Raw genomic sequence first — 72089 nt, forward strand, 5'->3', positions numbered from 1 at the left:
TACAATGGCTACACCCATATTCAATCAGCCAAGGATTCAAAAAGGCAGCACATAAGAGGGTATAATCCTTTTAATATTCAAACTTGAAAAACCAACAGAAATAGGTGTGTCCTAAACACTAAGGAGAGGTCCCAAGCAACACGGACATCTCCGCAAAACAGTGCCAGGGAATTGTGGACAATCACAAGCGCTACTCAGGGGTCCTGCAAGTAAGTACCAGACCAAACGCTGGCGGCATTATGCTGCAGGAATTCTGCTTAGAAACATAACTATACTTGAGACCACAGAACATCAGCAGTTAGGGACTGAGTCACCATACCACCTCAGTACCGTGAGCCTGAGTCCGACTAGCTACAGTGTCTCACTTTCCCTCCTACTCATACACAAAAAGACAAGTGAATTGACACCGCAGAACCCAACACTCCTGACCTGTACAGGGATTGTGGTGCCAGGACATTCCCTTTTACTCACTCATACACATCCACAAAATGATATGACAGAGGCACGAAGGAAGTTTAAAATGTTTATTTAAACTATTGTGCTCTAGAATGCAGTATACGTGCCACAATTAGAAAACAACTGCCCAGCAAAAATACCATCAGCATTGTCAATATACCGCATATTATGAAAAGCCCTGTCATATTATAAGACAGAATAGCCTAACCCCTGTCCCCTTCTACAGAAGCAAACTGATTATACCACAAAGATCTCTAGATTTTCGTAGAGCTCCCCGTATCTTAGCATACACAGATGAACTTTCCATATCTCAGATACAGGCGTGATCTTCACTCTGGAAATATCTGTGTATCTCTGTCGGTTACCTTACTGTGCATACCTATATGACAATGTTCACATGTTCATAAACAACAGCTGTATTTCTGTGTTGTGTCTAGGTGCAAGTGAAGGACCAGAACAAAATAACAAGGGACGTTGTTTGACCTTGTCTGCTGTCCAGACTAAATCCCAAGAAGGAACAGAACGCGAAAACAATGGCAGGTTCAGTGTGAAAATATAATGAGGCACAGAAGCAAACGTGTTTATATAGTAACGTGTGCAAAACGAATGCGTCCTGTGTCGTGCACAGTTAGGCTAACATAGGCAAAACTACAATAGGCCCTGTGTAAAACACATGACGGTTTCTTATAAGAAACCGTACACATATTTCCTCCATTATTCATAGCTGCTTGGAAATATCTTGCATAATTCGGCTTTACTGACGTATGCTATTACATTCTCAAGGAATCACTGCATAACCATAAACGTTCCTCAATGTGAGCATTGTTAGCATGCCTAATAATTTGATCTTTCATTAGCTCTTTGTGCTGGTGGTCAAATTTGCAAGAAATTGCAAGTTATTTGAGAGGGCACGTAATTTTCTACAGTCTCTCTTTCCCAACCAATATTCTCTGAAAGAACTACGTAGACGATGTAAAATATGTTTCCAAGTCATTTAGTGATTTTTTATAAATATCAAATTCTTCCACAAACCTAATTTTTTCGACCTGGTTGCATATACGTAAACCAGCTCACCCCAAAGCATGTAAAGGACTTTTTTCCTCAGCAGAGAAAAATATTCATGTTTTTCATCCTTGAAGGCATGGTGGGGTTAAGAAAATGTTTGTGAAGCTACTTAGACAAAATAAACAAAAAGCACAAGTGTCCTTTAAAGTCTGACCTTTTGAATGATATGTTCCGTCTCACAGTAATTTTTTTGCAGTTCTGTTAAGTACTAGTAGATGTGAATGTACTGTACAGTTTAGCCGGGGATGCGCTCCAATGCTCCGAAGGGCAGTTGGTGCTGCTCACGTTTGGGTCATGAACGTGACCCTCGTGACGACTTTGACGCCAGTGAATCGTCATAGGTCTTGCGCTGTATTCAGGGAGCGGAGCCGTAGCGCGTGGGTGCGTAAGAACAATGGTGGGGAGGAAGCGTGCGGTTATCACGAGAGCATGAGTTCAACGGCACAACTACGTCCCGAAATTTGAATTGAAAATGCTTCACTCGTAGGATCGGAAACAGTAGCGGAGTCCCTTAAGCTTTGCAGACTCTATGGACAGCCATCCAGCGCAAGCAGGTTCAGACCAGAAGTTCCTTCAGCCAAGGACTATATCATATGCTGCGCAGGTCAGAAGTAGATGTGAGGCCAGCTCGTCGCTAATTTTTAGAGAACACTGCTCACTGAGAAGGTAGGGGTATACTTTATTTGGCAACAGCCCCTCAAGGCAGCTACACTGGAATCATCTTGATATCAATTGTGGACCCCAGAATACAGAAGACTGCGAATCAGAATGTCTGGGCCCTTTGCCAAATATACCCCTAAATGCAATACTAAAGACCCCTGTAAACGGTAAATTAAATTCAGTGGTTTAGGGATGATGGCAACTGTTCTGTGTTTATTTTTGTCTTTGCTTGGAATATTTGTGAACATTATGTGTTTTTGTTGCTAATAATGATTGAAAACATTGGACTGCCTGCGAATGTGAAATAGTTTGCGATCATCAGCAACAAACCTTTTATTGTGATCTACCTTAGCTGAACGCACACATCTGTATGTCTGTTTGTGTTACATTTGCAAGATAAAGGATGAATATTTCCCACAAAGCACATCAAGGACGACCTATCCTCCACTTCTTCTTCTCTTGTTTATTTCTAGCAGATACACAAGGCCTCCCACCACAGGAGGCTATCACAAATGCACTTTGGGTGTCTTTCCCAAAAAACACTCTGAATAGTAAAATGTTGCCTTAATTATGCACTGTGAGTGGGAGAGAGGTCTGCGCAACTTCCAGACTTGAAAATGTAAGCTAGATTTTCCACCCAGCAGCTTACCATTGTAGCGTCTTCCCCAGCCCAGGAACGTGCATGAATTACTCCACACAGGAGCTGCTATCAAGCATTAATTTATACTTGAGCAGGGACTCACACATAGTGCATTGCATCATACTTCCCATTAACCACACCATAACACCTCCCCACATATTATGTGTTCTCTCTTCAGAGTACGATCAGAACCACGAGGGTCCTGGTGCGCATGACATGAATATGCTACATCTCCCCCTTTGTTAAATAAAAAGTGACAACCATCATTTAAATCACATTTCTTCGATTAGTTGACAAGGTGTTCGCGCTTGTCTGCTGGCTCGGGTGATCCGAGGTGATCGATGTTTACCCTGATCGAGCAACGGCAACATAGGCTTAGGCACTTGAGGCAGAACTGCTGGCGGGGTCACCTCACACGTGGTTTCAGGACATGACAAGTGTCAAGGTAGGTGTTTAAAATGTGAAGTGTCCTGAGTGATGGATCTCCCAGGACGATGTACTATTACCGTATGTCCCTTGCCTGCCACGACCTGTACAGGATCAGCGCTAAAAGGAATGTCCCTATTCCTTCTTTATGTCTTCTGAACCAGTACCCAGTCTTCTTAGTCAAAGACTGTCCTGGCATCAATGTTCACACTTCCTTCTGCCGCCATTGAGAGCACGTGCTGTTCAGACGGCTTTCGTCGTGCAAGGCAGCACTTACGACTTCTGCAAGCACTAGCCTTGTGCTTGAACCTGGGTTACTGAATGCTTCAAACGCACTTGATGGTAATAAAAATAATTTATAGTTATAAAGCGCGAAGATATCACCCCCTTAAGGGTTTCGAGGCGCTGGGGGCCGTCGGGGAGTTTAAGTGAGCTTTTTCCCAGAATCACATGATGCTGAGCTGCCGGTGGCGCCAGGGATCGAACTGCGAACCCGTGCTCCGGAGTCCGCCGCTCTACTGCTGCGCCATACCTCTCCCATGAGTGAGTAAGTTCTATGTTTCTATTACCTTGTTGTTCTGATTGTTTTATTGGCTTTGTCTGATTCGTTGCTCTATATTTGGGGAGCGGTGCAGCGTTTTGAATATGCTCCTCTGTAGGGCCTTTAATTTCTTCTGCAGCCGTGTACAGGCTGGAGCAAGGCTTTGACTCCACATGTGCCAGTTGCAGACCACTCTCCATCCATTCTGGGCACACATGGCATGCACAAGCAGTTTGCTGTATCGCTGCAAACTGTCAGAAAGAACAGTCTTGTCCTCGTGGGTAACATAACCCCTACTCATCCCCAGTAGATGCGTTCTCCCCAGCCCAGGAGCATGCAGATAAATTACCACACATGTGAGCTGCGATCAAACACGACTTAATTCTTCAGCATACACTAACACACTGCGCATTACATCATGCTTTCCATTAACAGCACCCTAACCCCTCCCTGCATATTATGTGTTTCCTCTTTATAGTCCTCCCAGAACCACAAGGTTCCTATTGCACATGACATCCATATGCTACAAACGCCACTTTAACCACACACCTACAGGGATCCTACTGCTATTGGTGCTTCCAGAAAGTGGTGCAGAGAGCTGACTGTTTCCTCCTGACTGCAAATATGCTTGTAAACAAGCCTGAAGGCCTTGTTGAAACACTACTGGCCTGTCCTGATATTGCAGTTGATCTTACTTGTGTGGAGGCTCCCAGTCAACTCAAAAGGTCCAGAGAAATAAACACAGTGCTGTTAAGCCCTCTCTGCAGGCCTCATCCAAGATCAGAGGAGAGTTTCCCCAAGTAATGACTGCTGCAAGATCTTGTGAGAAGAATGTTTTCTCTGTATTGTTTTAAAATTTGCTGACCCTGCTGCACGGTTGCAGCTCCTCGTTTGCCTTTGTGCTAAGTTGATCAAGATGACCTGATGTTTCATTGTGAACCTTTTGTGGGATGGCACAACTTTGTTGTGTTTCAGACATTGGTGTCTCCCCTTCATCATCAAGTCTGATCCCACAACTGTGGAACTGCTGAGCTGTAGCATCTAGGGCTAATAGGACACAACCCTAATCTTCATGGATACTGTAACTCACTGAATTAAACTTCAAAATGCTCAGCATCTCACCTGTAAGGTATGGTTGCATTGCATTACATTTGCCAATCGATTTTTTTTTCAGTTAACTTGGCATCGCTCCCACACCCCATTTCTGTGCGATGTTGCATTTTTCTATGGTGCATCCCAACGAAACCCATGTTTTCTCAGTTTGTGTAAGGTCAATGGCATCCCACACATTTATTAGGCAAAGTTTTGGGGAGGCCGTCAATGTCTTACTCCCAGCCCTCTCCATTTGTTTAGTATTGGCGTCCAGTATGATCGAGAAACTGGGCAGGTCCAGATAATGTAAAAAAAAAGATCCCCTTCTGGCGATATCATCTGAGAAAAGAAGGATCTACCCGTCTGCCCATTTTGACTAAAACTCCCGCATCCAGATAAGCTTGATGCAGGATCCTCAGTTGGACCAGACGTAGTCTCATGAGGATGGCCACCTCTCTAGGAGAGGCTAAGGCATCGCGCCAATCATCCTCCTCGAGCAAACCCAGGTCCAACTCCCAGTATTGCCACAGACGTGCTAAAGGGTCCGGGCGGTTGTTAATCAATTTTTTTGTACGTGAAGGATATGGCCTTTGTATTCATGGGATCCAGTAGTAACCCATCTTCTAATGGAGAGGCCTCAGGAAGTGGGTCGCCCCCTGGCAGCACTGCTTTCAGTGCGTGGCTGATCTGTAAATATTGAAATGATTCGGTCTGCGTGAGCTCGTATTTCTCCTGGAGGTCGGTGAAAGTGGCTAGTCTCCCTGAGTTCCATATGTTCCCCACCGTTGAGATGCAAATCAGGTCCCACTTATCAAACCCGGGGCAGGCACACAGACGACCCACGAATTTGGGCTCCCAGAGTAGTGTAGCGCTTGTGATTTTACTGTGCCAACCCATTTGTTGATTGACCCTATGCCAAGTTTCAATTGTGCGCGCAGTAGGTCCAGTAAGGTTTAATTTTCGGGGGTTTGTGCATAGTGCTCTATTATATCCACCCTGCCCCATGAGCCACCAGACCGTGCAAAAGTTCGGATCCTCATGATCCCCAAGTGCCCATCGGTTAATCACGACTAGCTGAGATGCTTGATAGTATAATTTGATATAATGCAAAGCCCCCTCATACAATCCTGCCGATAGCTTTTTCATGGCAATCCGTGGTGCCCGGCCGTCCCATAGCAGAGCGCGTACGGCACTGTCGATGTTGGTGAAGTAGGAGTCAGGGATTTTATCTGGAGTGTTCTGCAACACATAAAGAAAGCGCGGCAGTGCCAGCCATTTAAAAAGGGCTGCATGTCCCAAAAGAGTGAGGGGGAGAGAACGCAAGTGTTTGATATCGTCGCGGAAGCGTCTCAGAGGTTCCTGCAGGTTTGGTTCAAAGAATTGGGCTGGGTCAGTCGTTAAACGTATACCTAAATAGCGAAAAAAAAGCAATTCAACAGGGATGTCATATCCTCTTGGATTACGCGGTGGTGGCCCCCACAGTATGGATAGCTGAGATTTAGACCAATTAATTGTACACCCTGAATGAGTGCCAAATATGTGGAAAATGTGGAGAATACGGTGAAGGGTAGATGATGGAGAGGCCATGTATAACAGAATGTTGTCCGCGTACAAAGAGATGCGGTCTTCATGATCCTCCATCAATTTAAGTCCACGGATCAGGGGGTCTCCCCTCACCCAGACCGCTAGTGGCTCCAGCACCAAGGCAAATATTAGGGTCGATAAGGCCCGACCTCGCCGGGTTCGCCTTCCCTATTGGAACTGTCTAGAAGTATGTCGTTTCACCACAACCTGGGCGATCGGGCAGGCATATAGTAGTTGAACTCACTTTAAGAATTTGGGTCCGAATCCCATCCTCTCCAGGACTGTGAATAGGAAATTCCATTTGATGGTATCAATTGCCATCTTGGCATCTAGGGACAGTAGGGCTGCATCCTCCCTGATTGTATGGTGTCTGCCCAGCACCCCGTTTAAACGTCGTAAATTCAGGGCGGTATTCTGTCCTGGCATAAAGCCTGATTGGTCTGGGTGTATCAGATCAGTGATATGGGGGAATGAGCCTGCTGGCCAGTAGTTTTGCTAATATTTTTGCTTCTACCGTAAGAAGGGAAATAGGTCTGTATGCCTTGCAATCATCAGGTGGCTGGCCCTGTTTGTGTGTAACCACAATTGAGGCCAGTCTGATACCTTTTGGCAGCATCCCTTCTCCAAAACTTTTGAGGTACATTTGGCGCAAAAAGGGGGACACTTTAGAGGCCAGTGTTTTGAAGAATTCAATTGGGAACCAATTAGGTCCCATAGCCTTGCCCGATCAGATGTTGCGAATCGCCAATTGTATTTCCTCCGTAGGTTCAACCTCGAGGAAATCTCACTCTTTAGGGGACAAACAGGGGACTTTGATGGTTGAGAGCAGGTCCCCAGCCGCTAGCGGCGAGATTGTCCCGAATGATGTATTAAACTGATTCGAAAAAAGGTTGCAAATGTGTCCGCTATCCGCTGGGGATCAGTAATTTCATCTCCGCACGGCCTGAGCAATTGATGCACTCATATTGAACTTACCACACTCTAGGCCAATGATGATTCCAAGGTGGTCCAACAGGTCACCCTAATGTCCAACGCAATCCTGCAATCGGTGCTTCCATTGGCGGACAGTCCTGTCCACACCAAAGACATACAGCATCTGTGCTCTCAAACGCTCCCACCTGATCTTGTGTGCTCGGATGGCATATGCAGAAAGTCTACAACTTCCACTCTCCACCATCAATGGCAGGTAAAATTTGACTAGCCAGAGGAAGCCCCCCAATTCCTCATCTGACATCCTGCCCTCCCTACCCTCACCCACCATCTCTCAGCACACACCTAAACCTACTCATACGGGAAAAAGAACCCAAATATATGCCCCAAACACTATTAATTATTTAAACTACCCCTTAGACAAACACTCGACAAGTTTGAGGACAAGACGCAAAAAACATGTAAAAACAAGTACACAACAATTCACGGAGACACTATCGACGGTACACAGGACACAGCAACACTCTCTCAATCCAAAATCTGCAGCACACAACACCAAACACCTGTATATCCTTGATCATCTGAGACATGTAATGGAGAGATGTGTCCATTAGTTGCTGGGCATGCTGTGTTTGCGGTGTTCATATTTTGTGATGTGTGATTTGTGCTACTTTGGATTACAGGTTAGCCATGTGTAGCTTTAGACAATTAACCAGCATCAGTACAAATTACAATCCCTCACACCTGCTCGTCCCTCCCCTCTAGCCTATTTTATTGTGGGTGCTGCGCGTTTGCATCACTGGCACTCCAATGGCGTGCAAAAGCCAATCCCGTCTGCGCCCGTCCGCAAGCCAAACGCAAACATCAGCAGGGAGCCAGTTTCTCCTCAAAGTAAATGCTAGGATAACATACAACTGCCAATAGGCCACACCAAACACAACTCACATCCAGTTTTCCTGCTGCCGCTGATGTAAGACCTTCACCACCGCAAAACCCCTGCACTCCCAGATCCGGACCAGCCTCAAAGCAACACTCTGCAGCCCACTCGCCTGCAGAGCCCCCGGAGGCTGGGACCTCTTCGGCCACACTATCAAAGTCATCACACACCACTCCATCTACTCCATGGACTATGTACTCATTTCTGAGCTAAGCTTTCACCTCACAAACCACAACAACTCCAACTCCAGTACCCTCTGGCCAAAGCTCCCAAACATCAGTCTGGCCCAACTCTTCACCACACTGACCCACAAGGCAGGACAAACTGTCAAACCCATCTTCACATGTGGGAACAGCGTCCACTTCATCCACACCACTCAACCCACATGGAGTGACCACCTCTGCGTACACTACCTTGTGGAAACACCCAAGCCACCCAAGTACACAGCCCACCCCACACTAAGGAAATTGAGCTGAGTCACAGAGGAGCTGCTCCACTCCGCCTTCAACGGCAACACCCACACTGCGGCAGCCGACACCGACTGTGCTGCCAGGGATTTTCACACATGGATCTACAAATGTGCATACAAACTTGCCCTGCTATGCAACTCAGACTTACAACGTGCAAGAAAAGCCACATTGGTCACAACCAACCTCCAAGATTCCAGATGCATCTGCAGGCGCATGGAGAAGAACTGAAGCAACATCAAGACACACAAAAGACTTCACCACCTACAAGGACACACAGCTCATACTCTACCTCACCAAGGCACACACACCCACCAGACTGGGCTTCCAGGAAGGATTGCAGGAAGTTGTGACATGGATGATCAACAGCTGCCTGGTACTCACCACGGAGGAGAGATAAGTCCTCATCCTCATAAACACCCCATCAGCATGTGACAACGCCTGGTGGGCCACCGCCTTTGGCAGCCCACCCCCCAACGTCCCCAGGTACCTAGACATCGTTCTCGACTCCTCCCCCTCCATTTACCAACAGGTCTACGCCGTGGCCTACAGCTGCTTCAACATCCTCTGCATCCTCCATGAGACCTTCAAATGGATCCCCCACGTGTCAAGAAGGACAGTCACCCACACAGCTATCACCATCAGACTGGAGTACAGAAATGCCATATATATGCACACATAGACAAGTCTGTTCTCTGACTGTACAGGGCACCGCCGCAAGACTCGCCCTTGTGTTCATACTTTCCTCATGGGTCCAGACCTTCAATCGCACCTACTTGCCTCCCACCTCTCCCAGCATTTGCAAATGTGTGGCAGAGGGTTTTCGCCTTTGGGGATAGTTTTTCTACAAGGCTAGCCCCAGTAACCGCATTTACTTGGGTTGTTGTTTATGGTAGGTGGACATGTTACTAGGCATGTTGTATGAAATTAGCTGCATGTGCATTGTCACATTTGTGAGTTCCATGATTGTGTACTTGAGATGTGTGGAGTGTTCAGTTAGTACTTAGCATCAAGCAGGGCATTTCCATATGTGCCATCCTGAAACCGCTGGTTGATGATGGACTGGCGGAAGATGTAGGAATCATGCACACTCTCTGGGAACTTGGCTACGACATTGGTGAGCAAGCCCCGGTGGTCCACAATTGCCTGCACATTTATGGAATGTGTGTGCTTCCTTTTGCGGTATATGTGTGCAGTGTCCTCAGGGGGCAGAAGTAGGACATGTGTGCAGTAAATTGCCCCTAACACCTGCGGGAAGCCAGCAATGGCATAACAGCCTTGCTTAGTCTCAAGCTGTTCCTGTGCAGTGTTGGGGAAGCGTAGGTGCTGGGGTGTTAGGCTGATGATGCCATCCAAGACAGTTGTGAGGAACCTTGATAGGGCTGACTGTGAGACTCCCCAAACTCTGGCAGTTGTTGGTTGAAAGGTACCAGAGGCCAACATGTGGAGAAGTGTGGCTCAATGGTTAGAGCGGCAGACCCTGATGCAGAGGTCTGGCCCGCACCAGGGTTCAATACCCGCCTTGGCGGGTCTTGGGCTCAATTTCCCCGGACCCGATAATTCTCGCCTCGTTGCCTCTTCTAATCATGGGTCCCACTCTGCAACTCTGGGCAATAGCTTGCTTAATCTCCACAACGGCCCCAAAAGCGCTAGGATGCCTGGCTTTCACCTTGGGGGTGCCCAGGAGTGTGCACTTCACAGGGAAAGGCCAGGAAGGGTTCCACAGCGGTATGTGCACAGCGCCTGAGAGACCCTTTCGGGGGTGTGCGGAGCGCTATATAAATGCACTACATTTACATTTAACATGTGCAGCACTGCCAGCAGCTTTGTCTGCGGAGGGATGTTGGTTCTCCGCTCTGTTGGTGCCTACAGCCTATGGGCTATCTGGGTCAGGATGCGGAGGATGGATGACCTTTTGAGCCTGTGGTGGGCGATCACATCCTCTGGCGTTAGGACTGTGAGGGTGTGGCGTGGGCAGTGGACCTGCTGTCTTCTTCGGCTCTGCCTCTGTTGTGATCCTGGGGGTGGTGGCAGTGGTGGTGGTTGTTGTGGCCTTCCTGGTGCTCCAAACTGCATGAGTAGTACCTCCATGGCATCAGTGGGGCTTCAAATGAGGCTCTGGGCTAGTCTCCCTTATGTACTCTTCTTTTTCACCATTTTTAAGACCACCTTTTTTCTGGTTTTAAATCCCAGCCGCTAAAGCGCTTTACCGGTTGTTTTCTGAACATATCGTGGGCCCTGGCGATCATTGTAAATATCGCGAAGTGGGGTTAGCGTGCCTTTTTGCACGGGAACACCTATCTTGAATATCATTTGCGATAGTTATCGCTAATATAAGGGGCAATGCGAAAAACTGACATTTTTGCAGGAAATCTGTCGCTAACGGCTGTTAGCGACAGCTTGTTAATAGGGCGATAAAATGATCGCCAATTTAATGGGGGAAAAGTGACGCTAATGCGGCGTTATCTCCTTGTAAATATGCCCCTTAGTATTTTCAATGGAACGAGTGAATTTTAAGAACAGATTTTTCTTTATCACTCTTACTGTTAGATGAATAATGATAGCAAACCAGTAACCATGTTTGTCTGCATATAGTGTGTTGGTGACTTTAGCTACAAGCTTAGGCGTCAGGCTTTGACAAGGTCCAAAGACAAACGGGCTCAGGTCAGCCCTTGAACCCATGCTACTGAAAGTTGTTTTGCTTACGTGATCAACAAACCTATTATTTCTTGATGGTTTAGGTTTTCATGTTGCTGATAGAGATGCTGTAGCTCACTCAATTGTTTATTTGTTATTCCCCAGTATTATTCCAGACTAATTTTCAAATTTGAGGTTTTTGGAGTTTTCCTAAAGGTTAGGCGTCTGGTGACGGTCTCTAGTGCCATATTAGGAGCACTAGGTTTGCTGAAATGTTTTAGACACACTAGAGTCTATATAGCAGGAACGCAGACACCAGGGTGGATGCATAGATCAAGAACAACAATCCTCAAGAGTACCCTCTAGGGCAGTAGATTTTAGAAAAGAGAATGTTCTCTGCGTCATGAGATGGAAGAAAGGTGAGTTTTGGTTTAATTGGCATTAGTTGTGGGGAGAGAACTGAGTAATTTTTTACATCCAGACTTTTGACTGTTTTGGAGGTGTACGACATGAGTGTATGGTTGGTGGTCAGGGGCAATGCAATGACTACAGTGCAGTATCTCAATATGTTATCAATTGTGAATGAGTAGGCTTTGAGTAGACATATGCTAATGCAGGTCGTGTCTGCATGGAGTTCTTGTTGATTTTGAGGCTCAAATGAGTATCATCTACACAGTTGTTACAAACTATTCAAGAAGGATAAGTTAGGTATTGAACGGAAGAGAAGGCTTTGGAGGTGCACTTGCAACGGGGTATGGGTCCTTAATCGAGGTTAGAGTTAGTTGGGTGACAACTGAAAAGTGCTAGACTATTGAGAGGAGCACTGTGCATATGGTACTCCATGGGGTTTGGACAAGAATGTGGCCAGGAATGGTTTAGTAGCTGAGGATACCTAACCGGACAGGGTTTCTGTAGGGTCCTGTGTCTGTTTGTGAGGATGATCGACGGTACATAGATTTGATGTGTGGTTTTGTGTTTTGACATAATGTTGGTTAAGTGCTTCTGGTTCGATGGTTGTTTGAAGATAGTTAAGAGAATGAGTATCCTGCTGGTGCATAATCAGTCATATATCTCATGCTGTGTAAACAGTGAATTCGAACAGGTGATTTGACAGTGTTTGAGCTGCAACAACTCCCTGAAAGACTGGCTTGTATCTGTATCTTTTCTCTTTAGTGAGCCAGATCAAGGTATTTGCTGCATCTCTGCAGAGATTTTAAAACTAAAACAGGAAGGAAATATTTTTTCCCCCAAGGAAAACAACCTTGGAGGGCTTCTCACATACCTTTAGTAGTATTCGTAAACCTTTTGTCCACCTTTCTTTTTCTGGCAGAAAACTCTTTTCCATAAATGTGTACTCTGCACTGCACCTTGACAAACTCTTCTGTACTAGTCCTATGGCAAAACAGGTGCCAGAAGGATAGACCTAACTTAAGGAGGCCAGGGAGGATGTCTGCATGTTTAGTACATCCACACAGACTGGTATTTCCATCTGAGAATGTAGAGGAAGTCAGTTAGTTAATCTGTGGCTGCTGTTCTTATGAGAGTCAGACAGAGCCCATATTCTATGCAAAGAGCCTCTCACTCTCTAAACTCCAAGCCCTTAAGAAGTTAATACAATCTCAGAACAGTAATGGTCTTGGATTAAAAGTCTCGGAAGAAAAGGAAAATATAACTGTGATGACCAATAGCTGAGCCTTTCTCAGGACCTGTTTGCCAAGGAGCCAGCCATAAATAACCCAACTTGTTTATCCTAGAATTTCCCTCTCTGTAAGCTGTGGATGGGGAAACTATTACATTGTTCAAATGAATAATGAATAATGACATTTGGCTTCTATCCAATTTCAACAGTGTGTGAATGTTTTAATGTTCTAACTCAATTTCTTAATTTGCTCCAAAATTCTAACCAAATGTAGGTGCTTGGGAAATAAATATATCGCAAAGTTTGTGTATGCATTTAAAAGAAACACACAGTTTAATAGAATCCACTCAACTAATTAGGGAATTTATGAAAATTGATCTCTTCAAGCTGATTGAAAAGAGTACAGAGATATGGGGTAAAACCAAGTTGGAAAACTCTCAGGAGAAGAGCAAGCGGTCCCCTATTCCGTCTCGATTCCATGTCGAAAAGCTGTCATGATGTTGTGTCTGATACTAAAAAGAATCGAAAAAATTATAAACAAAGACTGCAAATTAGGAGTACAAGAGAGGACTTGTACTTTAACTCCCAGTGCCAGATCCTTAAAGTGGCCACAGTGTGCATGTTCTCTATTTGCATGTCTGTTCCACTGCAGCTCTGTAATTTATGTAAATCGGCTTAAACAAGGCATGTTTGCTTTGATGAGTCACACAGAATAGACACATCAGGATAGAGTAGGAAATATTTTAGCCGATTTAAACAGAAATGGCACTGAATGTTATGGCGGAAAAACGCCGTTATGGATGTGCAAAAACATTTTTTTACCAGCCATATTTTTGTGAAAATCCTAAAATCTGCACCCTTTTTAGAGTTTGCATAGTATCCTAGTTTAAGCTGGTCTTCGCACACACAAATATTTTCTGTAAACTATCTGGTACTTTTCAGCCTAATTATACCAAATCAAGATGGAAAATGCATGCAGACAATAGGTTAAACGTTTGCATTTTTTTTCTACACATAATCACAAATGGATTCAGAATTGTTCTGCAAGCTGATCTTCTATTACCAAAACTGTAGCAAATGTCACAATTTTTACATCAATATGGGAAGATGAGAAGTTTTCAATAGAACATTTCAAAGATTCAGGTAGAACATTGCAAAGATTACAAAATAACATTAAAACTCATACCCTGTGTGCCCAAAGGAATCTAGAGCTTCATGCTCTACCTCCAGCAGGTATATCTCTAGATGGATATGAAGCACTGTTGTCACATGTCCTCCAGTGATAAGCATGTGCTCCACAACTGCTTCCTCATCTGAAAATTCAGGAACCAAACCTCCACTACTAAGACCAGTGTGACTCCAGATCATTAGATGAAAGTAGAAACAGCATAGTTAAAGAAATGTTTTCGAACTCTTTGCTACCAGAACATCAAACCATTGTTTGAATTCAGAAAGAAGATTTATTGAATACTAATTTCACAAAAGTAGAGATTTACATTTTCTGTTCAAGACAGAGATGAAACCCTCCAAAAATAACCTTATTACAGTGAATAGCCCCACTTCCCAGCCAAGAATGTACTACAAATAGGACATTTATGATGCTTACAATTGGTGCAGGTTATTAGATGTTGGTAACAGGTGATTCGCTTATTCTTCATCCGAACAACCTTTCGCTGCTCAATAGTACGTAAGAGAGATCTAAGGTATCTCCTTGTTCATCATGTGTATCGTCTCGTTTACTTGGATACGTGACGTGCTGGTGAAGTGTCCATCAGTGCAATCAAGGATCCAGAACATTCTTTGGTCATTTTTGCAGAGTTGAATATGGCCATTTTAAAGCAGGATTGTGAGCATGCGGATTGGATTATGAAAGGAGAAGGTGTCCCTCCTCCGTGGTTGTGCATCTTGTTGAAGGATTCCTTGTAGAGTAGCATTTCATAGGTAGAGACTCAGGTGCTGGCTACAGTTTGTGCTCACTTTGTTTCTCCTCTTGCGAAACCACTTTGCCATCAACTACGTTCTGGATGATGGTCTTTACAACCCGGCTTCTAACGCTATCTGGGGCTAAAACGAAGAAGAAACATGGAGGTGAAATATGGAACACAGGAAGGATGCCTCTGAAGAACAAATGATGAGGAGGGAAGCAAAGAGGGCCATGAGCATGTCAAATGGAGTGTGGAATTCTGCATCAAGCCATGAATCAGGATTGCCATTTTCCCCTCACATATCCATTTATTTGTGTATCTACATTGAACATAGATAGGCAAGTAGGCTTCTGAATCGGCCAGAGAAGCATTTCATTTGAAACCAGGAAGTGCTCCAAATGAAACTGGTCAAAGCAATCCTACATTCTCCTCAAGTAGGCTTTGTTCCCAGGGCACTTGTTCCCTGTGAATATGTTAATGTTTATGCACAATAATCATCGAAACATGATGTGCCTCCTGTTGAGATCCCTTTGGATGCTTGTACTTCCCGGGGCTATCCCAGTGGGTGCTTGTGTCTCATGTAAATATTCTATTCGTAAGTGTGGGATGATCTTGTTGGTTCATGTACCACATAGAAATATTATTGTTATTATTTTGTTAGCCCTTTATTTGAAAATACTGTTATTGGTACATGTCATGTCAAGATGTTAACATTGGTGAATGTCCATCGGAAGGCTTTTTTTAACATTCAGGCATGTGCTTTATTAGCACATTCTATATGGTGCATATGGGTCACATGAAGCATCTTCTTTTGCACGGTTCCCATTGGTGTATCCTAGGTTGGTGCATCGCCTCATGTGATCATTTTGTTCAGTACCTGGGCTACATGGAAATGTTCTCCTTTTTCCAGCCGTTCGCTTGAATGTGCTAATAACAGTGCATACTCTTAATGCAAACATGCTAACCCTGGTGCATAAGAGTTTTCTAATACAGTGCTTCAAGTGAACATTATAATTGGTATATGTTCCTGATGGTGTTAACTGGTGCATATGCCTTATGAGGAAATTCTCATTGGATGACATGGCCCTTGAGATCATTCTATGTGTGTGCATATGTGTATCGTGACAATGACATCTTTTAGTATGTGTATCATGTGAAGATCCGTGTAGGGGGTGAACCTCGTGGGAACGTTCCAGCTGGTGCAGGTGCCACCTGGGATCATTTTATTTTTATTGCCAATCTTTCATGTCAATATGCTGTTATTGGCGCAGGTGAACATGTGAATGTTGGTGCACGTGCCCCATGAGAATACACCTGGGAATGGACTCAATTTGAAGATTCTAAATGGTGCACGTGCATCAGACAAACATTATAGTTGGAGCATGTGCATTCGGATCGATATGGTGCATGCACATTTATGTGAATAATATGGTAATATTTGTAGACACTTGTGAATATTTTAATGGGAATGCATGTGTCCTCTATGCAAACATTCTTTTGTCATGTGACCATCCTAACATCTCTGACAAATATGCCTAGACGGAGACGACCATCGTGTACCCTGACCATCAGGCCCTCTCCAGTGTCCACTGGCTTTCTTTCAGGATTCATAGGTAGTTTTTATTTGTGATGGTCAGCTCCACATCCATCCTATGATTAAGAAACTCTCCATGGTAAAACAGAATGAGTGTGTGCTTGAGGAGGTGGCACCTTATTGTATGGTAAATGAGTGAGAGAGTGAGGGACTCCTAGGGCATCAGATCTTTTAGGGCCAGAGCTTCGGACCATTGTGTGTGTTTCACTGCACACATTTGGAATATGGAAGTGAATTAATTAATTTATGAAGAAAAACAAGATACATTGTAGACAGAGAGATCCCTGTCAGACAGTGTTGGATTTCAAGAAAGAGTGACCAGGCTTAGAGAGACATGACCAAATCTTAATGTGGGAGGTGTCACTCCACTCCCTGCATGTAACACCAGGCTGAGAGGGCTAGGTGATGTGTAGGATTTCCAAGATGAGAAGTTACATAGACCAGCATCAATAGCACAGGAGGGTTTCATGTTTTGAGGGAGCCTGGGAAAAGCTGTACTCTCGCTGCATGCGAGTTGAGGTGTATTTGCAGGTTCATAGTCTTGTCCAAAATAAAGCCCAGGCACTGGTCAGATTCGTCAATGGAGGGGTGGCAGTTCAGCACGGAGCTGAAGTTCGGCAAGGCTTGTATTGGGATGGCGGAGTTAGCAGAAGAGCTGAGGAGGGACTCAGATCTGTGCAATAGTGGTAGTTGGGAAGTGTGAGGCCAGCTTGCAATGCTGCTCACACTCCTGGATAGCCAGAAGACATGGGTGCGATAACCATTAATTTAACCTCGGCATCTTCTGATGGACTGGGCTGCCCTGAGGATGGGGATGTTCTTGTTCAGGGAGGTGTCTCTCAGATGTTAAGTTTCTTTACTAAATTCAGTAAAATGTGGTCCTAACTCCCTGTTTATCAGGCATCTTTCTATGTTATAGCTTCTCCCGCTGGTTCAAATAGGGCACCTATAAAAAGATAATGTTTAGGGATGTGCAAAATGTGTGTTGTTTCCTTTTATGAAGTTATGCAAAGTTCCTTAAAAATGTACGAGAAATGAGGTGAAATCCAAAAGCAGCATTCAGCACTTTCGTTGTCTGTGATGGGCATCCTTGGGCGCTTTTGGACACACATTACGCTACAAAACAGGGAAAAAATCACAAGTGCCATGAACAATAGTCGATCGCATTCTGGTGGTTTGTATTCTTTATGTGCTCCCATGCTAATCTGTGTCACATGGTGTAAGGGCCTCGTTTCGGGGATTTTGCGTAACAAGTGAAATAGCGCAAGATTATGCCAGCATTACGGAAATTTCACCCAGGCTTATTAATGTTCACATTAGGCAGGGCTGCCTGATGGACATTCAAGCCCGGTCACTTGAGGGCCACCAAGATCGAGCAACTCGAAGCTTCTCATTTCAACCCCGCCCGCAGGCTCTCATCACATCCTCTCGGCTCCCCCTCCGTCAGCATTAATGGTGTGTCCCTGGAGACAGTATGAATGAGCCTGTGACAGAGGACATGGGTGTGTGAGTGAAAGTGTGCTGATAGCAGTAGAGGAGATGTGATGCTTTGATGGGGCAGCTGTTTGCTTCCTAGGAGCCTTTGGTGCTTTGTAGCACTCCAGTGCTACAACAAGTGTTATTATGAAGCAAGAAACAGGCCATTGTGAAGGCATGGACATGAAGCAAAGACAAAAGAGAGACACTCACCTTTTCTTGGCTGAGAGCTGTGACCACTGAAAGCAAACAAAAAGAGACACACATGAGTGAGTGTATTCTACTGGTTCAATTTTCAAGCACCTAGAAGCTGCAAAGTGGGAATGATCCTGGCTCTGACGTATTCATACCTGTCTTCGCCCTCCAGCAGGCGCCGGTAGGTCTCGATCTCCCTCTCCAGCCTGGTCTTGATGTCCAAGAGTTCCTCATACTCTGCCATCTGCTGCTCCATATCGCCCCTGAGATCTGCCAGCTGCTCCTCCACCATGCTGATTTTGACTTGAAGTTGTGCAAGCTGGGCGCAGTAGTTTCCTTCTGTTTCTGCTAAGTTGCTTTCTAGGGAATTTTTCTGCCAGAGAGCAAGACAAGGGAGGGGGCTTTGAAACATTGTGATAAAGCATAAGGAAGGTTGTACGTATAGGAACACTGGGCAGTGCACTTATTAGCACTTGCTTTGGCTATGGTGTAAACATTTCCGTCTATCTGTTTTCACATGTTCTCATTGTTTGGAGAAAAGGTAGAAAAATAAGAAAATGAAATAGAGAGATGAAGGAGAAAAGTGAAAGTAGAGAGAGGAAGAACTGAGAGGGGGAGTTGATTGAGGGAGAGAGGAAAGAATGGAGAGGGAGGCTAAAGGAAGTGGAGAAATTGGGTGTAAAACTGATAGAGAAAGTAATGAAGTTGAGAGAAGGCGAAATAAATGAGCATAGGAGGAGAGTGTAGAAATGAAGGGGATAACGGAGGATGGGGAGGCAGTAGAGTACAGTAGAATGAGTAGAGAGAGAAGGGATATCACTTTGGTATAGTGCAGGAATTTCAGGTTTTGAATATTGTGCTAAACAAATATGGCTGCCAGAATAAACGTACCCGGACTATATGTAAATGACACATTGAGAAAAAAAGGGGCTGGAGACAGAAGAAGTGCAATGAGGTAATGAGAATAGCATAGCAAGAAAGGTGAAGTAGAGAGAGAAGGGTGGTAAAGATAAAGATAAGACAGGCCAGCTGGTGAAGTAGGGCGAGATGTATGGTAAAGAGACAAAGGTGAGCTAGTCCGAATGAAAGATACAAAGAGGTGGAGCAAAGAAGGTGTCACGATCGCACTCGGTAGACGCTGAGTGCCGGGCACTACGGAACCCGGGAAGTAAACAAAGGAACATTCCCGAGAGCGAACTACAAGGCCCAGACATCCCGGCCATCCCTGAGTCTCGTAATAAACCACGAGACAAGAAAGCATAAAGGACGGACACACCCTCCGGAAGACGCCGATTATTCCTGGATGTTACCCGTCAGAGAAGGTACGTGCAGACGTGCGTTCCCGAAACGGCTTCTTCGTTTACCAGAGAACAGACCCGCAGTATCGGCTTCCCGAAGCCTCCTTCGTGGGAAACTCGCGTGAAGCGCCTCAGGACTGTTCCTGTGGCTCTGTCACGCACCTCAGCTTCCCGTTCCTCCGAGAGAAGAGAGTGGCGGTTCTCTCTCCTCGTCTCCCGCTTGGAAACTACCAGGCGCCTTACACCGCGAAGCGTTCCTCGGCTACCGGCTCCTCCGCGAGTCGAGTAGTAGCGCAACCCGACTACCATCGCCCGAAGGATTTCCGGGTTAACCAGCGAGGGGTTTACTCCTCGATTCCGGTCTCCCACTGGGAGCCGCGAACACCACCTCCGCCCACAGGATTTCCGGGCAGCTACACTTCTAGGATATAGCGCTCCTCGGCTCACCGGATTTCCGAGCCTAGCAGTGGCAGCGCTATCGAGATATCCTAATCTAACCTCAAGACGTCTTCCGGGTGGAAGCGTCCCGACGCCTTGAGTCCACAAATCCTGCCAACAGCCTACGATTCACTCCTCGAGAGACAGACAGTGCTCTCCGGAGTCTTCACATGGGGATTGCACCCAGCTGGGCGGAACATACCAAACTCCGTTGAGGAGAAACCTAGCCCGGTGCATTGTCTTTCCTGTACTCCACTTTGCTCCTTTCCTAAGAAGAAGGGGAGTCCCTTGGTATTTCCCACAACTAGAAGGGAGGAGAAGTCAGGTAAGCGAGCTAAACTCATAGGGGATCAGAGAGGGGGATTGGCAGAGCAGGCCCGAGCTTACAGAGTGTTTTGTTTCCTTACAGATCTCCGTCCCTGCCGTTCCTGTCCTACTTTCCCTCGCTCACCTGCCTCCTCCGTCCGAGAGTATAACACATCCGCCGGACTAGGGGCAGATGGGAGGTGGACCCCATTTAGCATCAGCGTCATCCTGAGGAGAGGAAACCCGAGGGAACACGACAGAATAATCGGCCCACGATTTATTCTCCTCCCGATCACGCTGATCCGGCCATGGCCACTTTAGAGGACGTGTTAGCCGCGTTAGCCCAGATGCAAGTAGAGTTGGCCGCTTCTCGGTCAGAAACGGCCGCCTTACATGCACGTATCGATCGTATGCAGAAGAATCCCTTCGATGCAGGCCCCCCTTTTTCCACACAGACCCCTCAGGTAGTGGTAGAAATGCCGGCACACGTCCCCTTAGCCCCTCCTGAAAGGTTTCATGGGGACACACACAAAGTCCAAGTCTTCATGACGCAAATCATGCTTCACTTCCACTGCAAACCAAAACTGTTTCTTACCAACCAGGCCCGGGTGGCCTTCTTGATCTCATATTTGGCAGGAGACGCAGCTCAATGGGCAGTCCCCATAGTCCGCAAGGACGAAGCTCTGCTGTATGATTGGGACGCCTTCCGCAGCGCATTTGAAGGAACCTTTGACCGACGGGCGGACACCTTTTCGGCGGACCGCGAGTTGCTAGCTCTCCGGCAAAAGCCGAATGACTTCCTAGGCTATATGAACAGCTTTCGTCTGTTGGTGGCAGAAACCGACTGGCCAGAAACCAAGCAATCTGCCATCTTTTACCAAGGGCTCACAGACGAATTGAAAGACGTCATCGCCCAGATTGATCCTCAACCCCTGACCTGCTCCGCCATGATAGAGCTGGCCTCTCGGTTGGAACATCGTCTCCGAGAAAGAAAGGGAGATCCCAAACAGAGAGACAAGACGTTTTCCTCATATGACAATAACCGAGCTCCCGAACACGCGGGTCCCAGATCCGACCCTATGGAAATAGGGACTGTCCGGGCTTCGTTGACTGTGAGCGAACGTGACCATCGCCGCAAACAAGGTCTCTGTTTGTACTGCGGTAAAAAAGGCCACTTCCTGCGAGAGTGCCCGGTTAGACCAAAGACGAACAGACAACGTTCCGGACAAGCAGCACTCTCCACCGACGACGGGGCTACGGGAAACGACAAAGCTTGAAGGACCAGGGAGGGAAGCCGTCAAGCCCACACTTCATCCCTTGTATGGAATCCGACAAGGTGCAAGATCCTGACCACTTCTTTATCTCTCTGAAGGCGGTAATCAACCAACGCACACGAACCATACGAGCCATGGTTGACTCCGGGGCTACGGGATGTTTTCTGGATAAGGTAGAAGCAGACAAACTCGGAATTCAGCTAACCCTCAAAGAGCCACCTGCACGCGTCTTTGCAGTCGATGGGAAAGAACTGGAGTCTGGGCCCATACGATATGTTACTCCGTTTCTCTGGATAACCATAGGGAATGACCACGGCGAGTGGCTACAGTTTAACATCATTCAAGCCCCCCGATGCAATCTCATACTTGGGTTACCCTGGTTACGTAAACATGAACCAACGATTGAGTGGTCTACGAATACCATCTCGTTCCATTCCTCTTTCTGTCTCCATCGATGCGTCGGAGATGCGCATTATCAAGACACAGGTTCTACCCTAGCTCAACATATCGCCACGGCCGCAGAGAAGGACGTCACGCTCCCCACTTGGTACCTATCGTATCAAGACGTGTTCAACGTTCAAAAAGCAGAGGAACTACCCCCTCATCGGGAGTACGACTGCCGCATCGATTTGGTTCCCGGTGCGGTAATCCCGTGTGGCAGAATCTATGCCCTCACCGGGCCCGAGACCACCCACCTACGAGAGTATCTGGACACCTACTTAAAGCTGGGTTTCATACGTCCCTCACGGTCCCCTGCCGCTTCGCCACTCTTCTTTATTCCGAAGGCCAATGGCGAGCTCCGCTGTTGCATTGACTACCGCGCCCTCAATGCGTTAACGATCAAAAACAGATACCCATTACCACTGATTCCGGTGCTGTTGGAACAGGTTCGGGAGGCGCGAATTTACACCAAGTTGGACCTCCGAGGGGCATACCATTTGGTGAGAATGAGAGAAGGTGACGAGTGGAAAACCGCCTTTAAAACGCGGTTTGGGCTCTTCGAATATTTAGTGATGCCCTTTGGGCTTTGCAACGCCCCGGCAGCCTTCCAGTTCTTCCTCAACGAGGTGCTACGGGACTTTCTGGATAGGTTTGTCGTGGTCTACATAGACGACATCCTGATATTTTCCAACACGCAGGATGAGCATGTACTCCATGTGGGACGAGTGTTGCAAGTGTTGCGGAACCACCGGCTGTATTGCAAGCTCACGAAGTGTGAGTTCCACGTCGACACCGTGGAATTCCTCGGTGTACATTTGACCCCCACCGGACAGGTAATGTCCGTCCGAAAAGTGCAAGCGGTAAAACAATGGCCCCAACCAAGGTCCGTCAAGGACATCCAGAGCTTCCTAGGCTTTTCGAACTTTTACCGCCGGTTCATTCACCACTTTTCGCAACTGGTTTCACCCCTCACCAAACTGACGAGGAAGAACGTGCCATTTCACTGGTCGTCAGAAGCCCAGAGTTCCTTCAAACAACTCAAGGAGGCCTTCCCATCCTACGACACGCTAAACCCGACCTCCCTTTCTTAGTGGAAACAGATGCCTCCGATATAGCAGTAGGAGCGGTTCTTTCTCAACGGCATCCGGAGACAGGCTACCTCCACCCAGTAGCTTACATGTCCCGGAAACTGAACACCGCCGAACAGAACTACTCTGTTTCAGAAAAGGAACTCCTCGCTATCAGGGACACTTTCCTAGAATGGTGACACTGGCTGATGGGGGCACAACATCAAGTCACGGTCTTCACAGATCACAGAAACCTCAATTTTCTGAGGTCCGCTCGACACCTCTCTCCCCGACAACGTAGATGGATGATTTTTTTTGTCGAATACAACTTTATTGTTACATACCTCCCTGGCTCTCAAAACATCAAGGCAGATGCCTTGTCAAGACAAGACATGAACCCACTCCCGGTGGTGGAACCTAAACAGGCGATCCTCTCACCTGGACAAGTGATCGGACGAACCGAATCGGAATCCTTCCTGCTCGAAGTAAAGCGAGGGGTCGCCTCGTTTTCTTGGATCACCTGGTTGAAAGGGCACAAAGACTGGCGCCTCCGAAACGGCATCCCCATGCGGGGCTCACAAGTACTGGTCCCCTCTCTCAAATTACGGAAGCTCGTCTTCCAGTGGTGCCATGAACTACCCAGTGCCGGGCATATGGGAGGAACGAAAACCCTTGAGAAAGTGCTAAGAAACTTCTGGTGGCCTTCGGTCAGGCCCGACATATTGCTATGGGTCAGTCATTGTACCGTATGCTCCCAAATGAAATCCGACCATCGCAAGCAACAAGGCCTCTTGCGTCCGCTACCAACCCCCCGAAAGCCCTGGGAGAGGATCTCGGTGGATTTCATTGTTGGACTACCGAAAGACCAGAACTGTACGGCCATAGTCGTGGTGGTCGACTACCTTACCAAAATGGGACACTTTCTGGCATGTAAACAGATCCCTACTGCCGGAGCCCTTGCAAAACTGCTGCTGGTCAACATCGTCCGACTACATGGACTTCCGCTTGGTATAGTGTCAAACAGGGGGTCGCAATTTACTGCGAGGTTTTGAAAGGTATGGTGTGCCAAACTAGGAATACAGTCATCCTTGTCCACCAGCTTCCATCCACAGACCGATGGGCAGACCGAAAGACTAAACCAGACCCTGAAGCAGTATCTCCGGTGTTATGTGGACCACGCATCCAACGCATGGGTGGACTGGTTATGGATAGCAGAAGTGGCATATAACGATTCCATACATTCTTCCACACAACAAACCCCGTACTTTCTCTCCTCTGGGTTCCATCCCAGGTTCACACCTTTCCAACTCCCTCACACTAATCTCAACATTCCAGAGGTCCAAGACAGGCTAACCACACTTCGTCTAACCCTCACAAAGGCACGCAAAAGTCTTCAAGAGGCGAAAGCTAGATACAAACACCAGGCAGACAAACGTCGCAGACCCAATCCGGTGTACCATAAGGGGGATAGAGTATGGCTGTCCACAAAACACATAAGATTTAGACGTCCCAGCATTTTCAACCCGAAATACATAGGCCCTTATCCGGTCCTCCGGCACGTAAACCCCGTGGCTGTACAATTGAAGCTTCCTGCTCATTTACGTATCCACCCTGTATTCCATGTCTCTTTGCTCAAAACCTCGCTCGGCCCCGTCCGGAGACTACCTGCTCCCATATGGGTACACCACGAACGTGAATACGTGGTGCAACGGGTGCTGGACTCCAAAAGGGTGCGGGGTAAACTCTGGTATCTCCTGGCATGGAAAGGGTATGGGCCCGAGGAGAACTCTTGGGAACCAGCGTCGTCGATCCACGCAGACCGGCTGGTGACGGCCTTCCATCGCAGGTGTCCAGACAAACCTGGTCCCCCGCTCAGCGCCCCGTGAGGGGTGAGAGGGGATGTGCTGTCACGATCGCACTCGGTAGACGCTGAGTGCCGGGCACTACGGAACCCGGGAAGTAAACAAAGGAACATTCCCGAGAGCGAACTACAAGGCCCAGACATCCCGGCCATCCCTGAGTCTCGTAATAGACCACGAGACAAGAAAGCATAAAGGACGGACACACCCTCCGGAAGACGCCGATTATTCCTGGATGTTACCCGTCAGAGAAGGTACGTGCAGACGTGCGTTCCCGAAACGGCTTCTTCGTTTACCAGAGAACAGACCCGCAGTATCGGCTTCCCGAAGCCTCCTTCGTGGGAAACTCGCGTGAAGCGCCTCAGGACTGTTCCTGTGGCTCTGTCACGCACCTCAGCTTCCCGTTCCTCCGAGAGAAGAGAGTGGCGGTTCTCTCTCCTCGTCTCCCGCTTGGAAACTACCAGGCGCCCTACACCGCGAAGCGTTCCTCGGCTCCCGGCTCCTCCGCGAGTCGAGTAGTAGCGCAACCCGACTACCATCGCCCGAAGGATTTCCGGGTTAACCAGCGAGGGGTTTACTCCTCGATTCCGGTCTCCCACTGGGAGCCGCGAACACCACCTCCGCCCACAGGATTTCCGGGCAGCTACACTTCTAGGATATAGCGCTCCTCGGCTCACCGGATTTCCGAGCCTAGCAGTGGCAGCGCTATCGAGATATCCTAATCTAACCTCAAGACGTCTTCCGGGTGGAAGCGTCCCGACGCCTTGAGTCCACAAATCCTGCCAACAGCCTACGATTCACTCCTCGAGAGACAGACAGTGCTCTCCGGAGTCTTCACGTGGGGATTGCACCCAGCTGGGCGGAACATACCGAACTCCGTTGAGGAGAAACCTAGCCCGGTGCATTGTCTTTCCTGTACTCCACCTTGCTCCTTTCCTAAGAAGAAGGGGAGTCCCTTGGTATTTCCCACAACTAGGAGGGAGGAGAAGTCAGGTAAGCGAGCTACACTCATAGGGGATCAGAGAGGGGGATTGGCAGAGCAGGCCCGAGCTTACAGAGTGTTTTTTTTCCTTACAGATCTCCGTCCCTGCCGTTCCTGTCCTACCTTCCCTCGCTCACCTGCCTCCTCCGTCCGAGTGTATAACACATCCGCCGGACTAGGGGCAGATGGGAGGTGGACCCTATTTAGCATCAGCGTCATCCTGAGGAGAGGAAACCCGAGGGAACACGACAGAAGGGGAGGATATAGAGAGAGAAAGAGGCAGAGAGATAATACGGGTTTAGAGATAGAAAAATCTAGATATGGGGATAAGGACATTTACCACAATGTTCAAGGGTGGAGTTCACAGAGAGATGAGGTAGAGAGAGAGGGAAGGTAGAAAGAGATATGAGGTAGATAGAGATATTCGAGGGGTTAGGTAAGAATAGAGATGTGCGGTAAAGAGAGAGTCATAGGGTAGTAAGAGGCGTGGAAAGAAGGGAGATGTAAAAAGAGGTCAGGTAAAGAGATTAGTGAGTCAGAGAGAAAGGTGGATAGAGGGCTGATGGGCAAAGACAGCTGAGCTATAGGTAAAAGGTGAAGTAGAGAGACGAAGGTGAAGCAGAGAAACAGCGGTGAGGTATAGAGATAGTATGAGGCTTAGCAAATGTTTTGAGGTACAGAGATGGATAAGTTGAGTAGATGAAAGAAAGCGAGGTAAAGAGGATGAGTTGAAACAGAAAAGGTACAGAGAAACATCGCAAGGGAGAGAAGGTAAAGGCATTCAAAGAGGAGCATGGCAGTTAGAGCGGTGATATACAGGGAACAGAGCTAGAAAAAGAGCAGAGATAAGGTAGTGAATGAAATGTGAGATATCCTGAGAGGTGAGGGAAAGATGAGGATTAGAAAGATGAGAGTTACATAGCGAAACAACATAGAGATGTGTGATGAAAAGAGTGTTGAGTTAGGGAAAGCAGTGAGAGAAAGGCAGAGAGAAGTAGATTGGAAGAAAGACATAGGGGCATATTATCAAGAAACAGCATTAAAATTATCGCCGCTTTAGTGGCAAAAAACTGCCGCTAAAGCGGCGATAATGGGCTTGATAATATGCCCTTGAGAATTCCCATAGAAGCCCATGTTCTGATGTCAACATGGGCTTCTATTGGAATTCTCTGCGGCATATTATCCAGCCCATTATCGCCGCTTTAGCGGCAGTTTTCTGCCGCTAAAGCGGCGATAATTTTAACGCCGTGCTTGATAATATGCCCCATAGATAGGTGAGGGGAAGAGAGATATGAGCTTTGAGAGAGGTGAGGTAGGTGGAAGAGAAGAGACAGGGGTGAGATTGAAACAGAGCAGACAGCTGCAGAAAGAGGGGTGAGGCATAGAGAACGTTGAGGTAGAGAGAGGTTAGAGAGGTAGAGGTACAGAGGTAGGCACAGGGTGGTAAAGAAAGAGGTGAGGTTGTGAGACATTGTAAGGTGGGACAGAGAGAGGTATATTTGGGAGTGATAGGTGAGGTACACACGGGTGAGCTAGAGCTTAGGTAGCAAAAGAGCGAGTTGTTACATGGAAATGGAGAGGTAGGTAGAGAGAAAGGGAAAGAGAGACAGTGAGGTAGAAGATGTGAGGTGAAATACAGAGGGAGGAATGGGATAGAAGGAGAGGTGAGTCAGAAAAATAGAGGTATAGTGTGGTGAAGGTGACATAGAGGTAGTATGAGAGAGAGGCAGATAGAGAAATGAGGACAAGAAAACGGTGCGTATTTAGTGATTGGTGAAATAGAGACACATATGGTATGGGCAGAGTTGAAGCAGAGAAAAGTGATACTAGGAAGAGGTGGAGAGGTAGAAAAAGAGGCAAAGTAGACAGAAGGAGGTGAGGTAAAGAATAAGTCTGATGGGAGTCTGAAGAGAAGCAGAGAGATAAACAGTTAAGTCCAGGTAGAACCAAGGATAAGTAGAGGGAGACAGTCAGAGAAGAAAGAGAATATGAAGTAGAAATGAGACAGAGGTGAGAAAGAGAGAGAGATGTAACTGTAATACAAGGGCTTAGAAGGGGAAGGACATAAAAACTATGCAATTTGCCTGTGCCTAAAACTGTTGCTGGTTTTGGTCAGCGACAGCTCTGCGCAACTTACCTCTTCTTTAGTTTATAACTAAGGAGAGAAGCTTAGTCTGAAAAATATACTACAGCCCAAATGTCACATGTTTGAAGAGTGATATTTTGTAACTCTAAGAAATCAGTTTGTTATTTGAGAGGGGTGAAAGTCCCACTCAGGCAACAACCACAATTCTGGCCAGGGTGAACAACAAAAGTCACCAAAATGAACCTGTGCTTAACCCTCTGGTAGTGTGGCTCAAAAGCAGTCAGGCCTAACTTAGAGTCAATGTGTAAAGTGTTTGAGCAGCAGGAGGTTCCTGCCATTGATTACACTCGGATCACCATATCAGAGGACCTGGTCTTATTCCGTGCATTGTCACGTTTTCACGAACCAGTGCCACAATTTCCGTTGGATTGTCAACAATTGGACTCTACCTTTGGTTCCTTTCACTGCAGTGTCCTTCACGCAAAGACCCTTATTCCTGATTTCACCGCCGGACCGCACCCCTTACGCGTGTAGCGCGTTTTACACCTCCGAGGCTTTGAACCCGCTGTGCATACGGACTCCTTACTACGGCAATTTCATTTGCAATCAGGCTTGTACACATTAATGTCCTGATGATGATCCTAGTATCCTCTTAACAGGATCGAAACGTCGTCGACCTTAGTTAAACAGCATGCACATCAATCCATTGCGTAAAAAAGTGCATTTGTTGTTTTGAAAAAGCTTAAAACATTGGATAATGCAAATAAGCTTCTTTGTCTTGCCTGAAATGTCCTTGTGTGTTTTGTATTGCCATTGTTCTTAGTGGATACAGGACTGTGTCCCACAAGTATTATGTTGTTTTATATGTGCAATGTTTTATTGAGGAATTAAACGGGTTGTCCGGCTGGACATCCTGAATATAGTACCGATTCTGGACTATATTGATTTTCATCTTTATTTAAATCATTTGAGGGCCACTGTTTCTTGTAATTAATTATTGATTACACAATGAGCACACATAAACCATGCTAAAGAGCACAATAATGATCATAACAAAAAATGTTTCTGTTGCTATTGATCTGTGTCCCTATTGATTGGCATCACAACAACCAACATGAGACTTCACAACAATAGTGTGTTGGCTGCAGAGATCTGTATGTGGCCTGGAGGACACATGCCAAACATCTAGCAAGGTGACTTACTCTTTCTTTCATCTAGTGTTGACAAAAGAGCTATCACTCTCTTGGGCAATAACATTTCTGAATAAATAACTCATACTATGTAAGTTTGGCTCTTATAGTTGAAATATGTGGAGGTTGGTCACAACTGAAGAAAGGATTTATAGTCTAGTGTTGTGTCTTTATATTGAAAAAGAATAGCTGTTACCACCTACCATCGCCAGAGCGGACTGCAGCTCAATCTCCAAGGACTGCAGGGAGCGCTTCAGCTCGGAGATCTCGCTCTTGCTTGACTGCATCTGTTCAGCCCCGGTAGAAATCTCCTGCTTGAGGTGTTTGCTCTAAGAGAGAACATAGGCAGGAGTGACCACTTGACATTTAGTGTAGGCCCATCCCCAACCCAAGGGATCAGAGTGGAATGATCTGTGAGGTCTCTGTATGGCTATTGGACACTGGGCAGAGGGTGACATGTTGGACAGAGCCTACCATGGGACTGATATTGGCATTACAGAGGGGATTAACGTTTGGAGAAATGTCTAGGTTTGCCGATCAACCATCCATCTTATTACATTGCCCGGATGACTTTCACCGTGATGATTCCCTCTCCTACTCACCGCCTCCAGGAACTTTGCTTCTGCATCCTGGCGGTTCTTTTCGGCCATCGCCTCGTATTGACCTCGCATGTCATTGAGGGTCTTCATCAGGTCAGTGCCTGGGGCGGCATTCATCTCAACGCTGAGCTGTCCTTGGGCCCCCTGGAATCCTTTCATTTCCTATAGGAGAGGAGCGCATTTTGAGGGCATTAAAAAGCGTTTATCCAAAGGATAGAAAACAAGTGCTGGAAATGGACCAGTCTATAAGAATTTGGACCTGAACTAGAGCCTGGATGATGATATAAATACACTGATTCTGGTGGATGTGGTAACTGTGCTATCAGTGGAATCACATTTGGCAGAATTGCTACCAACATTTTGTAGTTTGCCAGTGGTAAGTCCACCTGCGGTAATTTACTGCTTGCACTAGTAAATGGTGAATTTTACATTACTACAACTGTCTAAACCAGTTTCTTCGTCATCTTTGATTTTTAATTTACAGTTATTTTCCTGTACAAAGGACTGTACATATCTCTAAATTTAAATATGAAGGCTTCATACGGAATCCATGCTTTTCAGAAAAGCTTGATATTACAAAATTAGTTGTGTATCCACTGGCTCATCAAACAGAAGATAATCAAAATTCTCACAAATTCACCAAGACTATACAAAAGGACAGACACACACCCAGGAAACCTTTAGCTGAGTTGGAAAAGTTTCTCAGGGCTTATAATAGAATCTTCTCTATGACAAAAGTTCTTACCTTAATGCCCACGTCCAAATACCCAGAATTAAAGTTTTAACTCTGTCTCTGCATGACTACCACATAGTACCAGTGCAGATGTACAACTTCCTAAAATGTGTAAAGCTTTCCAGAAGTACACCTTGAAAGCAGAGATATTAATATGTTTACTGGTATACATTAGGAAGACATTTTAAATTCCCATTATATATGTTATACATGTAAAACGCCATTGCTTTAGTGCCATGATGAAATTCATTTTTTCAAGAAAAAAATTCCCTATGGGAAAACACCTGTTCCCGATGGATAAACCCCTTGCTCTCCACCCGCACCAGTTTTAAGGGGTGTTTACTCCTGCCCTTGGCAGGACTAGGAGCTCATTTAGAGTTTGGTGAGTAGACCGCTATCCGCCAGGGTGGCCAAGCTCATAATTACCTTTCCCACCTTGTTGGACTATCACCCTTCATGTTAAGAGATCTCCGCTAGCTTGCAAAGTTCTCTGTGCCCTCTGAAGGCTCAGATAGTTTGCTAACTGGCCTCCGTGTTTAATGGGGCTGCTTAGCGTAGGTTTTTTTTTTTAGCCCAAAGCAGGAGTTTCTTTTCGCAAAGCAAAATACTACTACCCCTGACAATCTGACTCCCAAGTAGTGGGAGTCATTTTTCTTTTGTTCTGTGTAGGACCACCAGGTTTTCCATTGTGATCCCAAGCAGAAAAAAACTGTTCTTTGGTCAGTCTGCTCTAAATAGTGCAGCTGCTGTGATGTGCTTGCACTTACAGCTTGAGTGCACCGAGCAGTTAAAGTGAAGTTTCTGCTGGGAGAGCCAGTGGAGTTACCGCCAACAAAAACATGGCGGTGTGCCTGGCTCTAAATAGTGCAGTGAACTATCAGTTTGTGAGAGAGGGTACTCCATCACATTTCTGCCCCCATTTTAAATGATGCCCTAATTCTCCAATCATTTTAAGGTGAGGAGGAGTCGGGGATTTCTTACAAACTTTCAAGTTTCAATGTGAGCCCCAACTTTCAATGCGAACTTCAGCGTGGCGCTCCCACTTGCCTTTTCTTGATTGGGATTTTCTCATACACATCATTACTCCATTCTAGGGTAATATTACACCCTAAAATTACTATGCTTTCTATTGAATTTCCTGACATTGCTATCACTCTATATAATCAAAGCACCACTATAATTTGAGTTCTTCGTAATTTGCAAATCTGAAGTTGATAGAAAGGGCCTCGCAGATGCCATGCCATCCTATTAAATGCAAGAGTTCACCACTAACCTTGGTTATGAATGCCTCTATAGTTTGCCATTTCCTTTGTCTAGCTTTAGAATCAAAACTTACCTGTTCGTGGTTCTTCTTTAGGGAAGCCAGCTCCTCTTGCAGGCTCTCGACTTGTCCCTCAAGGTCCGACTTGGACGAGGTCAACTCGTCCAGCACCTTCCGCAGTCCAGTGGTATCGGCCGTCACGCTCTGGTGCATATGTAACTCATTCTCATACCTGTGCAAACATGCCGAGATTGATGCGGCTGTCAACGATGGTCGGTGAAGTGTTTGTGAACATTTGCCGTATGGTGCAATGTCAAGTAGCTACAAAGAGGCACCATACTGCAACAAAGGACCTTTGTTCTCTGGGCACTCATCCTCCCCAGATGCAAATTGCCAACTTTGCCTTAGCCTTGTGTCAGACCTGTGGTCAATGTACCCACCTCCTGTTTTAACAGCGTAATAGGAGTGTTTTATTACATTCAGCATCAGAAACAGTATTTAGACATATTTGTAAAACATGTCTGAGCCTGGAGGTAGCAGAGAGCTGCACATACAACATTACTTAACATCACAGCACTAAGATACCTCACAAAAAGTGCAAGAGGATACCCCTATAGCCATAAACAAAATTTTGAAAAACTGCAGAAATTAATAAATGTTTATTTTTTCACCCGCCTGGTGACCTTTTCATACATGTTATATAAATCTGTGTGAAAACAGCTAGTCACAGCTTCATATTATGGCTGGAAATTGCCACTTGTGTATAGTTGCTTGAAATAACTGGTAATCTTGCCCACATTGATGTTATTCATTTTATTGGCTAGAGAGTGATGGTAGGCTGAGTCATCCTTGACTGAGTTCCAGCCTGTGAATTTTAGGTCACACATTGGTGTGTGCAGTTGGAACCTTAACCCACCAGTGTGTGTCAGTCAGTTGTAAGCTATCCACAGATGCCTAGTGGCAGAACAGAACCTAAATTTGTTGTTGAGGTAAATAGGGGTAGCTTGAGAGATTTGGAAGAAACTCTTTTAACCACTGGTAAGCATTACAGTCAAGAATAGCTGAGGCAGAAGAAGAACTAGGTAGACTCAGCAATTTTAGCAGCCATGTTTTGAATACGCTTGAGCTTCTTCAAGACATTTTTGGAAGCTCCTAAAAAGGAAGATTTGCAGTAGGCAAGACAGCTGCATGAACCACGATGTGGCTAGCCAGAGGGGGGAGCCAAGGAACTATTTTGGAGATTTATTACTTTTCCCCATGCAATTTCAGATGGAATTTTTAGACAGCGCTTCAGCCAAAATGCTGAACAGAATTATACCAAATTTGGGGAGAGGGCGGAGCGGTGGTAGATTATTTCTGAGAAAGCAAGATTTTTTTGATTTTGTATTAATCCATTCATCAGTTTAAATCAAGCCATCAGATTGGCAAAGGGGGCTTTCTTAAAGTGTGTGCTCTGATTGGCTGACCGCAACATGAACAAAAACATTGCGGCAGCCATTACAGGACTTGTCCTGAAAATATTTTACAAAAACGATTTAGGGGGGCAGGTTAGGGATACCATGACCCCTTAGTGGTTTTATGGAGTTGAGGAAAGATTTTTTCGAAAAATGTTTTGGGGGGGTTTTGTGATCTGCATAACTACTGCGGGATCAGCCAAAAAAACAATTTTTTAGCATTGCACAGGTTGTACTGACTTACAGTGTAAATTGAATAACAGATTAGTGGATGATGTCACCAAGTGATGCCATCAATTATGTCAATGAACATGTTATGAGTGATGTAATTGAATAACATTAATACAAAGTGGGTCAAAGCAATATATAAATATGTATGACACACTCAGTTTCTGGACAGCGACAACATGAAGGGGAGGTCCAGAGCACATCAGTTTGAACCGTTGCATCATAATGCAAACCCTCCCCTGGAACTCCAAAGTAAAGATGCAGTTCAAGGGGATGTTGTCTGGCACTAGATGACGTAGCATCAATTTAATAATAGCTAATCCCGAAGAAGGTGGCAATAAAATAGAATGATACCACCACAACGCGCGTCAGCGACCCCTGTCTGTCTGGTCCACAGAGCGTGATTCATTTTTGTCGCAGTAATGCAGAATATAACCCACTCCTAGCAGGTTAGAATGGGCATATTGACCTGTTCTGATTTTTAATGAATGCTAGAGGTATGCAATAAAATAGAATGATACCAGTACAACGCGCGTCAGCGACCCCTGTCTGTGTGGTCCACAGTGCGTGATTTGTTTGTGTCGCAGTGAGGCAGAAGAATATAAACTGCTCCCGGCAGGTTATTAAGGGCATATTGACCTGTTCTGATTTTTAATGAATGCTGGAGGTATGCAATAAAATAGAATGATACCACCACAACGCGCGTCATCGACCCGTCTGTTGGTCCACGGAGCATGATTCATTTGTGTCGCAGTGATGCAGAATATAAACTGCTCCCGGCAGATTATTAAGGGCATATTGACCTGTTCTGATTTTTAATGAATGCTGGAGGTATGCAATAAAATAGAATGATACCACCACAACGCACGTCAGCGCCCTCTGTCTGTGTGGTCCACAGAGCATGATTCATTTGTGTCGCAGTAATGCAGAATATAACCCGCTCCTAGCAGGTTAGAATGGGCATATTGACCTGTTCTGATTTTTAATGCTGGAGGTATGCAATAAAATAGAATGATACCAGTACAACGCACGTCATCGACCCCTGTCTGTGTGGTCCACAGTGCGTGATTTATTTGTGTTGCAGTGATGCAGAATATAAACTGCTCCCGGCAGGTTATTAAGGGCATATTGACCTGTTCTGATTTTTAATGAATGCTGGAGGTATGCAATAAAATAGAATGATAACACCATAACGCGCGTCTGCGACCCCTGTCTGTGTGGTCCACGGAGCATGATTCATTTGTGTCGCAGTGATGCAGAATATAAACCGCTCCCAACAGGTTAGAATGGGCATATTGACCTGTTCTGATTTTTAATGAATGCTGGAGGTATGCAATAAAATAGAGTGATACCACCACAACGCGCTTCAGCGCCACCTGTCTGTGTGGTCCACAGTGCGTGATTCATTTGTGTCGCAGTGATGCAGAATATAAACCGCTCCCAACAGGTTAGAATGGGCATATTGACCTGTTCTGATTTTTAATGAATGCTGGAGGTATGCAATAAAATAGAGTGATACCACCACAACGCGCTTCAGCGCCATCTGTCTGTGTGGTCCACGGAGCATGATTCATTTGTGTCGCAGTAATGCAGAATATAAACTGATTTTTAATGAATGCTGGAGGTATGCATGGCCTTATGACTGAGGTGTGAGTGAAATAAGGTTATGGGGTTAATGGTAATATCTCAGTTGAATAATGTCAAATACATTTTTTACGTTTTTACTTGTTATGAATTTTGTAAAGAGATTTTTATATTGCTTTTTCGAATGAAAAATAAAAAGTGTTATTTTTGATAAAAGTTTGAGTCATTTGTCATAGTTGGCAGGTGGTTTTGTTGCTTAGAAGTGATAAAGGTTGAGCAGGAGTCCTTGAGACATATTTATTATCTAATTACCCTTCTCCTGAACCTAAAATCGTTTTTCTGGGATTACCCTTTGTGGATTTTGTAGCATCAGGCTATGCCTCTCTTTCCTGCTCCAATTCTAAGATGGCAGCTGTGGCATCAGCACTTTTACCTAAGCACTGGTTTGGCATGCCTACGTCGTGGACATGTTTGGATGGCCTATGCAGCATCGATGGTGGTAGGATCTATGCTAAGAAGTCCATGATTATCGTTGGGCGGGGCGCGCAAACACCTTGTCAGCATCAGCAACGCAAGAAGGGCTGTTAGTCAGCCACACTTCTTCTGGTATTAACAGATGCCTATTTGAGATGTTGTGTTGACAGGGCATCCAAATATAATCTTATAAACATTAACATGCGCAAGCAAGATGTATATGATTGCAATGCATGCCTATCTATGGGTTATGTATGTGTTTAGGTGGGCACCGGGATAGAGTACAATTGGCCCATTTTTTTTATTTTTTTTTGTCCTCATACACCGTGGATGGCATTCTTGATGGGAAACAGGACACCCCCTCTCTCAACCGGCCAACCTATTCCAATCCATACTTCAAGGCCCGTACTGAGAGTGGGGAGTGAAGAGAAGCCCACAAGCTGATACTGTTTTCCCAGTCCTCTCCAGTTCACACTACTGATGGAATCCAGTGTTACTATGGAGACTAAGAACCAACAGTGCCCGGGCAAAATCATAGGACCACCATTACCTATTTCGCCATGTGACTAACGCCACCCAAATCTTATTGTAGCTTGTACTGTCACAGGTCATATCTGATTCACTGGTGAAGATTATATGTTTCAAACATTCTGTAAAAGTTGGGGGATTTACATCTTTCCATGCCCTGCATATCTCACGCCTTGCCAGAATAATGACATAGAAGATGAATTTAGAAACTAAATCATTAAGATTGTAGTCTGTCGTAAGACCAAAAAAGACAGTCCCCGGGGTGATCTCCACTTGTTGATGTAGCACATCCTCCAAAAATTCATGTATCTCCATCCAATAATTGGAGATCTTCGGGCAGTCCATAAACATATGGAGGTCGTCCGCAGCCGGATGCTTACTCCTGGGGCAGTAATATTCTACACCTGTGACCTTCGCTAGTTTTCTAGGTGTTAAATATACCCTATGTGTGGTATATAGATGGTTTCTTTTCAGTGCTGCGGGTTTAACAACTGCCTGTAACATAGTAAAGGAGTCTCTCCAAATACTCTTGAATTCATTGGGGTTGAACGTAATGGCATTGGCCCAAAGTTTTGGGAGTTCAGATTCAGTCACTCCTCCGGTTTCTAGAAGGGCCCAGTACCAAAAGGAGACCTCCCGTTTCCACCCCCCCCTCCTTGAGACAGAATCAAACTTAGAATTGAGTTCACATTCCCAGGATTTCGTTGCCCACCATCCTGACAACTGATAATACTTAAATCTAGTGAGTGTCCCCCCTGTCAACCCCGAGAGGGATTCCCAGCTCAAGAGCTGTGAGTCTTTCTGCAAATCGCCCCAGCAAAATATGCCTGCCGTTTTTAAGGGCCGGGACAGTTGATCATTAAGGCAGTCAGGGGTACCGGGGGGATCCCAAATTGGGGCCTAGGGGTGCATAGTAGGGGATTTTAAGACTTTTCCTGATGTATAGCCAATTCTTCAAGGCAGCACCCAGAATCTTAAGCCTAACCTTTTTATAAAACTTCGGATCCCCGAATTTGAAAAGAAAAAACTCTTGGCCCTGGGGGATGTCATGCAACAAAGCCTGAAACAATAAACCCAATGAAGAAACATCCCTCTTATTGGCCATTATTCTAAAGTTTTTAAAATGAAATGAGTGACAGTAAGTGAATAGATCTGGTAGAGCTAGACCGCCCATTTATAGACTTCTCCGAAGCTTTTTCCAGGAGATTCTAGGAGACTTAGCATTCCATATAAAAGAGCCAATTTTCCCTTGCAATTTCGCAATATCTGGTGTCATAAAAGATTGCGGGATTGTATTGAATAGGAAAGTTATTTTTGGTAAAATAATCATTTTTATCAAATTAACCCTTCCAAAAATATTTAGAGGGAGACCTGACCATCGCTGCAGCAGACCACAGACCTCCTTGGAGACGCTAGTCAGATTGATTTTCGATAGATCGCCAATTTTCTGGGTCAGATGGATCCCCAGATATCTCATACAGAGATTAACCCCTTGTGTCCCCACATCTTGATTCCATTCCATAATCTCGGTCTTATCTTTATTTATTTTGTATCCCGAAATTTCTCCAAATGATTCGGCCTGATCTACTAATCTAGAGATGGCTTCAGCTGGATTAGATGTAAACATCATTCTTGTATAAGTTTGGAACATGGAGGAGGCTCAAGACTTGGTAAGTAACAGGGCTTTCTTGAGTCCTCTTTGTTTTCTGGTCATGCCCAATATTTTGACTGCCTCGGACCCTACAGCAAGTGCAGTGCATAACAAATCAGGTATAGCAGCTTCCATCCCTGGCTAGCCCTAATGCTCCTCAGTTACTATTTGCACTACTTGAGCACTTTGTACAATCCAATCCTGATTAAGATGGAGTTAGTTCCTGTTGCGGGAAAACGGTGGCTAAACATTTATAGGCAGAAGAAGCAAAAATAATTTCTGTCATTCGACATCCAATCAATCTCCTTTTAAATTAGTGACCTGACCTTTGTTTCTTGGGCTATGTGATTATTGAGAGTTAGAGGTATCGCGCTCTTTGCGACCACAGCACGCATTACGTAGATCTTCTGACTCACTTAAGTTTGAAGTCCTCAGCGGCCAGTCTAGCATTGTCAATCTGCAGGACAATCCTGGCGTTATCAGTAGATGCAGCAATGATCTGGAGGGCGGCAAAATACCGAGAGAGAGGGTTAGGGTACACCTGCTGATGTGGACAGTCACGATATGACAAATATACAGTGACTTATTAAAATCTGCAAATTACGAAACACAACAACAATGCTACTGCTTTCAGGAGCTCGCAGATGATTGCCCACCCGGCCCTCTTCATGCTTCAACATCTACTTACCTGCCATACTCCACAAGATCATTTAAGGGTGAGGATATAATATCTAGAGCTATCCATGGACGAGTCATTTATGAATAAGCATCTGCATGGAACTCACTCGCATAGTCAGAGGTTATATTAACCCACCTAGACATGCACCTGAAACCCATGCTATACTGTATGGCACCAGATCACAAGCACACTGAGGCTCCAATTTATTAATAAAAACCTCTTGTAATTAGGAACATTACTCCATGTGATTCAATTGAAACAAGCCAAAACTACAACTCCCACGATGCATTCATTTGAAAGAAGAAGAAAACAAACAACGTCCCAGTCACATGGGGTCATCCTCTAATTCTAAATAACACCTAGACGAATGGCCAAAAAAAACTAGAGCAAAAGGCTACACTAGTGAATAGTATCTAGTGAAAAGTACTTAGTTTCCAGCCATGCCAAATGTCCTGATTTTTTAAGACATTTCGCTTACATTGCGAACACATTTTCCACTTGTAACTATGGAATTCTCCCAAGTTACTGTGTATGTTTTCGAGAGTAACCTTTGAAGTTAACATTGCATAAATTCTTCACTCATTCATCGCCCAATGATAATCTCTAAGTGTAGATGTTGAAGCTTTGCACTTCACTCAAGAATGAAATAGGCGCGGGCCGAATGGAGCGCGCCGCCATTATGGCGGTGGCACCCGTCCCCGGCATCCGCAAAGGGGGGGGAAGGGGAGGCCGCGTCATCCAGTGACGCGCGTGGTTTTCTTTCTCCTCCCCCCCCTCCCCCGCGTCAGGCGAATAGAGGAGGGTGTTAGGGACGCCGAAAGCACTTCAGTGCTTCCGGCGCAGAAACGTTTGGTGGGCGTCCAGGCTGACTGGTCTCAGCCGGTCGGCCTGGGCCCCCACTTTAAAAGGGGCGGTGGGGAGCAGAACGGTCTCTTGCTCCTACCTGGGGGTGACTCTGGACTCTAAACTCACATGGAGAAACCACATAGAGAAGACCTGCCAGAAAGCAGCAACAAAACTGTCTGCACTATACCCACTCCTGAAGACCAAGTCGATGCCCTTGCAGAGCAAGGTGCGAGTAATCACCGCAATAATTCGGCCAACCATGACGTACGCTGCACCAGTTTGGAGTGGCTGCCGCCCGCAGCTTCTGAATGACCTGCAGAGACTACAGAGCAGGGCCTTACGGATTGCAGCAGGTGCTCCACTTTTCACAAGAACAGCAGACCTCCACAGAGACCTAGGCGTTGAGATGTGGGACGACCATCTCCGCAAACTCAACATGACATTCTACAAAGGACTGGATCAAAAAGATAACCCACTGATCAGGAAACTTGCAGACATTTCTACGAACCCATTTGACCGCTACCCGAGGCCCATCGAAGCGCTAAACTTGTGAAATTGAAACAACAACACAGCATCCAAAAAACCCATCACTGCCTGAGGGCAAATCGCCCCGGCAGGTACCCAAAACTCATCACTGTCAGAAGGCAACCGCCGCGGCAGCCATCAAAAGCTCATCACCGCCAGAAGACATTTGGCAGACTAATACAAGACTCTGCGATAAAACTCTGCGATAAAACTTGCTGACACTTCCGCAAACCATATTGACCGCAACCTGCGGCCTTTCACAGCGCTGACCTTGTGATCCAACCTCAACTGTGACAAAGCGTCACATCAATAAGACAACCGAAACAGCGACTAAAAAACTCAAAAATTAATGTGGAGTAATGAGGCTATCGCCTCGGTATCCAAAAACTCACCGCTGTCAGATGGAATCTGACAGGCGAAAACAAGACACACTGACACAGAACGGTCTCTTGTTCTTGCTCCCCACCTTCTAGGTTCCCACGGGCCGGCTGCGGGCCCGCAACGCTATCTTTTCATAGCAAGCAAAAGCATCGCTGTGCTGCTGGGAAAGTGCTCCTTGCTGATAGAAATAAACTGTAATGTACGTTTAGACCTTTTGTTAATGGGAATGTATGAATGTGGATTGTTTTCCGTGGTATTTGTCATTTTTTCTACATTTCAATAGATTTCTTTCTTTCTTATTTTGATGAAAAAGTGGGGACAAGAATGAAACAGGGCGTTACCCGACTTTTGTATCCGAAGAGGGAGGAAGAGTGAAGATGAAGAAATAGGGGACAAGAGTGCCCTTCCACACAAGCAACACAAACCGAGAATAGGCACTTTAGGGGATGAAGTCGGTTTGTTTGTTTTTTCCCTGTACGAGGGAAAAAGGATCCATCTGATCCGGGAACAAAAGGTCTTTTGCATTTTATATTTTACCTGAAGGTGCTGGCAAGGATGAATTTGAAATTTTGGGAGTGCAACTCATTTAGAAGGAAGTGAACTCAATGTGGCAGAGAATGGCATGGGAATAGATATGTTTTTTTTAATCTAAAATGCATTCCAACACCTTTAAATATGTATCTCGTACACCAAATGCAACACACACATTCTCTCAGGGCATGATTTGTGTTCAGTGATAATAGATGGTTTCCTTACCTGTTTTTGGAGCTCTGCAATTATCGAATAATATTTACTATAGTCTTGAGCTCCTGAGGTACCTCCTTTATGGTGCTTCTCATACCAGTCCTTGATTTTATTTTCAAGCTCCAAGTTGGCACTTTCCAGCTCTTTGACTTTGTCCAGATAGGTAGCCAGGCGATTGTTTAGGTTCTGCATAGTCTGCTTCTCACCACCAGAGAGAAGGCCCTCGCTGCCACTGATGCTCCCCCCAGCCCCGCCACCAAATGCCTCACCAATTTGGCTGCCACCAAAGCCACCTCCTCCTGCACTACCACCATATCCGCTGCCACCAGTACCACCTGCACCACCACCTAAGCCTCCACCAACATGGCCGCCACCGTAACTACTACCACCACCAAAGCTACTTCCTGCTGCACCACCACCATACCCACTGCCAAAGCCTCCACTAACCTGGCTGCCACCAAAACTACCACCACCACCAAAGCCACCTCCTCCTACACTACCAGCATATCCACCACCAACAAAGCCGCCAGCACCACCTGCACCACCACCTGCTCCACTGCTGCCTTGTAAGCCACCAAAGCTGGCTCCACCACCACTTACTGAAACCCGGGTAGAGCCACTACTGCGTTGCAAAGACATGATGACGTGGAAGAATTGTTTTCCAGCAATGTGAAAACGAGGAAGGCGACTGACTGTGCTGGCAATGCAGTTGGGTTTCTCAGCCTTTATATACAATTTTAACTGGGTGTTCCACTTCTAAAAGTAAATTGTCAACTTGCAGCATTGGGCTCTCCCTCCCTAAGTTGTAGTGTAATTAGTTAATGGTCTAGCCTTATTTGGCTTACTTATTTCTCATCAGTCTGCAGAAAGCTTGAGAATGGCTTCCTGTCGTCCCTCGGGAGGTAAAGCGGGTGGAGCAACCCTAAGCATTAATTTTAATTACTGTAATCTTATAATCATATTTGATGAAAGTATGGCCCCTGTGTTTGAAAACAAATCCCTGCTTTAATGTGCCTTTTACAGTTTGCAAAATGAACAATATGCTTTTAACAAACCTTCAGCAAATATATCAATGAACAGACTACAAACAGTTGGGCATTCCCCACAATTGTTATGCAAAAGATTTGCAAACCTTGCAGACTTTTCAAAAAATGGGATACACAATTTGTATTTTGTCTAATCATACCTGAAAATAGTGCTTTATTTAGGCGAGCTGTTGGAGGTGGGGCCACTCATTTTTGAGGGCTTACTTTTCCTCTTCAGATATTTACCGAGTGCAAGGGAGGGAAACACAAGCAAAGTGGAAAGACAGAAGAAGAGAAAGATGGAGAAAACTGTCCCAAAGGGGGAAAGCAGGAACCTGAAAGAGTGGAATAAAGAGGCAGCGAGTGTCTGATGGTGGATTTCAGAGACATGAGCTAGATGTAAGACCACACAGTCTTGGTATTCCATGCCAACATTTAATTGCACTAGCCGCAGGCGGCTGAGCAGAGCTTTGGGTACCAGCACTCATTCCTAAACTACACACTTTCCTAACCCATCATACGTCATATATATCATAGATCATATCATAAGTATTATAAGTATGCACATACATATTAATTTCACAACTATGCCAGTATGATCAGACGCTCCTCATGCAACCCAGCAAAACCTGAATAACCTAAGACTATTCAAAACACTGTAATTCATATACATACTAGAAGCGCAACACATGTGTTGTTCTTAACATAAAATCATAGAAGCCTAGTTGCAACAACACGGTTGCGTAGTGCTGTGCTATTAAAACGTGTGACTTGGATTTCGCAGGCTGCTATGTTGCCGGAAAAGTACCATGCAGCGCACAGTCGCACGGCTCATAAGCATTCATCATAATATCAGGATTTACGACCCTTAAATCATTCCTATGGGCTGTAGCCTGCTATAGAGAGGTTTGAGCATTTCCTTTTTTTAAGTCCTATTATCACCATCAGACCAGATCTCTTACTTTGTTAGAGTGCCCATATCTGACCTCACTGTGTCAGATTCGATTCAGAATAACAAAATTATGGGTCCAACAGCGTTTGTATATGGTGTAATCTTGGTACTTGTTAACTAGTTATTTTCCAGCAATTTTCTAGACTAGCTTTAGCACTTGTAATCAGACTTTTTTGAAAACCGTTGGAGCACCGTATGTGTACAGAATGTTTTCTTTCCATGTCCCCTAACATGGCCTTATAAACTTTCTCAACTGTTAAGTCCTCTGGCTGTGACAGACATACCTAGACTCACAAAAAGAGAAGGACTAAAGTGTGCTGTGACTGTGCAGTTATTCCTCTATCTGTATCTATATCAGAAGGGTCAGAGTAAAGAATTAGTAGGGGAAATCATTAGATTTTTTAAAAGTGCCCTCACCTACTATGTAATGCCATGCTTCATCATAGGGCCACTAACAACACCCAGGTGCAGACCAACACACAGGGTGAATCGTAGTTTTGTTTAGAAAAAAGAAGAGAAAAGAAACAAAAAGTTTTCCTAGTGAGGGATCCCAAATGCAAAAAAAGAAGTGAGTTAAAACTGTCTAAGGAGGTACCCTATAAACACATTAATTGCTGGTTCCCCTTGACAGGGTTAAACAAATAGAAAAAGGGTGCATAGGAGGAGTTACAGCTCCTGTACCCCATCTTTGTCAGACAGTGGCTACATATGAGGGGGGCCTATCGGACTCCATCGTTATCTCCCCAGCTCTTTGGCAGAATCCTCTTTTTTTTGTGTTTGAAAAGCTTTAAGGCAGAAGCCTCTTGCTGGTACAGATATGAACGATGGCCTTTACTCACCCTGCGGCCATGACTACAGTAGTAACGAATGCCTCCACCCTAGGGAGGGGAGTCCATCTGGAGATCAGGTCTCCAGAAGAACAGGTTCTTCTCAATCATTCCCCCCCCCCCCTCCTTTCCACCTAGACGTACTCATAGGCCGCCCTTTCATTATTATGGCAACTACCAACACATAAATCACAATGAGCTATGGAGTATTCCATTACGTAACCAATTCGAACCACTGTCAAGCCTCGAGGACCTGGATTGACAGCTGAAGGTTACTCCATGCCCTCTGAAACCCGGTCCTCTACCTGGGATCTATGCATACCAACACTGGCGTGGGCATGACCCCTCTCCTGACAGCTTCAACACTACCACCGCAGTTAGCGAAGCTATCAAACCAATTGAAACAGGAAGGTCCTTTCCCACGCCCAATGGGTCACTAATTCAACAAATTCCACCTCCACTGGAAATGAGGGTACAGGGGGATTCTTTACAACCAATTCCCCTTCCCACTCTCATGGCTGGGGAATCTTTTGATACTGTCCTACACAAGGCACCAAATCCATCTGCCTCCTCATACTTATTCTTGTCCTGGAACGTGGCAGGGCTGTTAAATAAACTTGGCCAACAGTCTTGGCGGGACTTGGTGGAGAACTACACCATCATATGTCTGCAGGAAACTTGGGCCATAGATCCGGCACACCTACTGGGGTATCGGACCTTCCACTCACCAGCTCTACCCTCCTCACACGGTAGAAACAGTGGGGGTCTATGCATATATCTTAGCATACAGAGTGGCCTTACTGTCTTAAACCAACTCCTGGCTGAAAACTATCAGATTTTAATTCTTAGATGGGGCATTTCTATCAACAAGATTTTAATTAATTTTTATAATAATGTGTCCACTGTCAACCTGGATAGCGTTATAAACAATCTCCTAAGTGATGTCTCTTCTACCAAGGAAAGAATAGGTGGAGAGTTTTTTCTGGTCTGGGTGGGCGATTTTAACTGTAATATTTGTCAGGACGGACCCAAGGGCTTGTGCGGCCTCGGTAACCCTACTGACGAGAACCCGAGCCACTTTGTTCATTCTAGACAGGGTGACATCCTAAATAATTTTTTGTCCTATTTTAACCTCATATATATAAATGAGCTATGCTCGCCGCTCCAACTGTTCCAGCCAACCTTCCATGGTAAAGGGTGTAATTCTATCATTGATTTTACCCTCCTTTCTAGAACGTAATCCCACTTAATAACTTCATGGGAGACGTTAGATGTCATTCACGGAGACCACTATCCAATTTCTTTCTCCATAAAAAAGGCAGAACCAGAGCGGATGCGGAAGGAAATCAACCCCACTTACCAACTCCCGATCACCCTTGCGCGCAAAAACGGTTACACCCTCAAATGGGACAAGGTTGATCCCGTGGGCCTTTTAACTAAACTGTTATCGAAGACGAGGAAGGAAATATTCATCTGCCTCTCCCCCAGTGTCGACCCATTAATAATTTTGGATTCTTTTTCAAAAATCCAATTAGCCTTAAAACACTTATTGACCAGATATCATCGCCCGGAATCGAGCTGCCACTCTGGCTGGTTCGATCATAAGTGTACCACTGCACTAAAAAATTTGAAGACGGTCCTCCACGCTACTCCTAGATCCCCTCCTGAGATTAGAGAAGCCAGACATCTTTATCGTTTGGCAATAAAAAACAGGGAGAAATCACTGAAAAAAGAAGCATGGCAGGCCTTAATTTCAGCCTCAAAAAATAGGGACTCTAGTGCATTCTGGAAAGTGGTCAACGCTCCTGTTTTTCGTGATAAAAGATAGATATCGCCATAAATGGTGAAGCCTGGGTCACTCACTTTGAACAGCTATACGATAACGAAACCCCTTCCCTATTAGTACCTCCCGTTCCTACCATTACCTCGGAAATGTGGAAAGTCCTTGTATGGGTGCTTATCCTTTGGGAATTTCGTTTATCTACGCCGAGGTTAAAATGGCAATCAGCGAGTGTCCCTTAGGAAAGGCGCCCGGCCCAGACGGTATACCATCCGATGTTTTTAAACACGAAATCGACCTCTGGGCACCACTTTTAACCAATGTCATGAATAGCGCATGCCAAGTGGGGATATTACCAACATGGACTGAGGCCATAGTGGTTCTGATATTCAAGAAGGGAAATAGACAAGATCCAACCTGTTATCAGCCTATTTCCCTTCTTGACACACTAATGAAGGTGGCCGGTCGCATTGTCTTAAAGAGAATCCAACTGTGGGCTGAGGAAGCTAACATCATATCCAGCCTCCAGTATGGTTTCCGCACCGGCATGGGAACAGTAGAGCAGAGCTTAAATTTGTATTTTTTAATTTCTAAGTACACCCAGGCCAGGAAGGGGAACCTTTTTATTACTTTCATTGATTTGAGCTCTGCGTTCGATTGCGTGGATCATAACCAACTTTGGTCCACGCTGTCGAACCTGGGCATCGACCAACCAATTTTAAATTTTATCAAGGAATTATACAGGGGCGCTGGGGCCAGGGTGCGCTTTGGTAAACAAGGTGAGTGCTCGTCCAAATTTTCCATCAAGAGGGGAGTAAGACAGGGGTGCATTCTTTCACCCCTGTTATTTACTCTATACATAAACTCTATTGGCGAGCACCTCAAGGGACTCCCTTTCGATTTCCCTTCCTCCCAGGGCCACCCTGTCCCCATACTACTATATGCCGACGACGCGGCTATCATGTCGCAAACCAGGCAGGGGCTTCAGGTAGCTGTCAACAAATTTAATACCTATATGAATGATAAGGGGCTAAAAGTCAACACTTCTAAGACGTATATCATGGCCTGTGGGCACGGTTTCAAGAAAGTACCCTGTTCTATATACCTTGAGGGTAAGAGGTTGGAGATCACCGATAAATTTCCCTATCTTGGAATAACCTTTGACAGGAAATGCACCTGGCATACAGCGGTAAAAGCGAGAAAATTAGCCTTCTCGAGAGCGGTTGGCGCACTACACAACTTTGCGGCTAAACTTGGTGGCAGACCAGTCAAAGAACTAATTACACTATATCAGGCAAAGGGTACATGCACGGCCATCTATGGATCGGGTCTCTGGGGTATTGAAAACATAACACCTATTCAATTAATTGAAAATCAATACCTCCGATATCTGCTGGGAGCCCCAAAATTCTCAGCCACTTATCGTACCCACACTGAATTAGGTATCCCTTTTATTTCTGACACTATTAAAATTGCACCTATTCTTTTATGGCACAAGGTGTGGGTTACCCCGGAGACCGCTTTTAACCGCAACTTAATTATTGACTGTCTCACCTTGGATGGAGTCAGACATATTAAATGGTTGTCCCACGTGCAAGACCTGTTGACTGAGTGTGGCCATCCCGAGTTTTTCTCTACCCCATCTACTATGGAATTGATTTCTAGAAAATCACTGAAACAACTGGCCATGAAACATCTAGCTAACAAAAGATGGTCTATAGAAAAACAAAAAAACACTGTGTTGACATACCAGGAAATTACCATCAAACCTGGGCCGCAAATGTACCTCGTTGGTGACCTAAACTGTTTCTCAAGAATGTTGCTAACACGCTTTAGATTTGGTACTTTCTTCCGTATTGTTACTTTTCCATCTTGCAATAATTGGTCGAGGGACTTGCCCTCCTGCCCCTGTGATGATTCATCGCCCCAATCTAATTTGCACTGTCTCTTATTTTGTAAATTTTATTCTGTTCCACGAAGGATTATTTTGAGACCAATCCTTAAAGAGTGGGGCCTCTGCTCTGGTAGAGCTGCTTATGTGAGATTGCAACAGCTAGAGAACCACTCAGTGGCTCACGCTACATCCAGCTTTTTAAAACTCCTGATAAAATTCAGAAAGTCTATGTAATGCACTTTATTCATGTACACATCAGTTTTCATATGGTTTTTATTATATCTGTTTTTTCCAAATACGATATGCTCGATCTGTATCAACACTGTTTTTTTAATCCTGTTTTTTACCTTGGTGATTTTTTTTTTTTTTTGGTGTGTGTCTGTTTTTTAATTTCTATGCTTTTATGAATTCAATACAGAATATCGAATAAAGCTTTGAAATTCAATTCAGTTCATCAACCTGTGGAACTGAGGGCGATTCAGCTGGTGCTCAGAGCCTCCCTCCCCTCCATCTGAAGTCAGTTCATCCAAATTTCGACAGACAACACAGCAGTGATCTGCTTAGTCAACAAGTAAGGGGGAGTAGGTTCTCATATCCTTTGCCAGGGAGCAATGAGACTGTAATCTTGGTTACCTCCAAGGGATCTTGCTGCCCACCAATCACCTGGCAGGGTCTCTGAATGTCAGAGCCGACAGCCTGAGTGAATGCTGTCCTGGCGACCATGAGTGGCATCTTCTACATGAGGTAGTGCAGTGGGGGCACTCCTCAGGTGAACTTGTTCGCCTCCTCAGAAAATGCTCTGTGAAAGCAATTCCGTGCGTTCTTGTATCCGTCGAAGGGAACCATGGGAAACGCATTTCAGTTTAGGTGGATCTTTCAACTGGTTTACGAGTTTCCCCGTAGTCTCAGGAAAATTCGCCAAGTCTGGGCCCAAGTAATTTTGATCTCCTCGCATTGTCCAAGATTGGTGTGGTATGCTGACCTCCTGCGTCAAACCTTCTCTCCCAGTCGAGGGAAATGGTTCTCCACTCCGGTTTCCAATGCCTCCACCTATCAATCAATCAATCAATCAATCGGACTTCCTATAGAGCGCAACTACTCACCCGTAAGGGTCTCATGGTGCAGGGGGGAGGGTCTGCAGTTCAGTCAAATAGCCAGGTCTTGAAGTCCTTCCTGAATTGAGGCAGAAACGGTGATTGTCTGAGGTTCAGAGGTAGGGAGTTTCGGGACTTTGCAGTGAGGTAGGAGAAGGATCTTCCTCCAGCCAATGTCTTGCAGATCTGTGGGATAGTGGGTGGAGCGGAGCTGTCTGGTCTGAGTGTAGAAGGAGAGGCGGTGGTTGAGGTATTCAGGGCGGTGTTGTGTAGGGCTTTGTAGGCGTGTGTGAGGAGCTTGAGGGTGATTCTTTTGTTGATCTTGAGCCAGTGGAGGTTTCTCAGGTGACCGGAGATGTGGTTTCGGTGAGGGATGGCCAGGATCCATCAACATGCTTGGAGATGGAGTGGGAACGCCTGAGTTCCTTTCAGTGGCAACCAGAGGTGAGTAATGCCAATGGAGCATGGTTTAGGCTGATTTGCATATGGCTGGGTCCACATTGAGATGACATTGTGTGCAAGATAGCGATGGACTGAGATCCCACGTAATTACCAGTGACTGACATTAATTCAAGCATTCAGTGCATCACTTTTTTGTACACTTGAGTGTGATGTCATAAATGGGACAGGTATGCCTAGAAGTGGTTTCTGTGCTCACTGTGCCACTGGAATTAAGCTGTACCTGGCTGATGAGCCATGAAAAGGGCAAAATCGGCCTCTGGTTGCTTGTGTTCCTGTTCAGAGAGGACCTGGCCTGGCAGCTCGAGCTGGATGGTTCCCACTGCAGCAGGATCCAGACTGATTTACATACGGCTGGGTCCAGACTGAGGTGGTATGGTGTGCAAGATAACAATGGACTGGGGTGCGGTCTGAGTAATTATCAATGGCTGAGATTAATTTTAGCATTCCATTGTAGGAAGGCAGAATCTTTCCAGCATGGTTACCCCCACTTTGTGCCTGGTGTCAGTGTGTTTTTAACTAGTCTGACTGGCATCCTTCTAATCAGGACCCCAGTCACTGTGCTTTCTCAATAATTTTGACCATGGTAAGTATTTCTGTACCTCCACAATTGGTTACTGGTGTACCCCTATATGTCCCAGGTATATGGTACTGAGGTACTTAAGGAATAGATACACCAGGGGTCTCCCATGGGCTGCAGCATGTATTGTGCCCCCCCTGAGAGACCACTCAAACAGTGACTACAGGCCTGCCATTGCAGCCTGTGTAAGCTGGTGCTAGAACCACTCATGACACATATACATTTGCTTATGTCTGAGGTCACTGCACTTAAAACCTATAAGTCCCCCCCAAGAGAGGCCTTTCAATCCTGAAGGCAGGGTGCTGGGTTATAGGTGGGTGGGTGCCCCTGCAAGAGCAAGACACCCCTACAAACCCCAGAGTCAATTCTCCAGGCTTTGTAAGTGCAGCCAGCCATTTGTACACATATAAAGGCAATCCGTCATTGCGTGATGGCTAACTATATGTACTGCGCTCAAGGGCACATTTTGGTGCCCTCCTTGCATACTTTGGTTTGAGCCACTTCAGGGAGCTCTTGAGTCTCGCTCTGGCGCGAAACTAGACAAAGTACATGGGAGTATCCTCCCTTCTGTCTAGCCTCTCCTCTGGGAGGGACCCCTGAGTCATTCCAACCCTTTCTTAGGGTACTTCGGTCGCTGTTCGCATTCCACTTTTTAAGTATATGGTTTAGTCTTCCCTAGAAATCACTGTATTTTTTGCTTGCTTACCTATCGCAATTTAAGTATTATTGTGTATTTGTGTCTATATGTCCGGGTAGGAGATAAACCAATGTGTTAGTGAGTTTTGTGTAATAAATATAACAATCTTTATGTATGCGCTTTGTGGTTCTTTATCATTTAACTTACACTACAAGATTAGATCAGGCAAAACAAGCTGCTTAACAACACTCCTTCGAGATAAGCCTGAAGGCTTCTCTCTCCTGCTACCACTTTCACAGCTTTCTATGGCTGTCTCGGACCACTAAAATTACAGTATGGGTTGTCTGGATTAGTGCAAGGTGCTTCACTAGATAAATTTGCACCATATACCAAGCCAGACTCCTACATCCATCCTTCACTTTTGTCAAAAAAACTGAAGGCCAGCAACTGATGTATCATCTGAGCTTTTGCACTTTTTTTTTAGCTTTTTTTGCATGAAATGCATACTTGCACCAAAAACAGGAGAATGCATTTGCTCTTAAAATAGTATGTAATGGCAGAATAGCATTTTGTGTAATAACTTGTGATTTCACATATTTGATGTGCATGTATGCAAATTACTCAAATTTCACCCAAGTCTAATCCTAGGAAAGTAGGATCTGCTTTCATGATTACCCTCACTTTTTGCCTTGTGTCAGGATGTTTTTGACCTAGTCTGATGGGATCCTGCTAATGAGGACCCCAGCATCTGTACTCTCTCCCCTAAATTGGTTCTGGTAAGTACTTTGGTACCTCCACAATTAGCTACTGGTGCCCCCTTGTAAGTCCCTAGAGTATGGTACTGAGGTCCCCAGGGCATAGGTACACCAGGGGTCTCCCATGGGCTGAAGCATGTATTGTGCCACCCATGGGAATCCACTTAACCTGTGACTAAGGGCCTGCCATTGCACCCTGTGTGAATTGCTTCTTGCACATCTCACGGCAGATATAAGTTTCCTTATAGCTGAGGTCATTGCACTTAAAACCTATATGTCACCCCTATGGCAGGCTCTTTAGTCCTGAGGACAGGGTTCTTGGTTATAAGTGTGAGGGTTCCCCTGTATGAGCAGGACACACCTATAAAACCCCCAGAGATGATTCTCCAGGCTTTGTAAGTTCAGTCAATCATTTTAAGACATATAGGGCCACATGCATCAAATTGTGTAATTGCGATGCCTAAATTGCGATTTTTAAGAAAACGCAATTTAGGAATCGCAATTGCTTATGCATGTAGGAATTGCCAAAAAAATTGTGATTCCTACACATTCCTTAATTGCGACTCGCAACTTGCGAATCGCAATTAAGGAATTGCTTCCCATTCATTCCTACGGGCCTAGAGGCCCATAGGAATGAATGGGAATTGCATGCGCAATATGCGAGTACCAAATAGGTACTTGCAAATTGCGCATCCAATTTCAAGGGTGCAAGGGTGCCAAAAGGACACCCTGATACACTCCCTGAAATTGCAATGTTACCACATGTTGCACACACACATGCTCCAAGGGCATGTATGTGTGCAACATGGAACTTTGAAAAATGCACTTTTGTGCATTTTTCAAAGTACTCGCAAATTATCATCAGCTTTGAATTGATGGTAGTTTGTGTTTCGTTTTTGCAAAATCACTAATTTATTATGGGTTAATGCATTGCATTTAGGCAATCACAATTTGCAATTCCCTAAATGCAATCGCAATTTAAGTAATCACAAATTTTGTGATTACTTAAATTGCGATTTGTGCATTTGGAAGGATGCATCCCAAATGCAAATTTACCTGTCGCAAAGGGGCAGATTCTGCTAATATACCCATTTGCGACTGGTATTTTGAATGGTGCATGTGGCCCCAAGTGAACATCGGTCATATTGTCTAACTATATAATAGCTGCACCGAGCCCGGTCATATTTGGTATAAAAAATGTGTTGGAATTATGATCCCATGTACTGGGGGACCCTTAGGGGATCCCCCTGTAGTCCCGTTAACAGCCTTTCAGGGTCTGCCAGCAAGCTAGTGCTGCTGTCAACCACAACATGATTCCGAAGCCAAACTCAAGCAGGGGAAGGTAGAACAATAGATTTCCTGTCACAGGGAGGTTTAACCCCCTCCCAGACAGGTCTTAGTGTTTTGGGCTGGGGTGAGGGCACGTACCAGTGCCATCAGACTGCTTTGAAGGGCATAGATGGTGCCCTTCTTGCATCCTCCAGCTTGAGCCAGTTCAGGAAGCGTTGGTTCCCACTCTGGAGCAAAACTGGACAAAGGACAGGGTAGTATCCTCCCATCTGTTAAACCCCTCCACTGTGAGGGACACACCGACCCTTTCCTTAGCATATTTAAGGGCTGCCCTCTCAGTGGCTTTTCAAATTTGTCATGGGACCAGACTCAACCCTGAAACTACGTCGCTCTTCAATCGTCTGGACACTTAGACTTTGTGGGATTTTGACTGGAACCAAAACTGCACCAAGGAAGACTCCTGCTGCTCCTGGTCTCTCTGTTCTTCAAGTCTTCTGCGTTGTCTGTGTCTGTGCTTCATCCAGATTCTCCAAAAGACCTGTGGGCATCAAGAACACCCAAAGAATTCTCCCTTAGAGTGAAGGAGTCACTCCCTTGCATGAGCAGGCACCGTACCGAAGCTAACCAGTCTGCTGCTCCTGACACCCCACAGATATCCCGAGGCTCAGCAACACAGGTGGTGGTTCTGTGGCTACCTAGAGGCCTGTTAATAATCAAAGTGAATGAATCACATAAGTCGTTTTTCCAGAGTCTTAAAGAAAATTGTGATAGAGACCCTCAACCACACTAGCATAATGGCGGTATATCTTGATCTTTAACAAAAGGGTATGCAGTTCCTAATAATAACGTAGTGTGTGTTAGAATCACTAGGTCCCAGGGTGATGGTGTGAAAACGGTCTAGTTAAGCGGAGTAAAAGGTACTCCTACTGGAAATGAAGACCCTCACACACCCAACAAGCGGGTGTCTTGCTTCATCACCGGGTCTTTGCTCCTTATCGGGCCGGCGGTGCAATGCCCGATCAGGCACCCCAAGGGGGCCTTCCTATCGGAGATCTTTATTTCCAAACGCCGGTGAGTGAGGTGTGTGGGGAAACAGTTAGTTGATGTAACTAGTGTAGGTGCAAGTGGAGTGAAAGGTAAGTGTACTAAAACAGGGTAGGTGATCCACTTCAAACTAATTTAATAAAGTATGGTCACCAACCTGATTAAAAGCAATCTGCACATCTCTCACCATTAGGTGTATGAGTGATATGTGCTACAATAATAATAAAAAAGGTCAACATGTTTCTTGCCTGGATATTAATTAAATGGCAATTCTTCAGGACCAATGGATACGGCTACCTGCACCTTTTTGGTGGTGGCCACAACCTCTAAGAGGTGTCAATGGTAGCCACACGTACAGCACCCTAAAAACGTGTGGTGCCGTGTAAATCAAGAACACACAACCTGTGAAGAAAAACACACAATTATTGAAAAGAACATTGTTATTGTACATCCGTTCGAGGCATCTGATTCAATTAAAGTTTACGTATTATGTCAAACCAGAAACCGTGGCATGCATCGAAAGTGAGCATGTATTAAAAGGACTTTGTCGAGGCAAACAGCAGAATCTTATGGGAGGACTAAATCTATATTTCTTAGAAGGCATGGTACTCTTGGTTATATACAAAACTCACCCCATTAGGCTGTGGAGATAATGTGGTCAGGGTAGGAACACACTAATTGTTAGTGTCCTAAAAAGGAGGAAGAAAAGTAAAAAACAACAAGTGCGTCAGGAAAATCCGTGTTAATTGCACTCAACAAAAGATGGACAACCCATATGGTAATTATTCTCATGGGGAACATCAGCGTATATAGTTGCTTATTGCAGATAAAGATACATGTAAAACAAACTCCCCGGAGCACTCTGGTAGATGCTTACTACAGTTATGACATATACTTTGAAAATGTTGGAACAGTGCCCGCTCAGTGCTGATAGCGCGGGTACAATCCCTGTCAGTGCTCCTAATATCGCATCCCCAATGTGTGGGACTCGAAACGTGGCAGCACTGGTCTTAGCGTGTTGCCAAAAGGCGTGCAGGGGTTGTGGCAGTCAGTTAATCAAAAGACTTGCACACGCAGTTGGTGATAGAAAAATAAGGATGGACTCATCCCAGCGCGTGGCACGAAAGCGCTGGGGAGACCGCCGTGAGCAGAGATTGTACATGCTGTCTACGGACAGTATCGCCTCTAAAGCGTGGTGAGCAATAGGCTCAATGAGCCGCATGCCAACTCTCTCGGGCATGCCGAAATTGACGAGAGAAACGAAAAATATGTACTCACGGTTGCGTTGGACTCACGTTACCGTAAACCTACGACCCCGCCAGCTGCTCGAGTCTGGTGAAGTTCCCATGGGGAGGTTCCCAATTAAGCGAGCGGTGCAACGTGTTACGTCACTACGTCTCGGGCGGTAACCAGTGAAGGGGGCGTGGCTACGTCCTAGAAACTAGACCTCCACCCGTTATTCCTATATAAAAAGTCCGAGATGCCGGAAGTGATAAAAAAGGGATATTGTTACAAGAAAGACTCCCCCTCTCCTGTGAGAAAGACACGAGAGGGCGGGGATCCCATTGACAAAAACGATGGTCCCCTCAACGATTGTCAAAAGGGTGTTTACTCATGTAATGGTGTTAATGTGAGCATTGGGATGACGCGTGCTCACAACAACTAAACAATGCACCCGATCGTGAGAATAAATGATATCTACCTGAACGCTGTAGTGTTCAGTAAATATCCCGCGCAACATAATCTGATGGAGCGCGGCGCGCAATATGCACACAGTCCTGGCAACCCTAATATTCGGGAAGGGGTTAGTGAGTCCTAAGTATTTAAAATTTTTTTTCTAAAATCAATAATTATTATGTAACCACTGACCGACTTGGAAAGTCAAGAACAACCGAAATCAAGGGCATGTTCAGCAATGGTTGTTAAAAATTATATTAATGGCCTAAAAAAATGCATTCCTGTGCAGAGAAAAGACTCATCGAGTATGGATATAAGTAAAGTCACATATACAAGATAACACCACATTTCCAAGAAGAAGATAGTCTAAGTCAAGTTAGACTACTCCACGGAATGTCCTTATTCAGGCCAGTTGTATCAGCTGTCAATCTCAGGACCCAACGCTGTTCAAGTCTGAAGAGGGCATTTTTTGACATGTGGGGGTGAGATTCCAGAACCACCCATTTGAAAGAAGTGGGTGCATGACGTACCAAGTTGTAGTGGGTCGTCATTTTAGTATTAGTCTTAGCGCATCTGAAATTACTCTTGTGTTCCAGCATACGCGTCTTAACTGCGCGTGTGGTCATACCTATATATGGTAAGCCACATGGGCACGTCATCAAATAAATGCAATTTGTTGAGTTGCAATTAGTATGTTTATTGATCTGCCATGTCACGTCATTAGGGAGTGCCAGTTCTTTACTGATTTGTGTCTGAGGACACATCGAGCACATCCCACAAGGGTAATGACCCCTAACTGGGGGTAGGTTCCATAGTAGTCTCTGAGACCCAGTAGCTGGTTTCTTAGGCCTAGTGTGTATTAAAAGGTCCTTAAGGTTGCTCGTGCGTTTAAACGCAAATCTGGGGACTTCCAAATCTAGATCTCCAGTGTTGAGAATACCCCAGTGTTTTTTAATGATCGCCTTAATCCTGTTCGAATTAGGGGTGAAGGTGGTGACACAGGTTAAGGATTGATCAGGTTCTTTAGTGTTAACTTCTAACAGACTCTCTCTGTTGTTATTTCTCGCTCGTTTGCGAGCGCGAGACACAACCTGTGAGGGGTAGTCGCGCTTGATTAAGTCATGCATAAGCGTTAAGGACTCTTTCTGATAATCAGCCACAGAACTGCAGTTCCTTCTGATTCGCAGAAACTGACCAAAAGGTAAATTTTCTCTTAGCGCTTTGGAATGGTAGCTGCTGAATAAGAGAAGGCTGTTCCTGTCTGTGGGCTTACGATACAGACTCGTGGAGATTGTCCCCCCTTCCAGGTGGACAAGAAGATCCAAGAAAGGTACTTCTGTATCAGAGATGGTATGGGTGAATCTCAAATAGGGATTAAGGGTGTTAATCCATGTACAGAATTCTGTGCAATTCGTGTAGTTTCCCTTCCACAGAACCAGGATGTCGTCGATGAACCTTTTCCAGAGCAGTACATTCGCAGAGTAGGGGTTGGAGGGATGATGTATCACCCTACTCTCGAAAGCTGACATGTACATGCATGCCAGACTCGGCGCGAATGTACTGCCCATGGAAGTGCCCTGGGTTTGATGGTACAATTGTGTGTTGTACTCGAAAAAATTCTGTGTCAAAGCCAGGCTAGCACATTCCATGATGAATGATACTGGTGTGTTAGAACTAATCTCACTGCTGCTTAATGCATCCTCGATAACTTGGAGGGTTGCTTGTTGGGGTATGTTGGTATACAACGCCTCGACATCTAGTGTCAGCAAGAGATTGATTTCCTGTGGGTATTGGAACCCTTCCAGAAGACGAAGAATATCAGAGGTATCCTGGATATAGGAGGGGGTTGCTTTAACCAGGGGCTGGATAAAGTGGTCAACAAATTGTGATAATGGTTCCAAAATAGAACCTATACCGGAAACAATCGGACGTCCTGGAACAGGGGATATTCCCTTATGAATTTTGGGCAGACAGTAAAAGAAGGGGATCACTGGTTCTTTAGCTATAAGAAAATTGGCTTCTTTTTTAGTAATCCACCCTTCTAACTCAGCCGTGGAGACCATAGAGCCTATGGTACGAGTGAGGCGCGGAGTGGGGTCTTCTTGGATGGGTGTGTAATATCTAGTATTGGTCAGTTGTCTGCGGCATTCAATGTCGTAATCAACTGCAGACATGATAACAGTCGCCCCGCCCTTGTCAGCTTGTTTTATGACGATGGTGTTATCGTTTGCCAGGTCTCTTATGGCTGCCTTCTCACTCGTGGCTAAGTTCTGAAAAGGAATGGGACCAGTATCTGTATTGAGATCCTTCAAGACTGCCTTTTCAAAGGTCAGTACTTCTGGTGGGACCATGCTCCTTGTGGGCGTGAAGGTAGAAGGTCTATGAAGGCCAGAATCTTCGTGATTGAGTGGTGGATGATCTTGAAAGAATGCCTTTAACCTGATTTTGCGGAAAAGGTTCTGGATCTCACACGTGTCACGGAATCTATCTGTTTTGGGTGTGGGGACAAACCCTAACCCTTTCTGGAGCACACTTACTTCCACTGGGTTGAGTGGTCTAGAGGACAGATTAATCATCAGTCTCTCTTGTCCCTGGTCTGGCTCCTGGTTTCCACTGTCCTCGGTGGTTGTTCCTGCCATTGGACTCTTTTTTGTTGACGCCCTCTTCTGCGCCCTCTTCCTCTGCCCCAGCCTCTGTCTAAAAAAGGTTGATCATCCCGGGGTTGGAAAAAGGGCGGAGGGGGGCCTTGGTGGTACATCGGATATTGCCAGAAGGGGGGTGGTCCCTGAAAAGGAGGCATATTGTATGCTGGGTAGCCTGATTGTTGGTAAGGCCTAGTCTTCCTGTTGTTGTTATTCCAACTACCTGTACTGGAGTCACTGTTGGTTGAGGAACCTCGTCTAGATGGTCCTGAGTTTTCATCTGATGAGTAACTAGTGACTGTGGACGTATAGTCTGCCTTCAAGTAGGGATATACCTTTTCTTGCGAAAACTTCTTGATGTCTTTTTGAAGTTTAGTTATTTTCTGCTTCATCAGATATTCCCTATTTTCAGCCAGTTCGGCGTTGATCTCAGGTATATCTTGATCCTCCGCTGGTGTGGTTAGGTGGATTGCATCATCATTGGGTCTTAACACCTGAGTGTCCAGTTCTCTAGGTGCTCTGTTATCCTCTACCTGGTTCACGACAGTCATGAATGAATTACTGGAATAAAATTATCTACTCTCCTGTGTGTTGTGTCTTTATTGTTGCAGAAGAGGGATTTGATTGAAAACTGCGAAGGTAGGTTTCTTGTATGGATGCTTTATTGGTTCATTGCACCTAGTGAAAGGTCGACAAGTTTCAGCCTAGTTTTGCTCATACGTGTCAGTTGGCTTTCATCAGGACCAAAGGAAAGCCGTCTCTATTATGAGGAGGCTGTGTGAGCATATAGGTAAGTATGCCGGTAAGAAGAGTCACTCACCTATCTTCGTCAGCAAATTTATTGGTTACCGGGCTTACAAAGTGTCATATTCGCCATCTTGGACTATAACTGTGGAGGATAAAAGATACTGGGTTAACAAACATGTATCAGTATCTGAAGCGTTGCCCAATGTGAGAGTTCTATATAGCATTGACATTGCAAGATGCGGTCCTGTTAATCATAAGTGCGTGGAGCAATACTTTTAAAGTGTTGCGAAAGTGTAAAGCATAGATTGTTTTCCAGGCATCTGTGATTATGAGGGGTAAGGAACAAACTGATGTTGAGTACCCACAATCCCTGGTGTGTTGTCATTTACTCACAGGCTTTGCATCGTCTAGGATGTGGTGCGTACTTCCTGGGGATGCAAGTTCTGCTGTGATACTTAATTGGGCGTGTCCCTATGTTACATGGTGTTCTCGGAAACGGGAGGCAATTAAGACTCAGTTGTGTTATTCTGCGTGATGAGGGTGGGCCACATGGCTCCAAGCATCTAATGCGGAGTGGAGCTCTGACCTGTCTTCCCTGCAATCTGGAGGACAATATCCCTCGTCAGGGCTGCTGGGACTGAACCCCTGTGCACCACATCAACTTGCCGAGGCTTGTTTACTCTGCACTCCAGAGATTTTCGGGCTACAAGAAGCTCCAGCCTCCAGCACCTCACTTCCTGTTGAAAAGAGTCCTCTCTGCATTGTGGGCCTCCGAATTTGGTGAGCTGCTTAAGGTCCTCTTGCGACTCCTGTGCCTCCGGCTTGAGGGTTCTCTTGAGGGACTTCCTGTGCTTCAGTGGGCTCCACTGCTTGCTCGGGGCCTCCTCTGACTCTCCTGCACTTGGGGGAGTCCTTTAGACCTTGCTGGTGCCAACGTTTTCTCCTTTTTGTTCTTCACGCCAATTGTGGCTACCAAGGCTTGTTGGTGATGCCGCCGGACACCGACCACCTAGACACCAACATCCAAGGTGCGACAACTCGTGCACAGCTCCTTGTCTTCCTTAGCGATGCCTAGTCCTCACAGCTGTGTTGTGGACGTCATGAGCGGTGTCCTTGGCTCTGGTGCAGGCAGTGGCCTCGGTGATGGCTTCGGCGTCAGCAGGCGTCGGGCCTAAGGTTCAAGTCCGGGCGGTGTGTCGAGCTCTTCATTGAGCGGTGCCCACGGCTTCGGTGCAGGTTACTTCTTCGCTCGCCGGCGTCAGTGTTGCGATTTCCTTCTGTGGCAGCTGAAACTTTAGTTCCAGATGCAGAAAGACAGAAGAAATTAATTCTTTGTGTCCCTGGGACTTCAGAACAGGAGGCAAGCTCTCTTTCAAGCCCTTGGAGATCTTCCTCAAGCAGGGGACACAGCAAACAGCAAAGTCCATCTCCTTTCTTTGGCAGCAAGTAGCCACTGCAGCCCAACCCCAGACAGCAAAACAGCACAGGGGCAGTATTCCTCCTCAGCTTCTCCAGCTCTTCTCATAGGCAAAGGTTCCTCTTGATTCCCTGAATGATCTAAAGTTCTCGGCCCCAATATTTATATTACAAAATCCTTTGTTCTCTGGGGGCAGAGAAGCCCTGGGCTCAGTCAAAACTAAGCTCGGGCGGAGTTTGCATAGCCGAGCTACGCAAAGCTCCAAGAAGTGGTAAAAAAACTGCAACGCTACGAGAAGTTCCGCGAGCATGTGGAGTTGCTTGTTCCCCATTCTCGCTCATGCTCGCGTGACGTTTCTGACATGCAGCAACGCGGATTGCGTGTTCGGGGGTAAATATCGCACAAGCTTCATCACGCGGTCGCCAATGGGCGACGCCATCTTGTTTTTCTACTCTTTGTATGGTTCTGGCGCCTGTTTTTGAAGCCTGTGAAATCTTTTCACTCCTTTATTTCTAAAACTTTTTTTCTGATCTTTTTTATTTATTATCTATCCCTCTCTCTTCCTAAGTGTATATTTTGGATTTATTTCTACTTTTACTGCGTTTTTTGTGCTGTTTTTCAATTACTTGCTTTTTATTTATTTTTCGCTTCGCTACTTCTTCTCCTGACTTTATATTTTACTTGTACATCTTCTTTTATGCCCCCCCCCCCAGAACCATGGTTAAGGGTAGTGCAACCAGGAGACCCCTTCCTTGTGGAAGACGGCACCCGGAAGGGGTTCAGAGACCCGGGCCTTGTTCTCAGAGGTGGAAGTGACCTCCCTCATTTTTTTTGTGCAGCGCCACCTCCCTTTAACCTTGGCAGCAGGTGGCAGGCCTAGTTCTGACCATGGGACCCAGGAGCGTCACCGCCAGTGGGCGAGGGTGCGCTGAGCGGTGTTTCGCTGCTCTGAGGTCCGGTGCACTCACACCAGCTGACTCACCGATGGTCCGACATCCTGGCCTGGGAGCAGGACCTGCTAGGTGTTGAGTTCGTGGGGCTTAGTGAGTAGCTAATTATATTTATATTACTAATGTGTGTTCTGTGATATTGCGAATATTATTTTTTTCCCAAATAGCAAGAATGCTGCTGCTGCTGCTTACATGCAGGTAAGTTACGTTTAAAAATCTTATATTATGTGATTGTTATTCTTCTAGACAGGTGCTCGGCATTACTAATCTTACTTGTTTGCAACTTTGTGCTTGCTTGGGCCGATTTTATGTAAGAGAGTTTGGAGAACTTAAGTTAGGTAATGTTAGAGAGACTCCTTTCCTTTGTCCTGTCACTAAGATATTGGTGTTAGGTAGGTAGTTATTATAGGTAGTTACTTAGTATTAATTGGTAATTTTTTAGCGGTCCGTGTGATGCGTCCTCTGTCACGTGCTGCTGACTCCAGTCCTTAGTACACAGCTTTCCAAACTTTTCATGTTGGTGACACTTTTTGGAGATGCATCATTTTGGGACACAGTAAGGCAGTGTAGCGAGCGAGCGTAGCAAGCAAGCCCGAACCACTTAGGAGGGGTTCTCCCACCAGAAGAAAATTTGGAAATAAAAGTGGGCAAATGGTGCATTTTTAAGCAAATTTGAGACCATGAGGTTGAACACAGGCCCCTGCAGCTGATGCCTTCGTCCACTGAGCCACAAGACCCGGCATACACACCTCTCTCTCTCTCTCTCTCTCTCTCTCTCTCTCTCCCTCCCTCTCTCTCTCTCTCTCTCTCTCCCTCCCTCTCTCTATCTCTCTCTCTCTCTCTTTCCCTCCCTCCCTCTCTCTGTCTCCCTCTGCCTCACTCACTCTGTCTCCCTCTCTCTCTCTGTCTCCCTCTCTCTGTCTCCCTCTCTCTGTCTCCCTCCCTCCCTGTTTCCCTCTCTCCCTGTTTCCCTCTCTCTCCCTCTCTCTCTGTCTCCCTCCCTCTCTCTCCCTCTGTCTCCCTTCCTCTGTCTCCCTCTGTCTCTCTACCTCCCTCTGTCTGTCTCCCTCTGTCTCCCTCCCTCTGTCTGTTGCCCTCTGTTTACGTCCTTCTGTCTCCCTCCCTCCCCGCTGTCTCCCTCCCTCTCCCTCTCTCTCTGACTCTGTCTCCCTCTTGCTCTCCTTATTTCTCCCTCTGTCTGTCTCCCTATGTCTCTCTCCCTCTGTCTGTCTCCATCTGGCTCTCTCTCTCTGCCTACCTCCCTCTGTCTCCCTCTCTCTCTGTCCCCCTCTGTCTCCCTCTCTCTGTCTCCCTCCCTCTCCCTCCCTCCCTCTATCACCCCCTCTCTCTCCCTCTGTCTCCCTCTCTCTGTCTCCCTCTCCCTCTCTGTCTCATTCTCTGCCTCTATCTGTCTGCCCCTACCTCTATCTGTCTGTCTGTCCCTGTCTCTGTCTGTCCCTGTATGTCGCTGTCTCCCTCCCTCTGTCTCTATGTCTTTGTCTGTCTCAGCCTCTATCTGTCTGCCCCTGTGCCTGTCTCTGTCTCTGCCTCTATCTGTCTCTGTCTGTCCCTGTCTCAGTCTGTCTCTGTCTCTATCTCGGTCTGTCTGTCTCCCTCCCTCTCTCTGTCTCTCTCTCTCTCTCTGTCTCCCTCCCCCCTCTCTCTGTCTCCCTCCCTCTCCATCTCTCTCTCCCTCTGTCTCCCTCTCCCTCTGTCTGTCTCCCTCTGTCTGTTTCCCTCTGTCTCTCTCCCTCTGTCTCCCTCCTTCTGTCTCCCTCTCTATCTCCCTCGCTGACTCCCTCTCTCTCTGTCTCCCTCTCTCTCTGTCTCCCTCTTTCTCTGTCTCCCTCTCTTTCCCTCCCTCTGTCTCCCTTCCTCTTCTCCCTCCCTCTCCTTCCCTCTGTCTCCACCTGACTCCCTCCCTCTGCCTCCTCCCTCTGTCTACCTCTCCCTCTGTCTCCCTCTCTCTGTCTCCCTCCGTCTCCCTCTCCGCCTCCCTCTCTGCCTCTCTCTGTGTCTCTGCCTCTCTCTGTCTCAGTCTCTGCCTCTATCTGTCTGTCTGTCCCTGTCTGTCCCTGTATGTCGCTGTCTCACTCCCTCTGTCACCCTCTCCGTCTCTCTGTCTCTGTCCGTCTCTGCCTATATCTGTCTGCCCCTGTTCCTCTCTCTGCTTCTGTCTCTGTCTGTCCCTGCATGTCTGTCTCTGTTTCTATCGCTGTCTGTCTGTCTCCCTCGCTCTCTCTGTCTCTCTCTCTGTCTCCCTCTCCTTCTCTCTGTCTCCCTCCCTCTGTCTATCTCACCCTCTCCCGCTCTCTCTCTCTGTCTCCCTTACTCTGTCTGTCTCCCTCTCTCTCTGTCTCCCTCTCTCTCTGTCTCCCTCTCTCTCTGTCTCCCTTCCTCTCTCTCTCTCTGTCTCCCTCCCACTCTTTCCCTCTGTCTCCCTCCCTCTGTCTGTCTCCGTCTGGTCTGTCTCCGTCTGGTCTGTCTCCCTCTTGTCTGTCTCCCTCCATCTGTCTCCCTCCATCTGTCTCCCTTATCTGTCTCCCTCCCTCTGTCTCCATCCCTCTGTCACCCTCCTCCCTCTGTCTGTCTCCCTCTGTATGTCTCCCTCTGTATGTCTCCCTCCCTCTGTCTCCCTCCCTCTGTCTCCCTCCCTCTGTTTTCCTCTCTCTGTCTTCCTCTCTCTGTCTTCCTCTCTCTGTCTCCTTCCCTCTGTCTCCTTCCCTCTGTCTCCGTCCCTCTGTCTCCCTCTGTCTCCCTCTCCCTCTGTCTCCCTCTCTCTCTGTCTCCCTCTCTCTCTGTCTCCCTCTCTCTCTGTCTCCCTCTCTCTCTCTGTCTCCCTCTCTCGCTGTCTCCCTCTCTCTGTCTCTATCTGTCTCCCTCTATTTGTCTCCCTCTCTCTGTCTCCCTCTCCCTCCCTCTGTCTACCCCGGACTCCCTCCCTCTGTCTCCCTCCCACAGTCTCCCTTTGTCTCCCATGTTTTCCCTCTCTCTGTCTCCCTCCCTCTGTCAACCTCTCTCTCTCTGTCTGTCTCCCTCCCTCTGTCGCCCTCCTCCCTCTGTCTCCCTCTGTCTATTGCCCTCTGTCTCCGTCCCTCTGCCTCCCTCCCTCTGTCTCCCTCTCTCTCTGTCTCCCTCTCTCTGTCTCCCTCCCTCTGTCACCCTCTCTCTCTCTCCCTCTGTCTCTCTCCGTCTCCCTCTCCGCCTCCCTCTCTGTCTCTCTGCCTCTCTCTGTCTCAGTCTCTGCCTCTATCTGTCTGTCCATGTCTCTGCCACTATCTGTCTGTCTGTCCCTGTCTCTGTATGTCGCTGTCTCACTCCCTCTGTCTCCCTCTTCGTCTCTCTGTCTCTGTCCGTCTCTGCCTCTATCTGTCTGCCCCTGTCCCTGTCTCTGCCTCTATCTGTCTCTGTCTGTCTCTGTCTCTATCTCTGTCTGTCTCCCTCCCTCTCTCTGTCTCTCTCTCTGTCTCCCTCTGTCTCCCTCCCTCTCTCTATCTCTCTCTCTCTCTCTCGCTCCCTCTCTCTCGCGCTCTCTCTCTCTCTCTGTCTCCCTTACTCCGTCTGTCTCCCTCTCTCTCTCTCTCTCCCTCCCTCTCTCTCTCCCTCCCTCTCTCTCTCTCTGTCTCCCTCCCTCTCTTTCCCTCTGTTTCCCTCCCTCTTGTCGGTCTCCCTCTTGTCTGTCTCCCTCTTGTCTGTCTCCCTCTTGTCTGTCTCCCTCCCTCTGTCTCCCTCCCTATGTCTCCCTCCCTCTTTCTCCCTCTATCTGTCTCCCTCCCTCTGTCTCCATCCCTCTGTCACCCTCCTCCCTCTGTCTGTCTCCCACTGTCGGTCTCCCTCCCTCTGTCTCCCTCCCTCTGTCTCCCTCCCTCTGTCTCCCTCTCTCTCTGTCTCCCTCTCTCTCTGTCTCCCTCTCTCTCTGTCTCCCTCTATTTGTCTCCCTCTATTTGTCTCCCTCTCTCTGTCTCCCTCTCCCTCCCTCTGTCTCCCATGTTTTCCCTCTCTATCTATCTCTGTCTCCCTCCCTCTCTTTCCCTCTGTTTCCCTCCCTCTTGTCGGTCTCCCTCATGTCGGTCTCCCTCTTGTCGGTCTCCCTCTTGTCGGTCTCCCTCTTGTCGGTCTCCCTCTTGTCTGTCTCCCTCCCTCTGTCTCCCTCCCTCTGTCTCCCTCCCTCTGTCTCCCTCCCTCTGTCTCCATCCCTCTGTCACCCTCCTCCCTCTCTCTGTCTCCCACTGTCGGTCTCCCTCCCTCTGTCTCCCTCCCTCTGTCTCCCTCTGTCTCCCTCCATCTGTCTCCCTCTCTCTGTCTCCCTCTCCCTCCCTCTGTCTACCTCTGTCTCCCATGTTTTCCCTCTCTATCTGTCTCCCTCTGTCTGTCTCCCTCCCTCTATCTCCCTCTATCTGTCTCCCTCTCTCCCTCCCTCTGTCGCCCTCCTCCCTCTGTCTCCCTCTGTCTGTTGCCCTCTGTCTCCGTCCCTCTGTCTCCGTCCCTCTGTCTCCGTCCCTCTCTCCCTCCCTCTCTCCCTCTCTGTCGTCCTCCCTCTGTCTCCATCCCTCTGTCTCCGTCCCTCTCTCACTCCCTCTCTCCCTCTCTGTCGTCCTCCCTCTGTCTCCCTCTCTCTCTGTCTTCCTCCCTCTATCTCCCTCTGTCTGTCTCCCTCTGTCACCCTCTGTCACCTCACTCCAGCTTCCCGGGCAGACACACAGCCGCACCCAAGTACTTCGCAGGTCTTTAAAAGACCATTTACTGGGAGACATTATGCAATAGATGAGGCATAGTGAGAACAAAGCTTTCAAAGGAATGCCTCTTAATTAGCAGCAGTTATGTGCTAAGTGCCTGTTAATACCAGTGTCATCCCGCGACACACCCACCATTTGCAGGCGACACAGTACTGTGTCGGGTAACACAGTTTGGAAAGCTCTGCCTTAGTAGAACCTTTTGTAGTTTGGTGTATGCAATATGCATGCGTACATCTATGCATTTTTGAGGACTAAAATAAATGGAAATGCAGACATAGTGGACAATTGGCCCGTTGATTCATTGATGATTGCAAATGAGATCGGAACTTTGAAGAAGCAAATATAATTTTTGGAAACTCATTCCGATTGTCTTTGGAATTGGCGGGCTAGGTTGTACCTAGGTTTGGATTCTGGAATCGGAATGGAACACTGGATTAATAAATAAAATAACTAGACGGTCGCGATCACAATACTACTAGCCGATCAGATTAGATAGGTCAATTGTATTGCAATTGTCGTTTCTTGTTAAAAAAATCTTTTTAGAGCGTTTTAAAAAATATTTATTATTTGTTTCACAGCAATCAATTTTTGTCTCTTTATTATGTCTTACATGATCAGCATACAGGGGCAAGAAGAAGACACCTAGGTCTGAGGCGGGAGCTGGAGATGCGCCCAGGGCCAGGATTGCTCCTCTACAGATGGCTCTGCTGCTGGCCCCAGTAGGTGCTCCTTTTGTTTTTATTAATAAGTATATTGCCCTAACTTATAAAGCAACTTATTTTTTTTAACTATTATTTTTGTTTCCTAATTATATTTTTTACCAAATCTACTTCGATCTATCTGTTTCTAAATTCTTCTTATCCCCGCATTACCTACCTAATTAGTTATTATAATTATAGTGTGTTTTTTTTTACATCAATCTAACTGCCTCTAGTCTTACTCTGTCTGTAGCTTGCCCAGATGGCCACTATTTACTTTTTTAAAAGTTTTAAAACTCAGATTCAGCAATAGCTTAAGCCACTGAGTCCAGTCCTTTGGGTTGGACTGTTCTTGAGATGCTTTTCGAAAATTGCCAATAACAAAATGCACTTCCTGATATTTTACTATTTTTGATAGGATAGGACACACTACTGCTGTCTACTCTACTCTAGTACCCGATTTATACTAGTGATGTGAGTGGTGTATATATGTATTGTATTTTCAATATTGCTAGTGAAAAAAGAAATTGAGGGCTAATGTTTTTTCTAGGCATACCGACCACCAGTGCAGGGGCCTGTGGCGGGGCAGGCGACGCCAGCCAGGAGGGAGCAGATGCGGCAGCTACTGCAGGGGTGGGTGAACCTGCAGCAGTGACGGACGGTGGTAAGTTATATTCCTTACCTATTGACAATACACACTCGCTGCAAGGGTGTACACTGTACTGTTGAGAGAGACTAAGTTGTGAACAATGGTTGAAGAAGACACCCTTTACTTAGCATTAGCAATAGCATTAGCGGCGGGAGTTGAGTAACTAATGGCCTCTTCTATCTGACTTCAACTCAACTGGGAAAGTTTTATGAAGAAGACTAAGAGTCAGATGACCGTGATGGATGGGTTGAACGAAAAGGGAAAGGATGGAAGGAGGAAGGACGCGTGACATGTTGTAAATGACTGGCAGAGAAGGATGCGTGGGATGCATAGGTGGGCGATAGGAATCGGATGCGTGGGTGTTTGAAGGGTGGGTGAAAGGTGAAAGAAAGGATGCCTGCCTGGGTGGGTGAAACTGTATGGGCGATAGGAATCCTCCGGGGGTTTGATGGGTCAAACTCAAAGGCAAGCAAGGAAGGAGGAATGGGTGGTGGTTTAAAAAAAATGCAAGTGTATGTTGTTGGTGAACGGTTTGTTGAGAGATTAAGAAGAATCATAGCCATGTTTACTTTGAATGGATGGATGCCTGGATGGTATTCAGTCATAGCAGAGGTGGAGGCTGTCACTGGATGAAGACAATGTGAAAGAAAAATAAACAGTGCCAGAGTAGCAAAGCCAAGGGCGAAAAATAGAATAAGATTAAAATAAAAAATATATATAGCTAATACAGCAATGCAGTGATAAATTGAAAAATCGCTGGGAAGAGAAACAAGGACTGTATTTTTCAAGGTTTGTGATTCAAGGTTGTATTTCCAAATACTCCCTTGACTCACAGTGGTTTGCAAGCACAGCATATATATTGTGTATGTATGTACCCATACCCACCCATTATCAATCGTCTCCCTCTGACTCTCAGGCCCACTCCCTCCCTATGTCATTTTCAACCATGTCAGCCTGCCATAGGTGACCTATCGGCTGCATGATTGGTTACACAAACAATCAATAGTACCTCACGTCGTCCCTTATATAATCAATGATCATTCGGATCAGATTTCATCTGTCTTGTTGTAGTAGTCAGGGTGAAAGTGAAATTGAGAAGTTGCCATTGATGTAACAGAGTATGGCCATAATAGAAAAATAAGATAATTGTGTAGTTGTAGACTACAGCTGCCCTACCTGCAGACAGTGGTAAATAAAAATAACGTGAGTCTGCGACACGAGTATGTCTGTCTAGGGCACAAGCTGACTGAGCTGGCAAGGTTAATTTAGCTAAACAATAGAGAGAGAAGAATAAGACTTGTCTACTCCATAGTGCCTAGCAGTATTGCCTGAAACTCCCACTGATGTTAGAGGCCGAGGAAGTGGGTGGATACCGCAAATGTTATGTACTGTGCGTGCTAGTGCTGTGCCACTATCATTTTATTTGTATAATTCATTTTGTGTTACTGTTTTGCTAAGAGTATTGGCTACAATTGTGTTTTTTCTTTCTTGATATAGCTACTCCTTCCCAAACAAACCCACCACCAAACGGAAAGGAATTAGCAGACATGGCCTGGCAATGGAAGCTGAAGGCCATCCGTACCGAATATTGGAGGCTTGTAGTTCTGGCACGGGAGGAGGAGGAGGCAGCAGCAGCTGTAGCCTCCTCCAATGTCCCGGGCCCAGCCAGGCCCCCCCAGTGCCTCCAGTGGTACAGCGCCGTGGTCTGGCAACCGCCCGCCGCACTTCTTTGAACACTGCTGCCCACACCTGTGCATGCAACTGTAAGGCATTTAGGCTCCGCATGCTCCTCCGGGTGGTGCGCCTAGAGGGGCAGATAAAGGCCCTGGAGAGTAACCGGCGAGCCCACCGCTAGAACTCCGTCACTTTGCCCCTTTTCTTATCTTATCTTTTTTCGGGTGGGTGGGAATTGGGCATTGGGGAAAAGTTGGGGTTTATTTATGGATAATGGAATGGACATTGGACTCTTATGGACATTGGTTGAGGTTAGGAAAAGGGGTGGGTCCGGTGTTGTGTTTTTTTTCTTTAGTTTATTTGTTAGGGGAATACATTATTTATAGTTTATATATGATATATATGTTTTGTGGGGGGGTTCATCTTTTACTTCACACGGTTTCCTTTGCTGCTGCTGGGACTCTGCCAGTTTTTGATTTGAATAATCTGCCGATAGTATAACACACCAACAGATAGATGCAGTAGCCTCACTTGCGACTTGTCCTACTAGTACTGTCAGTCTCTCCTCCTAGTCTATGCAGTCTGCAACTAAAACCCCTATGGACTCGGAAGGGTGTGGGTGTGTGAATGAATGAATTAATTTCCATATTGTTAATTATGCCTCCCCAAACTTCTTCTCTTACTTGTGATTGATGTTTATTTATACTTAGGCGAATTGATGGCTTCATGGCGATGGTTTGGTTTCCCAAAATGCCATGGTGGTGATAGTAGTAGACACTGACAATAGCATGTGCAAAAAAAAAATGAGACAGTCAGACACCTGAGGGAGAATCGGGAATGAGTATAGTATACAAAAGGAAGTAGCATCTCTGTCAGGCATTTAACGAGGCCCACTGGTACATCTCAGTGATCATGCCTTTCACAGTAACATCCCCTCTTTGTATGGCATATTAATTGATTGGTCTTTACTGCTCAAACTGACGGTCAAGCATGTAATAAGTTGAGTTCCAACGTGTTGGCACCTCCTGGATGAGTGCTTTAACTGGCATTCTATTATCACGTTGAATGATCCTCAGCTGCTTTCCGGCTTTAAAAGAATGGCTGAAATGTGTGCAGATTCTATTGAAGGAGGTCAGTAATTTGCTGACTCTGTCTTCTTTTTTCAAAAAGTCTTGAACAATGATGTTAATGCAGTGCGCCAAACACAGGACCCTGATATAGCCATGGCCTTAACTATATTACTGCCATTATCTGTGGCAACAAAACCAAAGTTAAGCCCTCTTGGTCGCACCCATTCAAAGACCTTGCTGTCAAAGTCTTCCAAACTGTTTGCAGCAGTATGAGATTTCTCCATTGCGAGCATGGCTACAGTTACATGTTTCCGAGCAGCATTAACCCCTTCGGTGCTCATGACGGAACGGTTCCGTCATGAGCCACGGTTGAGCTGTGCTCATGACGGAACCGTTCCGTCATGACCACGCCCGCGCAAGAAACCGTCAGCACAGCGGCGGAATTTGCGCAGCATGGAAGGGGTTAAAAATCTCAGCAGTGTCAACAACGACTGTTGCAGATATCTTTTCTCTAACCCCCACAAAAGAGATCCAGTGTGCAGTGATGCACATGTAATCAGTGGCTTGGCAACTGGTCCACATGTCTGTTGTCAGGTGGATAGTGTGAACAGCACTCTGGTGCAAAGCTTGTCCAAGCAATTCCAGAATGTCGTGATGTAGTGCTGTAGTGCTGGAACAGCAACTCTGGCGAAATAGGACCGTCTGGAAACCTTCCATTTCGAGCTGATGGCTGCCACAAATTCAAGAAAACCCACCCCTTCCACAAAAGAAAAAGGGAGGAGGTCCAGCGCTAACATTTTAGCCAGCTTCGCGTTGTACAAACGTGCCATTGGGTCGTTGCGTTCGTACTGCTCCTCTGACCTAAACATGCTGAGAATGGTAGCCTGGATTTTTTTCTTTTCTGGTGCCACTGATGCAGGTGACTTCTTGATGCAAGATGTCAGGCTAAACGCATGTTTTTTCGTTGCTGTACTCTCTTGCCTGGGACCCCTTGGTGTCTCACTCTGACTCTTGTGCTATTGGGATGTTACTGATGATGATCTGGGTAGTACCACTGCATTGCTGAGAACAGGGCTGCTTTGTGTAACAGAGAAAATGTCTCCCTCTTGTTCACCTTCCACTGTGATCAGATCTTCTTCGTAATCCCCTCCACCAACAACACGTTCAGTTTTTTGGCTGCTAAGGTGCGCCTTCCCCTGGATCAAGTGGTGTTTTCTCAGATGGGTTATTTGGCCTACGGTACTGCTCAGGCCCAGTTTCTTGTCTGCCAATTATCTACAAGAACCCACTCTGGTCGGATGGAACTTTTTACTTGCCCAATAGCGTGGAGGGAATAAACACAATTATCAAAGAATGCTGTCTGCAAATTGTCATAATCAAGGACTCGAGACTTAATCTCTTGGCTCTCTGGCTTTTATTATCAACATAAAAATTTGAAGATACAAACTCCTCAATACGAGGCACAACAAATACATAGGCACTAACACAAATGCTACTCTACGAAGAATCCGCATACGACTAAAAATAACCAAAAGCACAATTTCTAAAAGCATGAGGTAGAAAACTACCAAGCCAATGTCGATATTAGGGATACTGGACCATACCATCTCTGTCCCTGCTCTGTACTAGATGTCATCCCTACTTAGCAATCCCTTGAGACCCTCAAATCGAGAAAAAGGCGTCAGAGTGAAACTTCCTAATAAGTCTTCACTTGGAGAGCTTGATCTATAAATGCCCCCTCTCGCTCCTCGCCTAACTCTTCTCTGCCCCGATCTATTCTGTTCTGCCTCCACCCTCGGGGCGCTTTCCATAATACAGAACCCCAAATCATAGAACACAACCTTTTGCACCTCCTCTCCAGCCGGGTCGTCTTTCAGTAATTTTCCATTGAGCGTTGTCCAGTTCCATCGTCCATCAGCTTGGCCTTGAGTCCCAGACACCATCCGCACTAGGAGTTACGATTGGCACATTCCAATGCACTTCCATGTCTGGCTTTAACTACATAACTCAATTCGTGAACAAAGAACTTCTCTACTAACGAAGCAACTGTCCTCGCACCTGGAGTGAGATCATGGAATGCAGACATACTTCACATCTTTTAACTTTGCAATTTACTACAGCCTAAAACCTCTACTAGAATAAATCCTTTTGGCCTATTGCCCTCGGCTAACATAAGAAAATAACAGGCCTTTCTCCTTAACGATATATGTGAATTCTGGCCACTACTCGGTTACACAAGCATGCCTAAATCAAGCTATTGACATTTACGTCTTCCCTTTCATGTATGTTTTAAGCAATCTTCATGAACGTTTTCTAGGTTACACGTTAACTTCACATTGCGTTCATATAAACTAAAACTCTATGCATTTCTCTAAATACATTCACAATACGCTTGTACATTGCTAACACTTCTAATTTAAATCGATACCTTATACATCTCTTAAACATTTCGCACACAAAATACCTGAGTACACATTTGATTATATGCGGGTGCCAACTAACAGTGAATATGACGCACCCCTACAATTTTCAACCTTTCTAAGCGCTACATCAGTTCCCCCCTTTGATGACATCTGTCATCACATCATTACAATCTCCCT

The 72089-nt window shown here is 46.1% G+C and overlaps 1 protein-coding gene across 1 annotated transcript; it reads right to left on the reverse strand.

Moving 5' to 3' along the window:
- Nucleotides 1–14511: 14511 nt before the first annotated feature.
- LOC146869353 (keratin, type I cytoskeletal 12-like) lies at nucleotides 14512–41604 on the reverse strand. Its single transcript, XM_085651285.1, has 8 exons — nucleotides 40905–41604; nucleotides 38134–38216; nucleotides 31874–32030; nucleotides 29808–29966; nucleotides 29409–29534; nucleotides 18420–18637; nucleotides 18283–18308; nucleotides 14512–15138 (listed from the first exon to the last, which is right to left on the reverse strand). The coding sequence occupies exons 1-8, from the start codon at nucleotides 41529–41531 to the stop codon at nucleotides 15035–15037; spliced, it is 1500 nt and encodes a 499-aa protein (XP_085507411.1). The 5' UTR covers nucleotides 41532–41604; the 3' UTR covers nucleotides 14512–15034.
- Nucleotides 41605–72089: the final 30485 nt, after the last annotated feature.

The sequence above is a fragment of the Triturus cristatus genome, chromosome 1_1 (assembly GCF_964204655.1).
Source record: "Triturus cristatus chromosome 1_1, aTriCri1.1, whole genome shotgun sequence".
NCBI lineage: Eukaryota > Metazoa > Chordata > Amphibia > Caudata > Salamandridae > Triturus > Triturus cristatus.

Bases quoted from the DNA above. Each gene is read 5' to 3' on its own strand.
- LOC146869353 (XM_085651285.1), bottom strand. From the start codon at position 41,531: ATGTCTTTGCAACGCAGTAGTGGCTCTACCCGGGTTTCAGTAAGTGGT. The intron at 18,638-29,408 runs GTAGGTGGTAAC...GCTCTCTGGCAG, and splicing joins TGCAGTCCGCTCTGGCGATG to AAAAATTCCCTAGAAAGCAA. The intron at 15,139-18,282 runs GTGAGTGTCTCT...TCTTCGTTTTAG, and splicing joins CAGCTCTCAGCCAAGAAAAG to CCCCAGATAGCGTTAGAAGC.